Raw genomic sequence first — 58,429 nt, forward strand, 5'->3', positions numbered from 1 at the left:
TGGTGTGTGGATATGCATATCCATATATATGCAATTACAAATATTTACATTCCATATATACACTCACCTGAATATTCTCAGTGCCAAGTTTCAAGTTTGGGATTTTAATGGCATACTGCCCATAATCTTTAAGATACCCCTCTAATGTTTGATTTTATGGGTGTTCTTTTACAGCTTTTAGTTTTGTTTTTTGGTTTCTGTTTCCTATTGGTCTTTTCCTTGGTTTGAAAATGGAGAACAGGGAGCAAATCTTAAGGGCAGTAGACTCTGTACCTAAACAGAGGTGGATTTACTTACTTCCCTTTGGGAGTTCCTGAAAGCATCTTTCCTAAGCAGATCCACGAGGCCTTGAGTGTTCACTCATGGAAAAACTAGGCCTGAAAAACTGAGATGACTCAACGGGTTTCAGCCCAGAGGGGCTACCGGTATGCATCTTGCTTCGTCTATTTTTTACAATATTTTACAAGAATATGATCAGTGGTCATAAGGAATCATATGCACATAACAAACAAAAACAGACAACAACCCAGTAGGAAAGCCTATGTAAAGAGGTTCATGTTCTAAAATTTCAATGGAAAATTCCATGAGGCAGAACGGTTAAGAGTCCAGTGTTGCTGCAGTTGTGGTGTGGGCAACTGCAGCTAGGTTCATCACTGGCCTGGTAACTTCCACATGCTGTGAATGTGGCTAAAAAAAATTAAATATACTGGAGTTCCTGTCACAGCACAGCAAGAATGAATCCAACTAGAACAAGAGGTTTTGGGTTGATCCAAGGCCTTGCTCAGTGGGTTAAGGAGCCAGCGTTACCATGAGCTGTGATGATAGGTTGCAGACATGGCTCGGATTTGGTGTTGCTGTGGCTGTGGTGTAGGCCAGAACTGTAGCTCCAACTAGATCCCTACCTGGGAACCTCATATGCTGTGGGTAAGCCCTAAAAAGACAAAAAAAAAAATCATTTTTTTCTTAATTTTTTGTCTTTTTGCCATTTCTTGGGCCGCTCCAGCGGCATATGGAGATTCCCAGGCTAAGGTTCGAATCAGAGCTGTAGCTGCTGGCCTACACCAGAGCACAGCAATGCAGGATCCGAGCCACATCTGCAACCTACACCACAGCTCCTGTCAACGCCGGATTCTTAACCCACTGAACAAGGAGGGATCGAACCCGCAACTCATGGTTCCTAGTCGGTCGGATTCGTTAAGCACTGAGCCATGATAGCAACTCCAAAAAAAAAAAATCATTTAAATGTAAACTTTAAATACACACAGAGAAACATGCATGAATGTATGAAAAGAGTAGGGTTTTTTTTTTTCCGTCTTTAAAGGCTATACTTTAAGGGTTTTTTTGTTTTTTGTTTTTTTTTTTTTCTTTTAGGCTGTGTATAGGCCAGCAGCTGCAGCTCCAATTTGACCTGTAGCCTGGGAACTTTCATATGCTGTGGTACAGCTCTAAAAAGACCAAAAAAAAAAAAAAAAAAAAAAAAAAAGAAAGAAAGAAAAAAAGGAATTAACCCTATACTATTACAAACCACCAAATAATTTTTTTAAAGTATGGGAAAGCTAAGTAAAATCAGATACAGCCTCATAACTGACTAGTGATAAAGCCATTAAAATTATGGTCAGGCAGAGTTTTTTCCAGGAAGGGGAAATGCTTCTAAGTTTAAGCGAAAAGCAGGAATCAAGGTTACATAATAAATTCAACTCTGCTAGAAACAAGACAACAGCTAGAAAAAGATGGAAGGAAAAAGTTGCCAGAAATGTTATCTCTGAATGGTGGGCAAGCAGAAATGTTATCTCTGAATGGTGGGCAAACAAGACAACAGCTAGAAAAAGGATGGAAGGGAAAAAGTTGCCAGAAATGTTATCTCTGAAAAAAAAATGATTTTTTTTCTTTGCCGTACTTTTTTAGAAAGTTACTAAAGTTACATTGCTTTTAAAAATGGGAGAGGATGGCATATGAAACCACTAAAGATGATTAAAATAAAAATAATTTTAAAGGATCCTGTGGGCAAACTGCCACCTGGGTAAATTTATAAACTAGCAGAAAGATAAGCCCAAGGGAATGATTAACGACTGAAATTTTCACAAGCAGACAATCCTTGACTTTGGGTTGCATTGACTACTGCCTAGGTCATATGTCAGACACATCTATAGGAAGCTGGGGCACTAGGACATTAGGGCCAGGACTGGATCTAAATGGTCCCCCCCGGGCTAGGAAGCTGCCCACGGGAGTGAGCTCAATATGGGCAGCTGTAAAGGATGAACCGGGTCAGGACACACTGAGTCAAGGCTTCATGCTGTGTTTCTGGGGCCCTCCTCTACCAGGCCAGGGAAATTTACCTTAAATATATGAGAAGATAAGATGGAGAAACTCAACCCGCAGCTGCAGGGGGTGTTAGAGAGATATAAAGATCTGTGTTTAATGTCTAGCAAACCTGGTTATAAGTTGATTACAAAGACAAACATCAGTTCCTTTTATAAAGATTATTACAAGCCTCAAGGTCTTTTACCGTCCAGCTGAGTAAATTCCACAGTAAATTTCTAAGGGCTGTGGGTTTGTCTGCTTGAGACATGTGGTGTATTTAACAGTTCTTCAGGGTTTTGTGCTATGAAAACACAGAGGCTATGTCAGCTAATTCTCTGGCTATGCTCTTGGATCCATACACACAACCCTCTAGTTTTCCCGGTCAAAAGGACCAGTCATGTCTTACATTCCTTGGAGACCAAAGTTCCCATTTCTGGCTCAAATCAACAAATGTAAAGTCACCTACCCAGATCACTGCCTCCTTTGGTTGCCCAGCAAAGGCAGTAATGCTGCATGAAGGCAGAAGCTCCATTTCATCCAGGAATTCAAGGGACTCTTCTGCAAAGAGAATCAAATAGACAACACAATACAGGCGATTCAAAATGAAGGTGAGGGTTCCCATTGTGGCTCAGCAGAAACTAATCTGACTCATGACCATGAGGTTGTGGGTTCGATCCCTGGCCTTGCTCAATGGTTAAGGATCTGGCATTGCATGAGCTGTGGTGGAGACTGGCAGCTGTAGCTCTGATTGGACCCCTAACCTGGGAACCTCCCAAGCAAAACAAAACAAAACAAAGAATTAAGCTGATAGTTGTTTCTGCTGTGGCACAATGGGTTAATAATCTGGCTTGTCTCTGTGGACGTGCCAGTTCAATCCCAGCAAGATGCAGTGGGTTAAGGATCAGACGTTGCCATGGCTGTGGCATAGGGCACAGCTCAGGCTCTGATTCGATTCCTTGGCCTGGGAACTTCCATATGCCATGGGTGCAGCTGAAAAATAAACTTTCAGAAGAATGAAGGTGATGACCTGTATGTCCAGGCCTGGAAAGAAGTTCAGCATATACTACGTGAAAAGAAGTACACTATAAAAGAGCATGCATGGTGTGAGCCCATTTTATTTTTATTGAAAAGAAGAAAAATTACCGTACACAAAGTCAAAAATGACAAAGGACAAACTAGAAAAAAATGTTTGTAGATTTCCTTGCTATATAAGAGCTGTTACACTTTAGTAAAAACAACTTTTAAAAACTTATTTAAGAGTTCCCGACAGCGGTGCAGTGGAAACGCATCTGACTAGGAAGCATGAGGTTGTGAGTTCAATTCCTGGCCTCGCTCAGTGGGTTAAGGATCCAGCCTTACATGAGCTGTAATGTAGGTTGCAGATGCAGCCCAGATTTGGCGTTGCTGTGGCTGTGGCACAAGCTGGTAGCTGCAGATCCACTAGATCCCTACTCTGGAAACTCACTGCTGTGGGTGCAGCCATAAAAAGACAAATAAATCATTTTAAATGTAAACTTTTAAATACATACACACAGAGAAACATGCATGAATGTATGAAAATATCAGGGTTTTCTTTCTTCATCTTCTTAAGGCCACACCTGTGCACCTGTGGCTTATGGAAAGTTCCCAGGCTAGGGGTCAAATCGGAGCTGTAGCCGCTGGCCTATGCACAGCACATCTGTGACTACATGGCTGCTCATGGCAATGCTGGATCCTTAACCCACTGAGTGAGGCCAGGGACTGACCCTCATCCTCTTGGATACCAGTCAGATTCGTTTCCACTGTGCCACAATGGGAACTCCTGAAAATAGCTTTTTAAAATGTTTCTCTCAAGATAAGCATATATTAGGGCACTGGGGACCATGCAGGCATTATCCAAAAAAGAGTAAGAAGAAAAAATTAAAGATGACCCAGGAGTTCCCGTCGTGGCGCAGTGGTAAACAAATCCGACTAGGACCATGAGGTTGCGGGTTCGGTCCCTGTGCTTGCTCAGTGGGTTAACAATCCGGCGTTGCTGTGAGCTGTGGTGTAGGTTGCAGACTCGGCTTGGATCCCGCGTTGCTGTGGCTCGGCGTGGGCTGGTGGCTATAGCTCCGATTTGACCCCTAGCCAGGGAACCTCCATATGCCGTGGGAGCGGCCCAAGAAATAGCAAAAAGACAAAAAGAAAAAAAAAAAAGATGGACCCATAGCCCATTATGCCAAGAGCCACTGTCAACATTCTGATAGTGCCGTGTGTTTGGGCTGTGTGTGTGCATGCGTGCTTGAGTGCACAGGTGAACAGATGTACACGCTCATGCATGTTTCTGTACTTGTGTTTCTCTCCCGTGTTGGTGCGCAGGCCTCAGGGTCACATCCCAAGTGAGGACTCTCTGAGAGAGGCACTCTGGCGGCTTCCCAGCTAATCTGCGTGGAGGACCTCAAGGCAGGTTTCTTAATGCAAGGAAGAATCCAAGCTCCAAGATGAGGGCACCAGGACGACTAGGACAAGTTCAGCTATCAGGAGACACTAGTCATGAAAGTTGTTCTCTAGAAGGTGAACTACACCAAGCAGGTGCATCTTCTGGCCTGTTCTGCTCAGGGCAACATCCCTTGCTCTTAGAAAGTACACAGCACATAGGAGGCACTCGTGTCTGTTACACCAACAGGCCTGCCTTCGACTTCCTTTTATACGGAGGATCTGGCAAAAGCCCTGGGCAGGTGTAGACACAAACCATGAGGCATCCACAGAACTGGGCGCACTGGTCAGCCTGGGGTGGACAGACCAAAGCCATCCTGCCTCATCACCTGCCTCTGTCGAGACACGACACGGTCTGTGAAAGGCTGTGGCAACACAGGACAAACGACTGCCTAGAAAAACCTACTCCCCTCAAGGTGATGCAAATTCAAATCCTCCCTGTGTCTCTTGAGAGTAGCCAGAGCTTTTGCATTACAGATGCCAGACCAGGGCTATTGAAAACATTCACCATGTGGTAAATGAAATCCAGCCTGTGGGAAAGGAAAATTCTAGAAGAATACAAGAAGCATTGATTGATCACGTGGACACATCCCTTTCATGACCTCAAGGCTCTGATGTATGTTCTTGGAGAAAATAGTGATATTTCTAAAAGTCAATGAGAAGTTCAATGGAGAAGCAAGACCAAAAATTCTATTATCTTGCAAGAGACTCAAAACTGTCCCCAGAGGCATGGGGCAGCACAAATCAAAGTACAAAAGAAACTACAAAAAGAGATCTAAGCTGACGCTAACACTCTCCAGAGATGTATAAAGTAAGGTTCCCTCCAGGGCTATTTCTAACAGGGAAATTAAAAGAAAACCAAGGACAAGAAGGCACAACTAAATGCCCAACTCTCAAGACATTACTCTTTAATTACTTTAGAATTATTATTATCAAGAAAACTACCTCAGTGTCTACCAATGGAGGAATGAATAAAGAAAATGTGGCATATATATGTATACATACAATGGAATATTTAGCCATAAAAAAAAAGAATGAAAAATTTGCCCCTTGTGACAACATGTATGGACGTAGAGGGCACTGTGCTAAGTGAAGTAAGTCAAAGACAAATAACCATGTGATCTCTCTTATATGTAGAATTAAAAAAAAAAAAACTACAGCTTGGCAGTTACCAGGGTGGAGGGCAGGCAAAATATGTGAATGGGGTTAAAAGGTATAAACTTCTGGTTATAAAATAAGTTAAATCATGAAGGTGTAATGTATAGCATGGTTACCATAGTTAATAACCCTAAGTGCCTATCTGAGAGTTAGGAGTAAATCTTAAAAGTTCTCATTACAAGCAAAAAAATTCTGGGAGTTCCTGTTGTGGCTCAACGGAAATGAATCCGACCACGAGGATGTGTTCGATCCCCAGTCTCACTCAATGGGTTAAGGATCTGGCATTGCCGTGAGCTGTGGTGTAGGTCACAGACGCAGCTTGGATCTGGCGGTGCTGTGGCTGTGGTGTAGGCCAGCAGCTATAGCTCCAATTAGACCCCTATGCTGGGAACTTCCGCATGCCTTGGGAAAAGCCAAAAAAAAAAAAAAAATTCTGTATACATGACTATGGATGTAACTGGACTATTATCATTTTACTATATATACAAATATCGAATCACTATGTTGTATACATGAAACTAATGTTGTGTGTCAATTGTGCCTCAATTTTAAAATTTATTGCCTTTAATATATATATATATATCCACACATCGATATAAACACCGCGCAGCACTAAACAGGGTGTGGTAACCCTGAACATCTTGACATGCAGAGATAAATACAATCGATTGTTCAATTTTTTAAAAAGATGGTGAGGGAGTTCCCTGGTGGCTCAGCAGTTAAGGACCCAGTGCTGTCACTGCTGTGACTTGGGTCACTGCTGTGGTGCAGATTCAATTCTTGGCCCAGGAACTTCCGAGTGCCATGGGCGTGGCCACAAAAAGGATGGTGGTTTACAGACCAATACATGTCACATCAACCTACTGATTCAAAAAACACACATCTAGATGTCAAGAAATATTTATCTCTACATTCCCAAAGAAAAAGGATACACTGCAATTTATTCACAGCAACTGTCTTTGGAGGGTGCAGCTACAGAGTGCACAACTGCTTTACACTTCACGTACTTTACGCTGCTTGAAAATTGTTTCAGAACAATGAGCATGTATTTCGTTTATAATGAGGGGAAAGTCCACTTAAAAATCCTTAAACAGACGTTTTCCCTCTTAGGAGCCCTTGAGCAGCATCGTTTTCCTCCTCTTCCAAAACACAGGGATTAGGCAAGATTTCCACAGCCGAGGTGGAATTGCTTATTTCCACTAAGATAATCCAGGAGTAAACCTTATCTTGGTTAGTAGCTAATGAGTTACTCTCAAGGTGTTATCAATGTTTAATCAACACTAGCAGTAGGTTAACTTGCTGCAAAATAAGTCTAGTTCAGGATTTAAAAAAAAAAAATTAAAGGATGCAGACAATTACGCCTTTCATTCACAATTACCTGGCAAGGAGTGAACTCTTTGCCAATCCCATACCTGCTCACTTCCGCGCGAGGTAACTTGCTGTACAATTCCACCATGTCCACGGCTGAAGCCGATTCCCACCCACTGGACAGGAGCCGTTCTTTCTAAAACATGCAGTGGAGAGAAGTGGAGATGACAACATGCTGTCGTGGGACACAGGACACTCTGCACAGGCACCAGAGCTCCCCTCGGAGGACTCCTCTTTCTAAAGCCCATTCTGGCCCCACCATCTTTCTCCTTCTTATTGTTCCATTTCTATACAGAAGCTGTGCTGTTATAATGCGGGACTGGGGGGAAAGGTACTGAAGTCTATTTAAAGAGGAACAAAGGAAGAAACCGTCCCATGAGCAACAGTGTTTTTCAAGTGCCCTAGGGATAACATGACATAAGCCGTGTGAAAAGTAACCTACTGAAATGCGGGCAGGAGTGGGACGTGTCCCTTCAGCAACAAATTATAAAAGGTGGAGGGGGCAGAAGGCGGAGGGAACAATGATAGATTCCAAGAGACTGGAGGGACCCATCGGTCAAATATAAATTGGGAACCATGTTTGGATCCTGATTCAAATACACTAATGATGAATGCATTTTAGATGGTTGAGGAAAACTGGAGGTGAGCTGGGTCAGATGCTCCTACGAAGGCGTTCGTGTCGATCTGTAAGGTATGACAATGGTATTATTGTTATCCTGAGGGGGAAGGTCCTTACTGGCAGGAGGTTCAGACTGAAGTATTTATGGGGGAAATGACCTACTGGCTGGGATTTGCCTTAAGATATTCCAAGAACAATACCAACAAAAACTGCAGGAGGGAGGGTAAACAAAATGACATGAGGAGTTCCCATTGCGGCTCAGTGGGTTAAGAACCTGATGAGTATCCATGAGGATGCGGTTCCCATCCCTGACCTTGCTAGTAGGTTAAGGATCTGGCCATGCCACCTGCTGCAGCATGGATGGCAGATGCAGCTCAGATCTGGCACTGCTGTGGCTGTGGCCTAGGTCAGCAGCTGCAGCTCCAACCTGACCCCTAGTCTGGGAACTTCCATATGCCACAGACACAGCCCGAAAAAGAAAAAAGACAATGACAAAATGTTAAGTTCTGAAGCTGGCTGATGGGACACGGGTGTTCATTGTACTGTTCCCTCTACTTTCATTTGTTTGAAAAATGGTGTGATGGAAAGTTGAAATAACAGGGGTAGGAAATGTACGTTTCCATTTTCCACCCCGAGACGGCAGCAGAGGGCTTGGGTGTCCAGCAAGATGCACGGGGGCTAACGAGAGCCCTGCTGCTGTGAGGGATTCACACATTCTCTTCTCTGGGAAGGGAGGCTGCCCTTCCTCGGTGGGCGCAAGAGGACGTCCCGGTCTCAGCCCGCTGACCTGCGACTCTGACGACTTGCAGGTCTCCACTCCCGCCGCCGCAGGTTCTCAATCATGATCTGCCCAAACCAGTCATCCATGTTCACCTGGGAAGGGAGAGACGGGGCTGGGCACCACCACAGGGGGCGCTGTTTCTTAAATAGCAAAATAAAGCAACAGCAGTTGGTTTCTAGCCAGTCAGAGCTGATAATACCCAGTGCAGGTCACCGAATCCTGAGCGTGGTGCCAAGGGAGCATAAACGGGGAGAGCCCCTCGAAGGGCAACTGGGCAGGAACCATTCACTGCAGACACTCAGCCCGGGCCCGCCACTGCCAGCAACCTCTCCTATGCATAGCCTCACACCATATGCAAAGATGCCAGAACACTTACTGCAGCATTAAGTCTAATAGGAAGAATCTAGAAAGAACTTAAGGGCCCCATCATTTGAGGTTAAATAAATTCTAGCATGTTCATATAATGAAATACATTATAGCTGTGAAAACAGGAAAGGAAGATAAAAAGACAGATATGAAACGACTGCTAAGATAAACTCTTAAAGAGTGAGGTAGAAAAGAACATGTACATGGAGTTCTCCCTGTGGCTCAGCGGTAATGAACCAGACTAGTAACCATGAGGACACGGGTTTGATCCTTGGCCTTGCTCAGTGGGTTAAGGATCCAGGATTGCCATGAGCCGCTGTGAGCTGTGGTGTAGTTTGCAGGTGTGGCTCAGATCCAGCGTTGCTGTGGTGTAGGCCGGCAGCTGTACATCGGATTCCGCCCCAGCCTGAAAACTTCCATGTGCTGCAAGTTCGGCCCTAAAAAGCAAAACTCATCCTCATTATCTATATTTATGCACAACTGTCACAAAACAAAACATATGCACACTGTTGTAGCACATACAGTTGCTTTGTCACATAAAAGGTATCAAAAATTCATCACTTCAACAATATGTAAAATGATTCCCAGTGTCATATGATAACACTGAAGGACAAGAACCAATGGTATTTGGGCTGGGGGCATACCTGAGGCTTATGTGACACTAATGACAGACTGCACTATTCACTCAGGATAGACGTGCATTTGTGAACACAACCACCGTCATTTTATTGCCCCAATTTGAATCCTGGCTTGACGGCTATGAGGCTGTGACGAAGACAGCAATCACTTGGTTCAACTGGAAAACTAGGATAGAACTAGTACCTACCTTTTGGGTTGCTGTAGCAGTTATAGAAGTTAATGTGTCTGCTACCTAAGTAATCAAATTCTAAGAATTTGCAATCATCGTCATTACTGAAATAATCATTATCCATGTGGTGTTGTCATTTTACTAATTAAAAAATAATATAAGACACGTGAGCAATCGACAAACGTGGGGCTGCTGCTGATTCTGTATTTGTTAGGAAATAGTAAACTACGTTAAAAGCTTATTATTCACAAAATGTCCCATCTAGGGACAGCTGTGGTCAACAAACTAAAAACTGGCACATTCCCAGGCCTGCTCCAAAGTGACCGGGTCTCTAATCAAAAACCTGTGGTCTCTTGTGTGATGTAATAAAGGCTTGTTGAGTTCCCGCCAAGGCTCGAACCTGACTAGTATCCATGAGGGTGAGGGTTTGATCTGTGGCCTCGCTCAGTGGGTTAAGGATCCAGTGCTGCCGTGAGCTGTGGGTATAGGTCACAGACAAGGCTCGGATCCTGTGTTGCTGGGCTGTGGCATAGGCTGGCAAATGCAGCTCCAATTTGACCCTTAGCCTGGGAACCTCCATATGCTCGGGTGTGGCCCTAAAAAGACAATCAAAACAAAACAAAACAAAAAAACCCAGCTTGTTGAATTGAATGAAAGAATACAGAGATGCAGAAAATCAGTGAAGTATACATCTGAAATGAGTGAGAACGTGGGAAGTGGAATTCCTTATCCCCAGGTCTGGCATCCTGAAAGCAAAGACAGGTCACCGAAATTTATCCACATCAAAGGCGAGGATGGATGAGGCCAGCCGCCACTATATCCATTCACCAGAACAGAAGTCTGAGTCTGAGGAATGCCTCCAGCTGAAGAGAGGGAAGGAAAGAAAACCAACCAAACCAAGAAACACCTACACAGGAACCTGGACTTAGTGGGCGGGGAAGAGGCCAAGAGACCAAGGTCTAGCCCCAGACCTTGCCCAGACGTAATGCTGGGCAAGGCCCTTTTACTGCCTATATCTGTAATAAAATTTAAAAACAAAACAGAATAAAATCAATAAACTCAAATTAAGATGAACAATAAAAGCAGCTAACATGTATTCAGTGCTTAACCATCAGTCCACTGCTGTTCAACATCTCATGAATTCCCATAATAATCCAGAGAGGAAGGCACTTTTTTTTTTAACACATGCACTTGTCCAATTTGGGTTTTGCTGTAATAGCAACAGTGTTTTTAAAATTCAATTTTTATTTTATATTGATTATAGTTGGTTTGCAATACTGTATTGGTTTCAGGTGTGCAGCAAAATGATTCCGTTATAAATATACAGATAACCATCCTTTTTCAGATTCTGCTCCCATATAAATTATTACAGGATACTTAGTATAGTTCCTTGTGCCATATAGTAGGTCCGTGTTGACATCTATTTTATACATAGTAGTACGTATATATTAGTCCCAGTCTCCTAACTTGTCCCTCCCCACATCTTTCCCCTTTGGTAACAGTAAGTTTGTTTTCAAAGTCTGCAAGTCTGTTTCCATTTTGTAAATAAGTTCATTTGTATCATTTTTTTTAGATCCACATATAAGTGACATCATATGACATTTGTCATTCTCTGTTTTACTTCACTTAGTGTGATACTCTCTAGGCCCACCCACATTGCTGCCAAATTTAATTTGAATTACTTAGACTTGAGAGGTAAGTCTATCCCTTTAAAAACAAAGAACTGGGTGGAGTTCCCGTTGTGGCTCAGCAATAATGAACCCAACTGGTATCCAGGAGGATGTGGGTTCGATCCCTGGCCCTGCTCAATGGGTGAAGGATCTGGTGTTGCCGTGAGTTTTAGCACAGATCACAGACGCAGCTTGGATCTGGCATTGCTATGGCTGTGGTGTAGACCAGCAGCTGCAGCTGTGATTCAACCCTTGGCCTGGGAACTTCCATATGCTGTGGGTATACCCCCAAAAAGAAAAACAAAAACAAAAACAGAAAAACCCCAAGGAGCTGGGGCTCAGAAAGAGCTAAATAACAGCTAACTAATTAATAGCTTACTTAATAGCTGAACAATGCCAGAAATGCTTGTGTACATATTAGCCCATTTATTAACCATGAAGTCGGGATATTATTATCCTCATTTTTCAGATTTTTCAGATGAGGCAACAGGCACAGAGAGGTTAAGTAAGTTGTCCAGGTCACACAATCTGCCTCCAGAACATGGACTCCTGACCACCAAGCAAGTCTGCCTCAGGTCACAGAGCCAACATTAAGAGTTAGGGCCAGGATTCAGATGCAAGCCGAATTAGTCCCAAAGTCTAAAACATACCAATTTCAGCACTAGATCAGAGAGAAAAAAAGGCAATGGGCCTAACACAGTGATTTTAGAAATAAGGAAATTTTCCATTAAAATCCTGCATTTCTTTTTTTGCCCTTTATTCATTTATTTATTTATTTATTTATTTGCTTTTTGGGGCCACACCACGGCACATGCAAGTTCCCAGGCTAGGGGTTGAATCGGAGCTACAGCCGCTGGCCTACACCACAGCAACCAGGATCCTAGCCCTGTCTGTGACCTACACCACAGCTCATGGCAATGCCAGATCCCAAACCCACTGAGCAAGGACAGGCATTGAACCTGCATCCTCATGGATACTAGTCAGATTTGTTTCTGCTGTGCCATGACGCGAACTGCTAAAATCCTGCATTTCTAACTTCTCTTGAAAAACTGGGAGTCCAGGCAACTCTAAACTCACCCCACATGGTGACAATTGGCTAGAACGAAACAGTGGGCATCCCATAAAACAGGACATGGGTGTCCCAGTTTACCACAATCCCCACCACTCCACTCTATGTTGCACCAGGCCAACCTCCTCCACCTGCATCATTACCTGCCTCTGAAGGCATCTGAGTTTGCTACCCCTACCCTGATGGTGGCCAAAATTCCCTCCATCACCATCTGTGACTTTATAGCAAACATCTTATTGATGGATCAAAATGAGAACTCCAAAAAGCTTTCCTGAGAGCCAAGACAGGAGTTTCCAAAAACTCTGGCTACAAGTCTGCAGGAAGTCAAGAACTCAGGAATACCAGGTTTGCTGGAATTAATGAACAAAGGAGACGTGGAAGCGGCCAGAGCAGAAGGAAAAGAATCAGACAAAGCCCGTTCCGAGGGTGCGCAGGGAGGGAGAGCCACCACTGGAGTCCCGTGCAGAAGGCACACTTCTCCTGCTTCCTCTTACCTGTTTGTAGTTTATGAGCATGGCAGTCTCGAAACTGTTGGCGGCCCACTTGAGAAGGTTTGCAGACTGCTCCGGAGTCATGTAAACCAGCACACATTCAGCCACCAGGAGGGTAGGCAATCTAAGAGAAGGAAAAAAAAAAAAAAGACACATAGATACTTTTTCAGCAAAATGGGGCCCTCTGATTGTACTCAGGTGGCAGCACTGGCAGGGCAGTTCATGCCCCCAGGAAAACCACAAGTACTGGTTTTCACATCGACCGTCAGTGTACCACGACCCAAGGTTTTACACGGTGGCCAATCAGCAATAATTTTTGTCCTGCTGGTGGAAATCATTAAATAGAGGCAGGCTGTGAAAACGGCTCCAAATTCTTCCCCAGTGAGCACCCTGGGGTCACGGGAAACTGGAGATGCTCCCACTCAAGAGTGGGGTTTATTTCCCTTCCCCTGGAATCTGGGGTAATCACTGGCTTTGGCCAATGGACCAGCAACCAACATGACACAAGCAGAAGCTTGGGAATGACCTCCACACAGATGCTCACTCTCTTGCTGCACATGGCAACCTGAAGCCACCATGGGAATGAAGCCAAGCTAGGTGGCCACTGGATGAGAATGAGGCAGCCTGGCAGACCTGCCTGCTGTCCATATGTGAGTAAACCCCCGAGACATTGGCTACAGTGGGGCCCTAGCAGACAAACAACCCAGCTAAGCCCAGCCCAAACTGTCAACTCACAGAATCCTGAGCAACTGAATTGTGGGTTGTTTTAAAACACTGAGTTTAGAAGGATTTGTTACACATCGAAAATGGACTGACATAATGTAGATATACTGATATTCACTAAACAGAATCTAATTCTTATAAAAGCTTTTACTATCAAGAATTGAAAACAGGAGTTTCCGCTATGGCACAACAGAACGGACAGCGTCTCTGAAGTGCCAGGACAAAAGTGTGATCCCCAGCCTGGCACAGTGGGTTAAAGGATTCGGTACAGCTGCAGCTGTGGGACAGGTCACAATTGCAGCTTGGATCTGACCCCTGTCCTGAGAACTCCATATGCATCAGGGTGGCCAAAAAAGAAAGAAAAAAGGAGGAAAAAATAAAAACGTGAACAGTCTTCAGGAAATTACATTATTAGTTACGAGGCACTCTGATTTACAGGCCCAAAGTAATGAACAAATGGTGAAACAGGAAAAGCAATAAACGCCTACGGAAATATCTAAAAGCCCTAATCTTTGAAAGGAAGCCCTGGCATCCCCACATTATGTAAGCACCATTGGTTTACTCCTGGCTTGCTCACTGTACCTTCTCCAAGTTCTTCACTAGATTCTCTTTTCCCTCTCTGCCCCTATATATCGACGGTCCTCATGGCTGGTTCCTGTTTCTCCCACAAAGCAAGTGGTGGTCTTAGAATAAATTGTGTAAACTCAAATGCTCAACAAGAAAGTACTTGGAAAGAATATGGTGCATCCATCCAAAGGACGGACAGCAGCTTGTAAGCGTAATGTGTTAGAACTGTATTGGAAGTTCCCTTGTGGTGCAGTAGGTTAAGGATCTGCTGTTGCTATAGCTGTGGCATGGGGTCATAACTGTGGCATGGGTTCAATCCCTGGCCCAGCAACTTCCACATGCCATGGGTGTAGCCAAAAAAGCAAAAACAAAAAAACAAAAAACAAAAACTGCATTTTTTGACGTGAACGCTATCCATGGTCAGTTCCCAAATTCAAGTATGGCCTCTATGGGAGTTCCTGTCGTGGCTCAGTGGTTAACAAATCCAACTAGGAACCATGAGGTTGTGGGTTCGATCCCTGGCTTTGCTCAGTGGGTTAAGGATCCGGCGTTGCTGTGAGCTGTGGTGTAGGTCGCAGACGTGGCTCAGATCTGGTGTGGCTGTGGCGTAGGCCAGCAACTACAGCTCTGATTCAACCCCTAGCCTGGGAACCTCCATATGCTGCCGGTGCCACCCTAGAAAAGGCAAAAAGACAAAACAAACAAACAACAACAAAAAAAACAAGTATGGCCTCTTATGTGCTCCCCCTACACTTTTTCAAAGCAGGTACCTCAAGAATAATTAGTCAACTGTAATTAGCTATTTAATGTCTCTTTTTCCTACACCATAATATAAGCTGTTTTATTCGTGACTTTAGTGCACACAGTAGATCCACAACTATTTGATGAAGGAGTGAATAAATAATTGACTATCCGTACATGATATATATACATATACATACAGACAGATTTGATTCTTTTAAAAGTTCTAAAACCATGTGCATAGATAGCATGATCACATTTTAAAGATAAAATATATTTATAATTTTTGATACAAAAATTTGTGAAGGTGGTTACCTCTGAGTAGTAGGACTAGGAATTATTTTTTATATTTGCTCTTTTAGGAACCAAGGGAACCACTAGCAACAGCTAAAACTACAGAAATGAATGAGACTGTTAAGAGACTTTTTTTTTTTTTTTGGTCTTTTTAGGGCCACACCCATGGCATATGGAGGTTCCCAGGCTAGGGGCTGAATCAGAGCTGTAGCTGCTGGTCTACGCTATATCCAGCCACAGCAATGCCAATCCGAGCCTCGTCTGTGACCTACACCACAGCTCATGGGATCCTTAACCCACTGAGCAAGGCCAGGGATCGAACCCGCGCCCTCATGGACACTAGTCCGATTCGCTTATGCTGAGCCACAGTGAGAACTCCCTGCTCAGAGATTTGTTTAAAAATGGTCTTCAACTGGGAGTTCCCATCATGGCGCAGTGGTTAATGAATCTGACTAGGAACCATGAGGTTGAGGGTTTGGTCCCTGGCCTTGCTCAGCGGGTTAAGGATCCGGCATTGCCATGGGCTGTGGTGTAGGTTGCAGACACGGCTTGGATCCCAAGTTGCTATGCCAGGCGTAGGCCGGCGGCTACAGCTCCGATTCAACCCCTAGCCTGGGAACCTCAATATGCCATGGGAGCAGCCTTAGAAAAGGCAAAAAAAAATTAAAAAAAGACCAATAAAATATGGTTTTCAACACCATCACCTGCTAACATTTTCTCGGTTCTGTTATTAGTCTCCCTTTTCAAAGGAGGAAACTGAGATGTACAGAGGTTCAAGGTCAAGGTCTAGTGTATGTTCCCATCAGAATTAAAACCGGTCCAGGTGGACTCAGTGTGTGGACACATGTTGTCTGTGCCACTGGAGAGAAAGGCCATCCACAGGTAAACTCTGGCTCTGACCTGACAGAACCAACCCCCCTGTTTTGCATGTCTGGATTTTCTTATTTTGTTGTTCTTTTTTGATAGTGAAATGTTATATAACTTTATTTTAAAAGTACATCTCCAAAAGGCTCTCTATTCTCAACCTGATACGGCACAAAGAAACCGAGGACACTAATCCAAAGGAAAAAGAATTAAGTCTAAGTCTGAGTTTCAAACAAAGTTGAAAATCAGAAAGAAAAACATTAAAGTGCTTTTTAAAAGTAACATGTCGTCAGTCTAAAACTCGAGACTATAGCAACAAAAATGATTAGAAAAAGTGAATGAATGAAAAATAGTTCCAAAATCTCATCTAATAGGTTGGTAAGTAGAGAAACACCGTTTCAAGAATCTTTTTAATGCAAAAGTGAGCCATTATTTACATAAGATATTAACGTGTTGGGGAGCCAGGCAAAGAAGGCTATACGAGATATTTTTATACTCTTTTTGCACTTTTTTTGTAGGTTTGAATTATTTGAAAATGAAAAGTTAGACATTTCTACCATCTATTTTTTAAGAGGCAGCCATGAGGAATATTAAAAAGAGGAGCTATACTTTTCAAAATATAAGTGAAAGAAAAGCAAAGACAAGACAGCCCACAAAGGAAAATAGAAAACACAAATGAAGCCACAAGGAAAAATACACAGTTCTGAAACTTGTTACATCAATTGTTTTTGGCCCATTTTGTAGCTCTCCAAAAGTGAGAGGCCAACGTCCCTAACAACAGCTAGCCCAATTTTTACCTGATTATCCTTCATCTTTTAGCACATGTACCAGAACCTTTGCTTTTCACAGCCAGAGTCAGAGTCAGACGCAACTGACTCAGGGCCTGTTATTTGCCGACTTCTGTTCAACTGTTTTTACACGTGTTACTTCTAAAGCACCTCATGAGTCCCTACCACAGAGCACAGGGAACTATATTCAACATCCCATGATAAACCATAATGGAAAAGGGTATGAAAGAGCATGTGTATATATGTACATCTGAATCACTCTGCTGTATGGCAGAAATTAACATTGTCAATCAACTCTAGAATAAATTTAAAAAAGAACAAATTATCTGAATAGAGGCCTAAAGTGAGCATGGAGGGAGGAAAAAAAAAATCATCTCATGAGATCAGTTTTTAGCCCAGTTCATAAAAGAAGAAACAAAGGCTCAAAGAGATTTTTAAAAATAACAAGAAAACAAAACTGTCCCTTATGAAACAACTAGAAAGCAGAAGAGACAGGAACCCAGGGTGAGAGCCCAGGACATGTGCTATCCTTGTTCTGGAAGGAGTCCAGGCCCCTCCTGCTGACCTTTACACACCCATGTGCCCCTGACAAAGCCAGTGTTGTCCTGGAAAGTCAAGACTTGCCTTCTGCTAAAAGGAAGCACACTACCCATTGCAGTACGTGACCCACTGAAGCATCTCCCCAAAGGAAAAAAGCACATAAATACCTGTGACAGAGCATCACAGCCCTTACTCTCTGAACACGCCGTGGGACAAACTCAGACAATAAAGCTGGAGGGACAGCACTGGGTCAAAGAGAGCTGTCCCCGACCTCTGGGCTCGTGGAGATGTACATCCTAAGAATGACGACCTAGTTGATGATTCTAGACTAAATATGTAAGCATGAACTTCAAAATAGAGAGATTAGGAGTTCCCGTCATGGCTCAGTGGTTAATGAATCCGACTAGGAACCATGGGGTTGCGGGTTTGATCCCTGGCCTTGCTCAGTGGGTTAAGGATCTGCAGTTGCTGTGAGCTGTGGGGTAGGTCACAGATGCGGCTCGGATCCCGCGTTGCTGTGGCTCTGGCATAGGCCGGTGGCTACAGCTCTGATTTGACGCCTAGCCTGGGAACGTCCATATGCTGTGGGAGCGGCCCAAGAAATGGCAAAAAGACCAAAAGAAAAAAAAAAAAAAAAAAAAAAAAAGAGAGAGAGAGAGAGAGATTAACAGCCATACTCACGTGGATGTGTTAGGAAGGTCATGCTTTAACCCCCCCCCCATGCTTCCCTCCCCTCCATCGCCCAAAGCTTATCTGTATTTGCACCCGTCCTTACCCACTTTCTTCCCCTCTTAAAAGAACACTGGGGATGAGAGGGGGGTGTTTTCCTTCCCTCAAAGGCTAGTTCACCCCAGTCCATTCTCCATCCTCCCTTCCCTCTCCTCCAGCAATGATTCCTCTAGTTGCTAATTGCTTTCATTGTTGCCACTGATTCTTTGCCTTCAGTCTATTCTTTAAAATTTGTGCCATATATTAGATCTCAGATACGTGATACCATATGGTATTTGTCTTTCTCTTTCTGACGGACTTTCCTCACTTCCCTGTCCCTCACCTTCCTTTCAAACCTCTCCCTTGAGTTACTTCAGATATTCCTGAAAGTGTCGTCTTTTTTCCTACACCCATGGCACATGGAAGTTCCCAAGCTGCTGCAGTGACAACGCCAGATCCTTAAACCACTGTGCCATGAGAAAATTCCCAAAAAGTGTCATCTTCACTTAGAATACACCATGGAGATGTGCCTTTTCCTTCCAATAGGTTTTTTTTTTATTGTAATCAATTGTTACTTTCCCAACACATGTTTTTTCTACTGTACAGCACGGTGACCCAGTTACACATACATTATCATGCTCCATCAAAAGTGACTAGACAGAGTTCCCAGTGCTATACAGCAGGATCTCCTTGCTGATCCATTCCAAAGGCAATAGTCTGCATCCATTAACCCCAAGCTCCCGGCCCACCCCACTCCCCCCCCCCCCAATCCCCTTTGGCAACCACAAGTCTATTCTCCAAGTCCATGATATTCTTTTCTGTGGAAAGGTTCATTTGTGTCCTATATTAGATTCCAGATATAAGTGATGTCATATGGTATTTGTCTTTCTCTTTCTGACTTACTTCCCTCAGTATGAGAGTCTCTAGTTCCATGCATGTTGCTGCAAAGGGCATTATTTTGTTCTTTTTTTTGGCTGAGTAGTATTCCATTGTATACATATACCACATCTTCCTAATCTAATCATCTGTCGATGGACATCTGGGTTGTTTCCATGTCTTGGCTATTGTGAACAGTGCCGCAATGAACATGTTCTTTAACTCCAATCTATTTTGACCAGCATCACTGTGCTAAAACCACACACCTCAGGAGTTCCCACTGTGGCTCAGTGGTAATGAACACAACTAGTATCTATGGGGATTTGGGTTCGATCCCTGGTCTCACTCAGTGGGTTAATGATCCAGTGTTGCTGTGAGCTGCAGTGTAGGTCACAGACACGGCTCAGATCTGGCATTGCTGGGGCTACAGTGCAGACCGGCAGCTACAGCTCCAACTGGACCCCTAGCCCAGCAAATTCCATAAGCCACCAGTGCAGCCCTCCAAAAAATAACATAAAAAAACCCACACACCTAACTCCCTTCCTCTGCTCCTCAAAGGTACCCCCCCTCAGGAATTTGGTGTGAATCTTTCTGACCCATTTTAAAAATACTTCTATAATGTTTATAGGTAATCATGAAAATACAGTGTTTGTGGGCTTTGCTTTTACCATTTAGTATCTCAGTCTGCACATTACTTTGAAATTTCATTTTTAGAAACTCAACATTAAGCTTCTGGGCTCTCCCCAAAGTCTTGCATTTTACATTCATCCATTCTCCCTCTGATGGACATTTAAGCTGTTCCCAATATTCTGCGACTAAAAGCAGAGGCTGCAACGAACATCCTCCTTGTACATACGTTCAGACCTTTGGGGGGACGTGCCCAACAGTGACCTGCAATTTCCCATGGTATAGACAGTTACAATTCTACTAGATAGTTCCAGATTGCTCCTGGCAAGGACTGTGCCAAAGCCACTTCCACCCAGTGTACGTGACCATGCCCTTCCCCCTAAATCCCTGCCAATCCTTAATATTATGTCAGACTTTTACATTTTGCCAACTTGGTGGGAGTAAAATAATATTTCATCTGATGACTACTGAAGTTCAATAGCATTTTCATATGCTAGCCAGTTTCTTCTTTGACCTGCCTGTCATCTCTCTTTTGCCCATTTGTCTATGGGGCTTTAAAAAAAGAAAAAAGGAAAAAAAAGCTATTCTTTATGTATTTGGGATGCCAATCCTTTCTTTAATGTTACAATTATATGTTTCTGTGCATATAACTATCTTCCCTCCAACTTTATAACATTAGGTATTAATACTAGGGCATATTTTACAAAAGCAACACAGGTGATTCTCATGGGAAAGCAGACTTGAGGAAACTTGCTTCTAAAAAAGTTCAGAAAACTAATCTCAATAGCAATGACAATGATAAAGATTACAGGGAAACAAACTGGTACACAGTATCACCCTGTGCTTCCAACTGGCCTTTTCTCAAATTAGCAGGAAATCACAAATGTAAGAGGCTAATAAAAACGTCTCACTGTGTATTCATGTTACATTTCTTTAGTTTCTCTTCCAGTTCAGGAATATCTCGGAGATCGGCTCCAATGATGGCATATCTCGTTGAATCCAATGTGTGCCCGTCTGTAAGTGGAAGAAGAGATTACAATTTCATGAAAAATTAAGGGAGAAGAGATGATAATTTCAACAGATGTGGCTTTTTCAAAACTAAAGTAAATCTACTGTTTTGCTCCATTACAAAAATTTATGCTCATTATGGAAAAAAAAAAAAAACAGGTAAGAAGAGAGTGAAAATTAAGTAAAAATCACATTTTCCAGGCTTAACTGTTAGCATTTTAGTGTATAGCTTTCTAGCTCTTCCTCTGTGGGCACAAGATAGACACATCCTCTCTCTCCAAACACACACAAACACATTCTATACAGAAAAAAGAAAATGGGGCCACTCGATACTCGTTTTGAGAGCTTTTCCTATTTAACAACAGTCTCAGGGACATCACTCTCTGGGATGACCTCACAGTGCTCCAAGCAGTGGATAAAACACCTTGGCCAACTGCTCACTGTTAGACATGCAGCATTTCAAGGTCACTCCATCTCAGGAACTGCAAGGAACATCCTTCTGCATACACCATGGAGTATCCACTTGGGCTAGGTTACAGTGAGTGGAATTCCAAGGTCAAAGTGAGTGGAATTCCAAGGTTACAGTGAGTGGAATTCCAAGGTCAAAGTGGCTGCTCTGTAGAGGTCTTGCCACTTTGTGAGGTACTATGTTTAAAAGAAAATAGTTCATTTTTGCCAAGAGGGTGGGGGCTGGAAGAGGGATAAACTAGAAGTTTGGGATTTGTAGATGCAAACTCTTATCTACAGAGTGGATAAACATCAAGGTCCTACTGTAGAGCACAGGGAAATATATTCAATATCCTGCAATAAACTATAAGGGAAAAGAGTATGAAAAAGAATATATAGGAGTTCCCGTCATGGTGCAGTGGTTAACGATTCTGACCAGGAAACATGAGGTTGCAGGTTCAGTCCCTTGCCTTGCTCAGTGGGTTAAGGATCTGGCATTGCCATGAGCTGTGGTGTGGGGTGCAGATGTGGCTCGGATTCCACGTTGCTGTGGCTGTGGTGTAGGCTGGTTGCTACAGCTCTGATTCAACCCCTAGCCTTAGAACCTCCATATGCCGCGGGAATGGCTGAAGAAAACACACACACAAAAAAAGACCAAAAAAAAAAAAAAAAAAAGATATCCTCTGGGGAGTTCCCGTCGTGGCACAGTGGTTAACGAATCCGACTAGGAACCATGAGGTTGAGGGTTCAATCCCTGGCCTTGTTCAGTGGGTTGACGATCCAGAGTTGCTGTGAGCTGTGGTGTAGGTTGCAGACGTGGCTCGCATCCCGTGTTGCTGTGGCTCTGGCATATTCTGGTAGCTACAGCTCCGATTCGACCCCTAGCCTGGGAACCTCCATATGCCATGAAAGCAGCCCTAGAAAACGCAAAAAGACAAAAAAAAAAAGAATATATATCTGTTTATATATACATATATAATAACTGAATCACCTTGCTGTACAGCAAAAAAACATTGTAAATCAACTATACTTCAATAAAACTTTAAAAATGTTTACGTACTAAAGTATTCACAAATAAAATAACATTTGCTTTCAAATATTCCAGCAGAGGAGTTCCCATGTGGCTCAGCAGGTTACAAACCCGACCAGTATCCATGAAAATGCGGAGTTGATCCCTGGCCTTGCTCATTGGGTTAAGGGTCCAGCATTGCTGAATGCTGCAGTGTAGGTTGCAGATGTGGCTCGGATTTGGTGTTGGTCTGGCTGTGGCATAGGCTGCAGCTATAGCTCCAACTTGACCTCCAGCCCAGGAACTTCCATATACTACAAGTGTGGCCATAAAAGGAAAATAAATTCATAATCTACACTTCATTGAGCTAATAATTCCTGTAAATATGCCCATATACACATGTTTTCTACAAATTGTTGAAGACAGAAACAAAAAAAGACAGCAATCTAAAGGACCATCGGTAGGGAGTAGATTGAATAAAATGGAATTTCCAGGCAACAAAGTACTGTAAAGCAATCAGAAATAATGAAGTAGACTTATATATGCTGATGAGAAATGATAACCATGATTTCCTAGGACATGAAAAAAGCCAATCACAAATAACATGTATAAATTATTCACATTATTAAAATTATATATAAAGCTATATTTAGACATAGAAGTACAGATTTATCAACAAATACATGTTAAACTACCACATGTATTTATTCAAGATGTACATGCATTCATTCAACGAAAATTTATGGAAACTCTTATGCGACAGGCACTGGATTATATTCATATGTGTACTATGTGATACTTACCTTTCCCTGGGTACGCTGTTCATCTGCAGTGGAAAATACTCTGAATACTGGTTTTCTTGGGTTGGAGGGGATTATGGAAGGTCTTTACTTTCTCCTTCGTATATTTCTACATCATTGATGGATCAAAGTCCTAGTATAGTACTGGCGTGTTCATTATAGATAATCATTCTGACACAAGTGTTAACCAAATATACAGAAAATTATGGTAGCAAAACTGTGGAGAAAGCCAATAGGCCAGCAAAGGGCAAAGACTGAATGGCTTCTAGCTACAGTCTGCATGAGAGAGTCAAAGGAAGGGGGAGATATTATTTTCTGTGGACTTTCTTGGGAATCTGGTCATTAGGAGGACGACTGAAGCCCTGTGGTCGTGCAAGAGAGGAGGCTTCTCTAACCTCCTATGATGTTTGCTGTGTTAGCTGAGTCGACTATTCACGAAGGCCATCCTCTCGGAGCACATTTTCTTTCTTTTTTTTTCTTTTCTGGCCACCCTGCAGCACACGGGGTTCCCAGGCCAAGGATCAGATCCGAGCCTCGGTTGTGACCTACGCTGCAGCTGCACCACCACCAGATCCTTAACCCACTGTGCCAGACCAGGAACCAAACCTGCATCCCAGAGGTACAGAGACACTGCTGCCAAACCCACTGTGCCATAAGGAGAGCTCTGAGCAGGTTTTCTAACCTGAATTATTAATAAGGCCCTTGAACTTCTCCAACAGAGACTGAAAACGATGGAAGATTCTGGAAGAGTTTTACCATAATTTGAAAGGCTAAGAAATGAGGAAAGTGTTGTAAAAACACTCACAACCAAAACCTGTGGGGAAAACTTGACTGCAGGGACCAGGGAGGTGACATAAACCAGGAAAACAGGTCGGGTTTAAGTCCAAAGTGAGTGGCAGGGACAGAACTGGAGAAGGCACAAGCCCTCCAAACGAGGCAGCCACTGCTCGATTAAGGTAGTGTAGGAGCTAGAGCTGAGATTTCCAAACAAAACCGGAAAATCAAGAATTTCATGTGTGCAACCAGAGATTATCCTACTAAGCGAAGTATCCTACTAAGGTTAGAAAGAGAAGGACAAATACCATATGATATCACTTACATGTGGAATCTAATATAGGGCAAAAATGAATCTATCTACAGAACAGAAACAGACTCATGGACATAGGAAACAGACTTGGGGTTGCCGAGGGGGAGGGAGTAGGATGCACTGGGAGTTTGGGGTCAATAGATGTTTCCATTTAGAATGGATAAACAGGAGTTCCCCTTGTGGCGCAGCAGAAACAAAGCCAACCAGGAACCATGAGGTTGTGGGTTCGAACTCTGGCCTTGCTCAGCGGGTTAAGGATCCAGCATTGCTGCAAGCTGTGGTATAGGTCAAAGACATAGCTACAGCTCCAATTCAACCCTTAGCCTGGGAACCTCACATGCCATGGGTGTGGCCCTAAAAAGAACAACAAAAAAAAGTGTGTATACATATACATATATGACTGAGTGACTTTGCTAAAATTGAAGGAACAGTATAAATCAACTATACCTTAATAGAAAAATTTTAAAAATGAGTTCCCAAAAGTTCCCTTCATGGCTCAGTGGTTAACCAACCCGACTAGGATCCATGAGGATGTGAGTTTGATCCTTGGCCTCTCTCAGTGGGTTAAGGATCCGGTGTTGCCATGAGCTGTGGTGTAAGTAAAAGATTTGGTTTGGATCCTGAGTTCCTGTGGCTGTGAGTAGGCTGGCAGCTACAGCTCTGATTCAACCCCTAGCCTGGGAACCTTCATATGCCACAGGTGCAGCCACAAAAAGTTAAAAAAAAAAAAAAAAAAAAAAGAACAAAAAACGAAGAGTTCCCATTGTGGCTCAGTGGAAATGAACCCAAGTAGTATCCATGAGTATGTGGGTTGGAGCCCTGGCCCCACTGAGTGGGTTAAGGATCTGGCTTTGCTATGAGCTGTGGTGTAGGTCAGACCTGGCTCAGGCCAGGAAATTCCATATGCTGCATTTGTGGCCATTAGGAAAAAAACAAAAAAACAAACAAACAAACAAAAAAAAACAGAAATGTTTGTGCAGATAGCAGCGTAAACAAATGAATTTTTTGGTATAAAAGCCTCATTTACATTTTAAAAAATAAATATTGGTGTTCCTGTCGTGGCACAGCAGAAACGAATCTGACTAGGAATCATGCAGGTTTGATCCCTGGCCTTGTTCAGTGGGTTAGGGATCTGGTGTTGCTGTGAGCTGTGGTGTAGTTCGCAGACATGGTTCAGATCTGGCATTGCTGTGGCTCTGGCATAGGCTGGTGGCTACAGCTCTGATTCAACCCCTAGCCTGGGAACCTCTATGTGCCATGGGTGCAGCCCTAAAAAAAGGACAAAAAAAAGAACAAATAAAAAAATAAATCTTGTATTTACAGTTAAAAAAAGAATGTACATACACATGTATGACTCAGTCACTTTGCTATACAGCAATTGGCACAACACTGAAAATCAACTATACATTAATTTAAAAAAAAGACTTTAAAAAAAGCCCTACTTTTGAAATGTGGCAACTAACTTAAATTCTTTTTTTTTTGGGGGGGGGTGCACACCCACAGCATATGAAGTTCCCAGGCTAGGGGTTGAATCAGAGCTGCAGCTGCCAGCCTACACCACAGCCACAGCAATACCAGATCTCAGCCACATCTATGACCTAAACCACTGCTCATGGCAACCCACTGAGTGAGGCTAGGGATCAATCCCATATCCTCATGGATACCAGTCAGGTTCCTTACCCCTGAGCCACAACAGGAACTCCCCACTTAAATTCTATTTTAAAAGTTTTAGGATTGGAGTTCCCACTGTGGAGCAGTGGGTTAATGATCCAGCCTGTCTCTGAGGAGGGATCAGCTTGATTCCCAATCCAGCACAGTGGATTAAGGATCTGGTGTTGCTGCAGCTGGGACATAGGTCCCAACTGCAGCTTGTATTTGATCCATATGCTGCAATTGTGGCCAAAAAAGAAGAAGAAGAAAAAAAAAAAGATTTAGGAATGTGTAAGGACATCTAAGAAGAATCATACCAAAAACTGTTAAAAATCTTTCATAGTAACTGCAGTGGATGTGAAAAATGCATCCGCAGAAGGATATGTGTATTCATGCACACACACAGCATCTTTAAAAAGAAGAGGAGGAAAAGAGCAAAAATTGTTACATAGCCCATGCTGTATACTGAGGTTAAGGATACTTGCCCATTTGAAGTGTGTCCTCTGAATGTAGGTCTAAAATGGGTTTTGAAAGAAGAGGTTTCAATCTACAGGAAGATGAGAAAAAGAAGACGGATGAGTCAATTTAACGCCCTTACTGCAAAAATGCAAACACCCACCTCAGACACGGTAAGTAGATATCACTACTGTTCCAAGAACCATCCACTCTGCAGGGCTTCTGTTTAATTATATTTGACCCTGGGCACATGCAGTAAAATCCAGGGGATACACATCTCGGGTTAGGTCAGCGAAGCTTTACCCTGAGAATCTGATATCAGATTACAAGGAGATCATGAAATACTTACATAGAAATAGCTACAGACAGGCCGGAAGAATTTTCCAAACGTCCTAGTGGTTTTCAAGCCATCGCCAGTGCCCTGCCCTCTTCTCAAACAAAACTTTTTAAGACATCTTACAAATAAACTGATTCTTACTGACACCTAAAGTTCTGAAACACTTTTGTGATAAGTTCCCTAATAAAAATATGCAAAAAATCAGAAGTCAGCCAGCCAAGTTCAATATTCCAACAACCTCACACAATGGCCAATGCATTATTCACCCCAGGAAACCACCCCTGACCTTAAATGCAGAGCCTACTTGCTCTGCTTTCTCTCAGAGTTTGGACAAGTTGAGTCACACACTGTAGTTCACGGAGCATCAGAGTTACCATCTAGCATCCACAAAGCATATCTGGTAAATGATGCGATTTTATATTTGGAAAGGATAAAAAGCTTATTTTCACAGGACAAACTAGAAAAAAAAAAAAAGCTTGAAAATCATCTCCAGTTTGTGAGAATTAGACATCTCTAAAGAGCAAGCCAAAGCTTAATGCTTATTAAAAACGCTGTGAAATATGAGAATTAGAATTTTACTGAGATGACTAATATAAACAAGGGGGGGAGTGACAGTAGGTTAAATTTGGGGAAACCAGAGTTCCCCACTGGGGCTCAGCAGGTTAAGAACCCGACACTGTGTCCATGAGGATGTGGGTTCTATTCCTGGCCTTGCTCAGTAGGTTGAGGATCCAACATTGCTGTTGCTGCAAGCTGAGGTGTACTTTGCAGATACAGCTCGGATCCCACATTGCTATGGCTGTGGCATAGGCCTTAGCTGCAGCTCCTTTTTGACCTGTAGCCCAGGAACTTCCATGTGCTACAAGGGTAGCTGTACCAAAAAAAAAAAAAAAAAAAAAAAAAAAAAAAAAAAAAAAAAAAGAAAGAGAGAAAGAAAAAAGAAAAAACTATTGGGAAACCTTAACCTTGGTCTGAAGGTCAGGGTTTAAATCCCTGCTCCATCCCCTTTCTAGCCAGGTGACCTGAGGCAAGTTCACTGCACTTCTTTGAGCCTCAGTTTTCTCATCTATAAAAAGGGCTAATGATAGCACTTACTCCATGAGTGGGCTCTGAGGACTGAGTGAGACAATGCAAATGAGGCACGTACCATGGGACTCGGCAAATGAAAGCTCTGGGCAAAGAGCAGCAACCTCACCACTTAGAGCTTGGCAAACTCCTTGAAGACTAGACTCAGAATGCAAAGCCCCCCCAATATCTCAGATATAATCACTGTTTCACTTCAGCCCCCAATGATTCATTCAAAAATATTTACAACACATCTAGTCTGAGCCAGGCACCTTTCTGTGCCCTTGGGGTGAAGACATAAGCCAAATACACATAAAAATTCAGATCACTAAACTACGACAGGTCATTTGTTTCAATGTTAGAGAAATTATACTCTTGGACAGAAAGTTCGCAGGAGAGGGTCTATTTCATTTTGAAGACTGCAGGACACACTGCAATGAGGGCTCAGGGCCAGAGAGAGAGGGAGAAGGCCAGGAAAGAAAAGCAGTGCCTACACCAGATCTCCTGCATTCAACCCTACCAGGAACTGGTTCTTTTTTTTTTTTTTTTTTCTGATTTTTAAGGCCACACTCGAGGCATTCCCAGGCTAGGGGTCCAATTGGAGCTATAGCTGCTGGCCTACACCACAGTCACAGCAATGCCAGATCCAAGCCACGTCTGCAACTCCACAACTCACAGATCCTTAACCCACTGAGTGAGGCCAGGGATCAAACCCGAAACCTCATGGTTCCTAGTCAGATTTGTATCCACTGCACCACGACAAGAACTCCCAGGAGCTGGTTCTGATTTCACTGGGCTCTGGCTTCCGGCCAAAGCCACGCTTACTTGATGCTGTGCAAGTTTCTCATGACGATCATTGGAAAGTCTATTTCAAAATATTTACTTGGTAGAAGATCTTCATCCTGAAAAAAACACACACAGAAATCCTTATACAGTTATTTAAACTCACACCTTAATCGATTATATTCATGGGCTAAGTACTAGACCCCCAAGAGCAATGGCGGGACTTCAGGATTTTAAATCAAGGGAATGATAAGGTTAGAAATGTACTTTCCAAATTTCTTTGGTCTCAGCATAAACAATGGATGGAGGGGAAAAGGAGGTTATTGCAGTCATCCAGGTAAGAAGCGATGAGGAGTCTGAATCAGGCAAGCGGCCACTGGCAGGGACGAAGGGAGGGGCTGAAAGCTGGTTTGGAAGCAGGACATCACAGGATTTCCCAGAAGGCAGCTTGAGACCTATTAGAGTCAAGGCATCAATGTGGGGCATTGTGATCAGCAGGTGGGGATAACAGAGAAACGGCACATATCCGAAAGCATCCCATGAAATGAGGTAAGTATTATTTTGTGATGCATGGATTTCTTTCCAGGATGGTGGAGAACAGAGAGGTGGTAAAGAGCAGGCTTGCTGGGCCTGGGGAGACAGGGTTCAAATCCCAGCTCCACCACTTGTTTGCTGGGAGGCCTTGGGAAAGTCACAAACTCCCTGGGCCAGAGTTTCCTCATTGGAAAAGGAGAGAAACTGATAACACCTCATGGGGTTGTGAGGATTAATGAGGAAATAGGAGAGGGACACACAGACGAGGGCATCATGTGTGTGCCTCTACCATTTACAGACACAGGTATGTAGACGCAGGTCCTGGCTAGGGACTCACAGTAATTTTCCACTGTGACCTCAGTTAACACAAGTGTGACACTAACACACACCCAATAACACAGACACGGACACACACACATGGCACTGCTTCCCCTTCTGCTTTTCCTAGCTTGGTCGTTGGCCACACCCACATCTAGAACCCTGCTGGTCATGACCGAACTCTCCCATCTCCTCCCTGTCCAATCAGTCACTCAGCCCTGAGCATATGCAAATGTCAGATCCCTGTGTAATACACCTGAAACTAACACAATACATCCCATCATAGGCTACTGCTTCTCTGTGGAAGCTAAAAACACAAAAGATACAAATGGCCTTAAACATAACACAGGAGTAGACCCACAGACAGAGCAGAAACACTTATGGTTACCAAGGGGGAAAGGGGATGGCGAGCGACAAATCAGGAGTTTGGGATTAACAGATACACTCCAATACCTGTAAAACAGATAACCAACACGGACCTCCTCTATAGCACAGAGAACTATACTGAATATTTTGGAATAAGCTATAAGGGGAAAAAACCTTAATACATACATATATATATATATATGTATATATATATATATGTATATATCACACACAAATAACTGAATCACTGTCCTATACACCTGAAACTAACACAACATTGTAAATCAATTCTATTCAAATATAAAATTACATAGAAAAATTAAATTAGGTATCATGTACATTGCAATTTTCAAAAAATTGCTCAGCCCCACTGCCTATTCCCAAACTTATCCTTTCCTCCTCAGCCCCCTCGCCAGCTGTGGAAACTGAAACACCAGCCCTTTCTGCCTGCAGCAGCCCCCACAGCTCTAACACTTAGCAAGGAACCACGTGCTCCACAACCTGGCCAACAGAAGAAATTCTGTAACACCTTTCAAGAGCTTTCACTCACAAGGGATGGAGCCTTAAGAAGGGTCTAAAACTCCAGGAGACCCCGAGGACCCCGAGAAGGACAGCACAGTGTCCTACATCCTGCACAGGATGCTTGACAGTTTCAGGGGCCTGCCCAGGCACGCGCACACTTGCTCCTCATCAGAGCTCTGGGGGGATCCCTGCAGAAGAAAGCCTCCAAAAGGCACCCCTGGAGCTGCTCAGATGCAGACATCATCTTTGTCAGCCTTGAGAAAGGGGAAAAAGGCTGTGGCAAGGGATGCCTCAACATCGGATTCAGTGATTCTCTCCGGCTCCTCTGACTCTCCCCTCTGAGGAGCTGGCAGGGCACCTGAGGCAGGGAAGACAGCCAAGGCCGAGCACAGCCACCAGGGGGTGGCCAGGAACAGCCACCAGGAAGGGTGGCACTGAGACAAAAACCCAAGGTGGTCACCCGGTTCACAGGCCCCCAGAGACTGTGTCCCCTGGGCACTGGATCCTTTAGCTGCACAGAAACATTCCTCAAGAGACACGAGAACCAAGGCCCCTTAAAGGGTTTCACTCACCCTTTATTATTTGCCCCATACTTGCTGCTGCCTGGAGATGGGGGTCTTGAACTGTCAGTCTTGGGCCCCTGGTCAATTTTTATTCTTTTTTTTTTTTGGCTTTATAGGCCCCTTAAAGGGTTTCACTCAGGCAGATTTATCAAGAAAAAAAGAGAGGGGACTCAAATCAATAAAATTAGAAATGAAAAAGGAGAAGTAACAATGGACATCACAGATATACAAAGGATCCTAAGAGACTACTATAGGCAACTCTATACCAATAAAATGGAAAACCTAGAAGAAATGGACAAATTCTTAGAAAAGTACAATCTTCCAAGACTCAACCAAGAGGAAATAGAAAAGATGAATGGACCCATCACAAGAACTGAAATTGAAACTGTGATTAAATAACTTCCAACAAACAAAAGTCCAGGACCAGATGGCTTCACAGGCGAATTCTATCAAACATTTAGAGAAGAGCTAACACCTCTCCTTCTGAAACTATTTCAAAAAATTGCAGAGGAAGGGATACTCCCAAACTCATTCTACGAGGCCACCATCACCCTGACACCAAAACCAGACAAAGATTCCACAATAAAAGAAAACTACAGGCCTATTTCACCGATGAACATCGATGCAAAAATCCTCAAGAAAATACTAGCAAACCGCATCCAACAATACATTAAAAGGATTGTACGTCATGATCAAGTGGGATTTATCCCAGGGATGCAAGGGTTCTTCAATAGCCACAAATCCATCAGTGTGATATACTACATTAACAAACTGAAGAATAAAAACCATATGATCCTCTCAATAGACGCGGAAAAAGCCTTTGACAAAATCCAACACCCATTTCTGATAAAAACCCTTTGGAAAGTGGGTATAACAGGAACCTACCTCAACATGATAAAGGCCATATATGACAAACCCACAGCAAACATCATTCTCAATGGTGAATAACTGAAAGAATTCCCACTGAGATCAGGAACAAGACAAGGATGTCGGCTCTCACCACTACTCTTCAACATAGTTCTGGATGTCCTAGCCACGTCAATCAGAGAAGTAAAAGAAATAAAAGGAATCCAAATTGGAAAGGAAGAAGTCAAACCATCACTATTTGCAGATGCCATGATACTATACCTAGAGAATCTTAAAGACTCTACCAGAAAACTGTTAGAGCTCATCCACGATTTTGGCAGTCACAGGATACAAAATCAATACACAGAAATTAACAGCGTTTCTATATACTAACAATGAAAAAGCAGGAAAGGAAATTAGGGAAGCAATTCCGTTTACCATCGCATCCAAAAGAATAAAATACCTAGGAGTAAACCTACCTAAAGAGAAAAAAGACCTATACTCTGAAAACTACAAGCCACTGATGAAAGAAATCAAAGACGACACAAAGAGATGTAAAGATATACCATGCTCGTGGGTTGGAAGAGTTCATATTATCAAAATGACTATACTACCTAAGGCAATCTACAGAGTCAATGCAATCCCTATCAAATTACCAAGGACATTTTTCACAGAACTCGAACAAAATATTTTAAAGTTTTTTTGGAAGCAGAACAGACCCAGAATAGCTAAAGACATCCTGAAAAAGAAAAATGGAGCTGGAGGAATCAGGCTCCCCAACTTCAGACTATACTACAAAGCAACAGTCATCAAAACCATATGGTACTGGTACAAAGACAGACATATAGATCAGTGGCACAGGATAGAAAGCCCAGAATTCAACCCACACACCTACAGCCAACTCATTTCTGACAAAGGAGGCAAGAATATACAATGGAGAAAGGACAGCTTGTTCAGTAAGTGGTGCTGGGAAAACTGGACAGCCACATGCAAAAGAATGAAATTAGAACACTCCCTAACACCACACACAAAAATAAACTTCAAATGGATTAAAGACCTAGATATAAGACCAGACACTATCAAACTCCTAGAGGAAAACATAGGCCAAACTCTCTCTGACATAAATGACAGCAACATCTTCTCAGATCCACCTCTTAGAGTATTGACAATAAAAAGAAAAATAAACAAATGGGACCTAATCAAACTTCAGAGTTTCTGCACAGCAAAGGAAACCCTAAACAACACAAAAAGACAACCCACAGAATGGGAGAACATCTTTGCAACTGAATCCACTGACAAGGGATTCATCTCCAAAATTTATAAACAACGTCTGCACTTCCATACCAAAAAAACAAACAAGCCCATCCAAAAATGGGCAGAAGATCTAAACAGACAATTCTCCAAAGAAGACATACAGATGCCCAAGAAACTCATGAAAAGATGTTCAATGTCACTCATCATTAGAGAGATGCAAATCAAAACCACGATGAGGTACCACCTTACACCAGCCAGAATGGTTATCATCCGAAAGTCTACAAACAAGAAGTGCTGGAGAGGGTGTGGAGAAAAAGGAACACTAGTACACTGTTGGTGGGATTGTACATTGGTGCAACCACTGTGGAAAGCAGTATGGAGATTCCTCAGAAAGCTAGAAATAGAAATACCATTTTATCCAGCAATCCCACTCCTGGGCATCTATCAAGAGAAAACCATGACTCGCAAAGACACATGTACTACGATGATATTTGCAGCACTATTTACAATAGCCAAAACATGGAAACAACCTAAATGTCCACAGACAGAGGAGTGGATCCAGAAGAAGTGGTACATATACACAATGGAATATTACTCAGCCATCAAAAAGAATGAAATACCAGCATTTTTTGCAACGTGGATGGACCCAGAAACTATCATGATAAGTGAGGTCAGCCATACAATGAGACACTAACATCAAATGCTTTCACTGACATGTGGAATCTGAAAAAAGAACAGACGGAACTTCTTTGCAGAACAGATGCTGACTCACAGACATTGATAAACTTATGGTCTCTGGAGGAGACTGGGGGGTGGGGGGATGTGCCTGGACCGTGGGATGGATATCCTGTGAAATCAGATTGTTATGATCATTATACAACTACAGATGTGATAAATTCATTTGAGTAATAAAAAAATGGAAAAAAATAAAATAAAATAAAGGGTTTCACTCACTCTTTATTCTTTACCCCATTCTTACTGCTGTCTGGAAATGGGGGTCTTGGACTGTCAGTCTTGGGCCCCTGGTCAACCTTTTTTTTTTTTTTGCTTTTGTCTTTATGGGGCCACACCCATGGCATATGAAGGTTCCCAGGCTAGGGGTCTAATCAGAGCTGTTGCTACTGGCCTGTGTCAGAGCCACAGCAATGCCAGATCCTTAACCCACTGAAGGAGACAAGGGATCAAACCTGCAACCTCATGGTTCCTAGTTGGATTCATTTACATTGTGCCACAATGGGAACTCCAGTCTTGGGCCCCTGGATCTGATGGAACGAGCTCTAAAGGCCATGGTCCCTGAAAGCCTGTGACTCTCAGCTAAGCCTCTCTAGGTGAGGCTGGGGAGCCATCCCAGGGGGAAGGGGCATGAGGCAACTGGACCGACGGACAGGACTTCCCTGCCCTTTTACAGAGATATAAAGCTCTAAGACAGGGTTTAGAAAATGTTCTGGAAAGAACCAGAAAGGAAGCATTTCAGCTGTGCAGGCTAGGGGGTCTCTGTCGAAGCTGCTCAGCCCTGCAGTCCGAGTGCTAAAGCAGAAACAGATAAGGTGTACATAAATCAGAGTGGCCACATTCCAATAAAACTTGATTTACAAAAATACATGGCGGGCTGGATTTGTCCTGTAAAGCCTCTCCTCTCAAAGAGCAAGCCGGCACAATATTTTAATAAAGAGAGAGCGAGGGAGAGACAGGAGAGAGAATCTTTAAATTAAAAAAAAAAAAAAAAAAAAACCTCAAGATTTCCCTTGGTGGCTCACTGGTTAACGAAACCAACCAGGAACCATGAGGACGTGGGTTCCATCCCTAGCCTCCCTCAGTGGGTTAAGGATCTGGCGTTGCCAAGAGCTGTGGTATAGATCACTGATGCGGCTCAGATCCCGGATTGCTGTGGCTGTGGTATAGACCAGCAGCTGTAGCTCTGATTCAACCCTTAGCCTGGGAACTTCCATATGCTGTGGATAGGGTCCCAAAACAAAACAAAACAAAACAAAAAACCACACTCAGATTCATATAATCATCAAACAAAAGAAAAAACTTCCACAGAGGACTCTGAGGCCCTAAGCCATTCCCCTTCTTTTCTCTCTGACAGACAACCTTTTTCTTCGAAGGGGCACCTTGCCCCGATGTACCTTGCTCGGAAATTAAAGTCTCACACTTAGAGTTATTAACCCACCTCCAAGATGGGAGTAGGAAAGCAAACCACATGAACACATCCATAGGGTGTCAGCCATAGGCAGAATTTCTCCAGCAGGCCTCTTAACATCAGCAGTGCACACACTCTTACACCGCATTCTGTTCCAGATGCTTCCACCACACCGGGGGCATGACGTAGAGACACAGCTGAGACACAGAAAAGACAACGCCACCCCAACCCTGACAACCCCAGGGCTGAGGGCACAGGAAAAAGAAGGGAATCCGCAGTTTGATGGGCAGAGGGCAGCATTTGCTTCATGTCCCAGTACCACGGGCTGTCTAATTTGGGGGAAGACACAAACCTTCAATGCCGCACTTCCCGCATATGAGTAAGAGCCTGGCTGCTCTCCTGTTAATTCATGAGGTCATCTGTGTAAAAGTACTTCCTACGTGCGAGTTATCTTCTCCAGAAGGAAGAATGCAGAGGCAAACTGTAAACACTAGGGCCACGTAGAGGCTACGGATTCTCAAGGAAGGAAAAGGTTGGGAGCTCTGATGACCAAAGACCTTCTTATCCAGTGAGCTCATGAGGGACAAAATAGATACTGTGGGTCAGGTTATGCCTACATGCCTCTCCACTCTACAGTTTCTCTTGGTCTAAGTCTGCATGAAATCTGGAGAAGTGTATGTAGCCATTATGGTCAAGTGTCTAAGCTGATAGAAGGACAGAATAGCTACTGCAGGGTGAGTTATGCCTACATGCCTCTCCACTCTACAGTCTCTCTTGGTCTAAGTCTGCAAGAAATCTGGAGAAATGCACATGGCTGTTACTGTTACATGACCGATCTGATAGAACCAAGAAAAATCTGTACAAAACCACAAAAAAAAGAAAGAAAGAAAGAAAGAAAGAAAGAAAGAAAGAAAGAAAGAAAGAAAGAAAGAAGAACGAAAGAAAGAAAGAAAGAAAGAAAGAGGGAGGGAGGGAGGGAGGAAAGAAAGAGAGAGAGAGAAAGAAAGAAAGAAAGGAAGAAAGGAAGGGAAAGAAAGGAAGAAAGAAAGGGAAAGAAAGGAAGAAGGAGGAAAGAAAAAAAAAAGAAAGAAAAAAGGAAAGAAAGAAAATGCAATCAAGGAGATATCTGTAGGAAAAGGTATGGTGATACTATTCCTGCCCAAGAATCAAACACCGGAACCTTATCCTGGTTCTGCCACTAACTGGCCCCAGGGTTGCTCTCCTGGGAGTGTCATTACACCTGCCCTTCAACCCTAATGGTGCAGTGGAGGAAACAAATTGCCAAATGCGTCCAAAGGGGCTCTGCATCGTGAAATCACTACCCAGCCCTGCAAGGCGCCAAATGTTAGGGAAGACTGAGGATGACCAAAAATCTTACATTACTGTCCAAAGGACAAATGCACATTCCTGGTCTCAGCAGTTCCTTCCACTGGCACAGAAGTTTTTCTCTTGATGTAGTTCCCTAGACACTGAGGGAAATGCACCCAAAGATGTGTATTATAACCCCGTTTAACAGGGCTTAAGAGCAAAAGGTGGAGTTCCCGTCGTGGCACAGTGGTTAACGAATCTGACTAGGAACCATGAGGTTGTGGGTTCGGTCCCTGCCCTTGCTCAATGGGTTAACGATCCGGCGTTGCCGTGAGCTGTGGTGTAGGTTGCTGACGCGGCTCGGATCCCGCGTTGCTGTGGCCCTGGCGTAGGCCAGTGGCCTAGCCTGGGAACCTCCATATGCCGTGGGAGCGGCCCAAGAAACAGCAACAAAAACAAAAGACAAAAAAAAAAAAAAAAAGAGCAAAAGGTGAGAACCAACCCACATGTCTCCACTAGGGCCCTGCTGGGATCCAGTACTGGGCTGATGGGTGGTGTTGGGGGTGGGGAACCCCAAACACGGTGGAGACAGGGTGACACTGCATCCTTTTTGCATATACATTTCAACATATATATCTATTTTTCAAGTTTCCTAACCAGGTAATTTCACAAAATGAAGTTTAATCCCCTGGAGAGAGAAGAGGGGACATTTTCATGTACCTTTAACCTCCAGAAGGTGGTATCCATCCCAGCCCCAAGGTTTAGAATTTGACAGCTGCACCCTGTCTTCCGTAGAAACGCCTTGATAAGCTGACTGACACTGTGGACATGAGCAAAATATCCTATAGACAGACAGAGAAGCAAACGATCACTTGGTGACACCAGAAGTAATCCCTGCAGGGCCCACTGCGCTAGGAGAGCAAGACACATGCTATCCTTATTCAGGGTCAGTATTTATCTGGAGACTTTCTGGGAGAAATGATGTTCAAATCTCCTTCCTTTCTTACTAAAACAACAAACAAACAAAAAAAAAAAAACTACTGCAACCACAAAAGTATGAGCTCCTTAAGGGTGGAATTAACCAGCTTAAGAAAAATAAGATGGCCTATATTGTTACAAAGGAAAAATGTTTTCTATCAAAACATCTGATCTAAATGGTCCTCCTGGAAATGTGCTTTTTCGGGCTCCAGTGAAAGAGACTCAGTCCTGTGATAAAAATCAAACTTGTGAGAGCACATGGAAAATAATGTTTTGGGGTCAGGAAATTGGGCAGATGGATGTCAGAGCACAGAAAGCCACACTTCTTATCGCGGTCCCCTCGCTCCCACCCTGTCTGGCTTAGAGCCTCTGTGTGGATAACGTGGCATCACAGGCGGGAGGGGGACACAAGCCAGTGGCGGCCTAATGACTGGCCTTGTTCAGCTCTGGGGCAGGGGGAGCTGGGACAGAGGAGCTGGGAAACACCGAAGGGGGACAGGAAGACAGAGTCTGTCTGTTCGGAAGGCCTGCTGCTCAACTGTCACCACTTCAAGAATAAAACTTGAGAGCAGCATTTGGAAACTTGTACTGCAGTTTGACAGAGGGATTTTATATCTGCTGAAGCTACTAATAAGTTAGGCTTCTATTCTGCATGTCTTTTCATGACATTTTGCTAGCAAGTCTTTGTTTCTTCTTTTATCTTTCTGCAGCTGCATCTTGAAGTTCCCAGGCTAGGGATCAGATCAGAGATGAAGCTGCCAACCTATGCCACAGCCACCGCCACACTGCAACCCTGACACATGTGGGACCTACACTCCAGCTTTGGCCAATACCCAAGCCATAACCCACTGACTGAGGCCAGGGACTGAACCCACATCCTCCTAGAGTCTACAGCAGGTCCTTAATCCACTGAGCCACAACGGGAACCCTGCAAAGCATCTCTCACTGTATTTTACAGAACCTCATCCACAATGGATTCCCTTTGGGGACAAGAATATGTCCTCAGGGCAGATATTTGGGAAGCCCTCTCCTGCTGGGCTGCAGGTCTCCAATCTCCAGATGCAAACCCAGGAGAAGAAAGAAGGAAGGGGGCACTCAGCCAGCCACTGGCCATGGAGGGTCCCTGCCTCTGGACCATTCACGAGGCAATCTGCCTCCAGAGCCCAGGGGGGAGGCTGCAGGCCTCGTAGCCAGGCCTTGCCCAACCTAACTGATGCCTGGCTTCACCCGCAGCTCAAAGTAAATACCACATCCTTCTTCTCAGGAGTCACCATTTAGAAGTTTCTCTGCATTTCGTACAGCACCGACCTACAGGACCCATCATGAGGGCCAAGCGGCCCTGCACACCCAGGAACTACACTCCTGGGACAGTTTCTCCATCCGGCTGAAATGAAGTCACACTCCTGTCTCAAATCCTTCCATTTCACTGATGGAAATTACTTGCCGAGGACTTCCTGTTGTGGCTCAGCAGGTTAAGAACCTGACTAGGATCCATGAGGATGCAGATTGGATTCCTGGCCTCACTCAGTGGGCTAAGGATCTGGCACTGCTGAGAGCTGTGGGGTACACTGCAGACAAGGCTAGGATCTGGCATTGCTGCGGCTGTGGTGTAGACTGGCAGCTGCAGCTCTGATTTGACCCCTAGCCAGGAATGCCCATATGCCAGGTGTGGCCCTAGAAAAGGAAAAAGAACGATGTTACTTGCAGAACCTGAGAGTGTTATGAACATTTTAACAAGGTGGCAACAACAACAATAATCCCTTATGTGGACAGTTCAGAGTAAAAGACAGATCAATGGCTTCTAAGCATATAAAAATCATTTTCAACCTCACCCCAAGAGGAATAGAAAATAAAAAGAGTGTACATTTATCATGTATCAGATGAACAAAGATTACCTTTCATAAGACAGAGGGTCCCGGGTATGGCCAAAAAATACAATTTCCTAAGACACTGTGCTGGTGAGGAAGTTGGAAAGTGTGCACAAAAGCACTCTCTTTTCCAGAATGAATCCCTAGGAGATCCCTGGTGGTTCTGCAGACTAAGGATCTGGCATTATCACTGCTGTGGCTCAGGTCACTGCTGTGGTAATGGTCTGATGCCTAGCCTAGGACCTTCCACATGCTGAGGGTGCAGTCAATTTAACAACAACAACAAAATAAAAACCAAGAAGGAATCCCTAATCCCTAAAACCTCAGACCTCTCAGTTGATGAGCAGATGCTGGGGAGGGAGAGGGTCACTTGCCTCTGTTAATTTCGGGGGCCTTCCTCGCTTTAGACAGTCTCACCAAATGCGGGATGCAAGGGTCCTGCCAGTAGCCAATGCTCACCGCAAATCTGGAAACAATGGAAAAAGAAGCAGGTGAGGAGAGTAGGTCAGGCCAGGTTCCACGGCCAAGTTCCCAGGACCCAAGTAAAGGAGCCACAAGAAATAATGTATTGACCTCAAAGGCCAAGTCCCACCTAGGGCCCCAGCACCAGCATAAACAGGCTTCTCCATCCACCTTTCTACTCCCAGACGCTGCCCCTCACACAGTGCCCACCATGCTCGTTTCTTCCCTCAGATCACACATTCCATTCCCAGGACCCTGAACATCAAGTAACCCCACGTCCTACACCATTCAGAAGACCTGCAACCATGTATTCACTCAGCAAAAGCACTGGCCAGAGCTGATCAGAGCCATTTCATCCACCAAGAGTGCGGTTTCCAGGGGAAGGGAGATCCCAAAAGAGTGGGCCAACATCACTAATCACTCCCAAGGAATTTCTCCGGATTCGTACACACCTGTCATTTCCTGTCCCTTAAGCAGGTCAAGGGAGGGAAACCAGGAACACTTACGCAATGCAGCTACAACTTGGGAAATGCTAAGGAAGCCCAAACTCTATCCTCATCTACCCTACACCAGGATTTAAAGCGAGACTGTTCCAACCTGGGGAGCTGAGGCCCTGCTGGCCCCTGAAACTCTCCTGCCACCATGAGTGGAACCAGCCTGAGGACAAATGACAAGTCATAGAAGGAACCTGGATCCCTAAGGCTTCATCATGTTCCATGGCCTGGAGCCTTCTCTATGTCCCTAGGAATATGAGCGAGGTAACAGTGAGATGATACAGCTCTTTACAACTTAAGCCAAATGGAGTTGGGCTTCTGCTACTTGCAGCTTAAAGCAAACTAAGTGATATCCTATTAACACAACGACTTCCACATTGCTTGATAAGTAAGTCCAAACTTAAGATGTGGGGCAGGAGGGGGGCATATGCTGGATGTCACCCATTAGGTTGTCAGCTCCTCAATGCACACATCACATCCTTCCTTTCCTTCCTTTTCTTCACATCCAGCAACAAGGCTTCCTGCTGCCTTGACTGCAAGAGGTGCTCAATTTGGTACAAACACATCAACCCCTCCCCACTCCAGCCTCTCCCATCCATGTTTGCACATCCATACACACCCAGGAGGAAGCATGCATATGCAGCTACTCAAGGCAGCAACTCCACACAGCCACACACAAAGGACTCACTAAGGGACACAATTCACTACAAGCCCAGGCTGTCCAAGGAGAACAGAGCACACCTGCTCCCTGGTCTGACAGCGCTTTTCAAACAAGGAGCTGGGACTCATTCATATCCTAAAATCCCGGTAGCTTAACCGGACCTTTACAATTACTATAAGCAGTGTAAGTTCCCCACATTCCCTCTTCTTTTGAAGGTATTTGATTTGGCTAGTCCAGATTCTTTGGGTTTCCACACACATTTAGATTCAATTTGCTAATTTCTTACAGAAAAAGAAAAGACAGCTAGAGTTTTGACTGGGACTTAAACAGCTAGTCTTTTGTAATGCTATATTGTAAATGATATTTCAAATTCTCATTTTCCTGTGCATGCACATCTATTCACAACACGTGTCTGACAAAGGAGTCCTAGCCAGAATGTATCATAAGGTGAACCCAATGTGATCACCAGCAGCAACAATGGACAAAGGACTCCAATAGTCCATTCACAATAAGCACCGGAGAAGTACGCATTTATCACCAGGGAAATGTCATTTAAGAACAAAATGAGACACTAGTTCACATCCACTGACCACAATGAATGTTTAACAAGGATATGGAGCCACTGCAGTTTGAATACATTGCCAGTGAGAACTGCAAACTGATACACCACTTTGGAAATTCGTCTGGCAATTCGTCTGGCAGTTAAATACATACCCACCCTATGGCTAAGCAATTCCACTCCTAGATATCTATCCAAGAGACATTTCAGACTGCTACAACAATGTTCCCTGCAGCCTGTTCACGATGGCCAAACACTAGATCCAACTCAAATCGGCACCACCAGGTAAACAGAACAAATCATGTTATGTTCACACAACAACACAAAAAGGAGCACATGATTTGACACTGACCACAATTCTCTCCTTGACCAATCTGCCGCCTGCCTCCTCTGACCTGCTCCTCCACTAGACCTCTGTCTGGGCTTAGAATATAAAGGCCTGGAATTCTGATCATGGTACAGGGGTTAAAGAATCCAACTAGGAACCATGAGGATGCGGGTTCAATTCCTGGCCTTGCTCAGTGGGTTAAGGATCTAGCATTACTATGAGCTGTGGTGTAGGTTGCAGATGTAGCTTGGATCCTGCATTGCTGTGGCTCTGGCGTAGGGCAGTGGCTACAGTTCCAATTAGAACCCTAGCCTGGGAATCTCGGATATGCCATGGGATTGGCCCCAGAAAAGGCAAAAAGAAAAAGAGACAAAAAGACAAAAAAAAAAAAGAACATAAAGGCCTGAGCAAACTTGAACTCAGCTGCGAACAGCTCAAGGCCACATCGCCAGGATGACTCCCGTTCCCCTTAGAGGGCTTGCTTGCTTGCCTGAGAAAACTCCAGGCTGCCAAAAGAACTTACTCTTTGCTCCAGGTAACACCCTGTCCCCCAGTTAGCAAAGCCAGATGCTTTCACGGGAACCAACCCCCTCTTCCCCACGTTCTGTGCTTTTTCTCTGACTCCAATGAATCCCTGCTTCCCCCTCCTTCCTCCCTCACTCTCCCTTTAAAACACTCTCTCTACAAACTGGAGTTGGGTTGAGTTCATACTGGATTCTTTTCTGCATTGCAATCGTCCTTACTGATTAAAATCTAACCTTACCACTTTAACACGTATCCAGCTTTGTTTACCTGTGACAAAGGGTGTTTTATCTTTGACAACGTGTGAAACAGGGATGAATCTCCAAGAACATGTTGAGTGAAAGAGACACAAAAAGAACGCATGCTGCATGATTCCATTTATCTTATACTCAAGAATGGGCAAATCTATTCAGGGTAGCCAGAATCAGAAAATATTTGCTAAGTAAGGGTAAGGAGACTAACTAGAGCTAAAAGGGAACTTCCTGGGTTTTAGAAATATTTTATATCCTGTTTTGGGCAGTGATACACAAATACATTCAACTGTCAACACTCATCAAACTGAACCTTCATGTTCTGTATAAATTATCTCCCCCTCTCTCCCTCACACCTGCCACCTCCGCTCTGCTGTCTTAAGAATACCTGAGCGGAAAGTTCCCGTTTTGGCTCAGCGTGTTAAGAACTCGACATCGGGGAGTCCCTGTTGTGGCTCAGTGGTAACAAACCCGACTAGGACACATGAGGACAGGGGTTCAATCCCTGGCCTCTCTCAGTAGGTGAAGGATGCGGCCTTGCCGTGAGCCGCAGTGTGGGTCACAGACACAACTCAGATCTGGCTTGGATTTGGCTGTGGCACAGGCTGGCAGCTACAGCTCCCATTCCACCCCTAGCCTGGGAACTTCCACATGCCACAGGTGTGACCCTCAAAAGACCTAAAAAGAGAAAAAGGAAAAGGAAAGAGAACTTGACCTTGTCTCTGTGAGGGTGCCTGTTTGATCCCTGACATTGCTCAGTGAGTTAAGGATCTGGCCTTGCCACAAGCCTTGGCATAGGAGGCAGATGTGGCTAGGATCCAGTATCGCTACGGGGGTGGCAAAGGCCTCAGGTGCTGCAGCTGATTCCACCCCCAGCCTCGGAACTTCCACATGCCACAGGTATGACCTAAAAAAAACAAAAAACCTGAGGAAATTCTAGATGGAGGAAAAAAAAGATGAGGACTGTAGCTAATCCTCCCAGGTCCCTTACCAGCTCCCAGTCCCTCTTCTTCCTAGGAGGACCCCCATTTTGTCTGAGGCATCCATCTGCACTGGGAGGAAGTCTTACCTCCCCACACTGTGCTGCACCCAGGAGTGGGGCCGTGTGTCCTAACTCTGGCTAAAGAGCTCTTAGTTCACAGAAGTCTTCAGAGCAGAGCTCCCCAGAAAGCTCCTGCTCTCCTGATGAAAAGGGGCACACTCAGACACACATGCCTCTTGCTAATATCCCTTCCTTTGCTTTCCTCCTGGACCACAGCTGCTCACACGGTGCTCCCGGAAGCACAGACTAAAACAATTCGGACATCCCTGCAACAAATCTGTTTTTAACCTGCAAAGCAAGCTTGCAGAGCCTTGAATCCATTCACAACAGAGCAACTTTCTAATCAGAAGTTTTCAGACAGTGGAATTCCCTGGTGCCACAGCAGGCTAAGGATTCAGCACAGTCACTTCTGTGGCTCCCGTTCCAGCCCTGCACCAGGCACTGGAGCATGCCACGAGTGTGCCCCCCACCAAAAGAAAACAAAAACAAAAACAAAAACAATGAGTGTGACCAGAGAAAAAATACTCCGTCTCACTCCTGATTTAGGAAAACAGATCCTCTTCCACCTCACACCAGTCACAATGGCTATCGCCGACTGGGCCATTTTGCTGTACAGCAGAAATTGACCCAACATTGTAAATCAACTATAATAAGAAAACATTTTAAAAAAAGAATGGCCATCATGAGTAAGTCTTCAAATAACGAATGCTGGGGAATGTGTGGAGAAAAGAGAAGCCTCCTACCCTGTTGGTGGGAATGTAAACTGGGGCAAGCAGTACGGCGGGGCCTCAGAAAACTACATTCAGAACTACCATATGCTCCAGCAATTCCACTCACAAAACCTGCATTCAAAAAGATCCATGCACCCCTATGCTCACTGCAGCCCCATTCCCACCAGTCAACACAGGGAAACCACCCAGAGGTCCACTGACAGATGAATGCATCAAAAAGGCATGGCACATAAATACACAATAGAATACTACGTAGCCATAGGAAAGAACAAAATAATGCCATCTGCAGGCAACATGGATGCAACCAGGAATTACCATACCAAGTGAAATCAGAAAGAGACAGACAAATACCACAGACATCACTTCTAGGTAGAATCTACAATACAGCACAAATGAACCCACCTATAAAACTGACACTTTGTGGTTGCCAAGGGAAGGCGGGAGGGAGCGGGATGGACTGGGAGTTTGGAGGTAGTACATGCACACTCCTACACTTAAAATAGATCAGCAATGTGGTCCTGCTGTGTAACACAGGGAACCCTGTCCAGGCTCTTGGCACAGACCATGATGGAAGATAGGACGAGAAAGGCAACATATGTAGCACTGGGTCACTGGACTGGATGGTAGAAATGGGCACATCGTAAATCAACTATACTTTAAGTTAAAAATTATCATCCACCTGCCAGTATTGTTACACACAAAAGCAGTACATCCCATCAGAAGAGTTCTAACTTCTGGATTGTAGGAGGGATGATGGAGATGAGGAGGAGGAGGACAAAGGGGGTGGGGATGATAACAATGACTCCTTCTGAACACCTACTATGTGCCAAGCACTGTGGGAAGGGCTCCACACTTAATCTCACAGCTACCCTCTGAGACAGATTAACGGTATTTATCTTGCACAGGAGGGCTCCGTACCAAAGGATGCAGCAAATTCAAGCAGAAATTACAGACCTAACTCAGGAGCTAACTGGCTTTTGAAACATGATTTGTAGGGACCTTAGACAGCTGTAACTCAGGGGGGGCAGGAACCACCTGACTCGCAGCTACATCAGTGACTTCAAACAAATAATATTCAGGCTGCAGGGAAATCAAAACTAGCCATAAGAGGAGTTCCCGCTGTGGCGCAATGGGATCAGGGACATCCCCACAGTTCCAGGAGGCAGGTTTAATCCCCAACCCCACTCGGAGTGTTAACGGAACTGGCATTGCCAAAGCTGTGGTCACAACCATCTGATCTGATCCTAGGCTTAGGAACTCCATGGGCCGCAGGGTGACCAAAAATAACCCATCGATTAATTATTTTAAAAAAACTAGCAATAAGCATTTATCGAAGGCTTCACTTAGGGCCAGATCCTCTGCTAACCTTTGCATGGATTATCTCATTGGATTCTCACATGCAAAGGGCACGTTACCATTATTACCCCCAGTTTATTTTGTTTTATTTTATCTCATGTTATTTTATTTTGTCCACACCTGTGGCAGGCAGAGATTCCCAGGCTGGGGATCAAACCCGAGCCACAGCTGTGACAACTCCACATCCTTAACAGCTGGGCCACCACGGAACTCCTCTTAGAGCCATTTTACAGACGAGGAAACAGAGGCAGAAAGAGAATAAAGGGCCTACCATTCTGCAAGGAGTCCCTAGTCAACAAGATGACTCTGTGACAAGACTTAATGGTTTAATATGTTCTGCTGAAGATGCAGAAGAACCACAGAACTTGAACGTCACTGGTCCTGGACAATGTCCACAGTCATTCACCTGAGGACTCTCACCATCTCTTTGCCTGGTTTGTTCACATAAGAGAAAACCCGGTGCAAACAAAGCCTGGATGCAATGCATCCAGGGGGCAAACAGGTCCGGGTTTTATGGCCCCAGAACCTATGTCAGAAGATTCTGATTTGGCATCTTCAGGATCCAGAGTAGGCCCTGAGCACCTCTGCCTTTCTTTTCAAAGTCCCACAGGCTATGCCGATGGGCACTCAGGCCTGGGAACGAGATTCCCCGCAGTGCCAAACCCTACCTTCCCCACAATGTGAAGCGGTCTCAGGACACACGGGCCTTGCAAACTGAGGCAGAGAAGAGCTCAAATTATGACAACTATCCAACAGAGGGTCAAGGAAAGGCAGGCCCGCATTACACTATTTCTCTGCACTGCTGAGTCTGATCTATTTTATACCAAACTTGCCCTGTTTTAAAGTAAGCAACGTAGCCAAAATTGTTACCAACAACTTCTTTTTTTCTCTTTTTTCGCCGAGCCGGCAGCATGTGGGAGTTCCCAGGCCAGGGACTGAACCCGTGTCACAGCAGTGACCCGAACCACAGCAGTGACAAGGCCATATTCTTAACCCACTGCACCCCCGGGGAACTCTACCAACAAATATTACATAAACCAATATTACCAACACAAACGGCAGTCCCTAGGTGGCCCCAGCTTCCAGGAAGGTCATTCAGTTGCTCTAACAGTCCACACTCCCTCCTGGCTCTGCCACAACACCCTCCTACATCCCTGTTTCCTTTCGCCCTCCTTTCTTTGCTCTCTTCCTTCCTTCCTTTCTTGCTTTAGGTCTTCTCTTCTCAGGCGAACATCATCCACTCAATTACAAACTCCAAGAACACGTTGTTTTTCTCAGCACTCCGCACAAAACTGTAACTATGTTGCTACCCCGGTAATTGTTTGCCTCCTGGCCTTTCCAACTGGAGTGAGTTCAGACACCACCTCAAACTTGCTCATTACCAGTTCTCCATCACAAAACACCACCAACTCGCCAAAAGGAAGGGCCTGGAACAAATTAAACTCTGAATTGTTGTTGAACGACAGGACGAGTGGAGGACACTCAAGCGTCATGCTTTCTTTTTCACGCCTTCAGGTCCATGACACACACCTGTGCTCACCACGCACACCCACCCCCCCCACCCCCCCCCCACACACAGCCTCCACTACACTCCTAATTCTAAACTCCCTTAGCAAAACCCAGAGCTCTGGAGAATACAGGCTCTGCATGCAAATATGTGGCCCTGGACAGGCCATTCCCCCCCTTAACTAGCCTGGGTTTCAGGAGCACGACGGGGATCATGACAACTCCCAGGGGAATCTAACTTATACAAGAGCAAGAACCTGCATTTCTCTTCCGAACCCATCAAGGCCGCAGTTATGATTTCCTTCAAGTGTGTGTCCAGGCCCAGTCCGTGCCCACCTTCTTCAGTGCCTTATCCCAGTCAAGGCATCCCCAGGCTTATACTGTGCCAGGCACACAACAAACGTTACATATTATTAGTCAAGTAAATGAGTCCCCGCTCTGAGCAGGGGTTCACAGATGGCCCACAAGGGAACGCGTACCTTTTGGGTAAAAGCCCACTCCCGAGACACAGGCCCGCCTCCCACCTAGGCCCCACCACCCAGGGGAAGCCGGCCCCTAACCCCCCGCCGCGCAGGTACCGCTTGCACAGAGTGGCATCTTCACAAGGGCCACGCACGCCCTCGTCGTCCGCGTCCAGAAGGGAGGAAGAACAGGCGGTAAAAGACGGCCTCCTCAGGCTAGTGGCCATGGGCATGGAGGGTGCGAAAGGCTGCATCCACCGGGGGCATGGAAAAGGCTCGAGGGACCCCTGGTGAAGAAGCGAGCCGCAGAGAAGGCAGGCGAGAGGAGCGGGGCTGCACCTGGCTCCGCTGGCGTGGCTCAGTGACGCCGCCCTAGGCAGCTGCACCAGCAACCTCCCAGCGTCTTGGCTTCTCCACCGAGGGGCTCCTTGGACAATTTCCCCGCCCCCTCAGCCCACGGAGGGGTCCGTTGGAGAACTCCTTTGGCCCCGCCCCCACAACCCGGTCGGTCAGGCGGCGAGGGGGCGGGACCTGAAATGGATGCCAGGGAGCACCGCAAGCCCTTCTGGGAATGGAAGTCCTAGCGCTTTGGGAAGCCAGCGGGTTACTCAGGGCAGGTTATGAGCCTTTAGAAGTGCAATTAAGAGTTCCCGTCGTGGCGCAGTGGTTAATGAATCCCACTGGGAACCAAGAGGTCGCGGGTTCGATCCCTGCCCCTGCTCAGTTGGGTTAAGGATTCGGCGTTGCCATGAGCTGTGGCGTAGGTTGCAGACGCGGCTGGGATCCCGCGTTGCTGTGGCTCTGGCGTAGGCCAGGGGCTGCAGCTCTGATTCTACCCGTAGCCTGGGAACCTCCATATGCTGCAGGAGCGGCCCAAAGAAATAGCAAAAAAAGACAAAAAAAAAAAAAAGTGCAATTAACTCAGGGCGTCGGGGCAAAGGGCACAGAAGCCATCTGCAAAAACAAGTGCAGTGATAGAGTCAGTAGAAGTTGTCTCATTCAGCAGTTGAGTATATATTTACTGAGTTCTGACTCTGTGGCAGGAACTGGGGGAAGAGCTTTGCACGCAAAGTCACCTCAGAAATTGTGAAGAGGAGTTCCCGTCATGGCTCATGGCTCAGTGGTTATCGTATCCAACTAGGAACCATGAGGTTGCGGGTTCGATCCCTGGCCTTGCTCAGTGGGCCGGGAATCTGGCATTGCTGTGAGCTGTGGTGTAGGTTGCAGACTCAGCTCGGATCCCTGCGTTGCTGTGGCTCCGGCGTAGGCCGGGAGCTGCGGTCCAGATTGGACCCCTTGCCCGGGAGCCTCCCTGCGCCGGAAGAGTGGCCCAAGAAACAGCAAAAAGACAAAAAAAAAAAAAAAAAAAAAGAAATCTTGTGAAGAAAGGAACGTGTGGAAAAGGGATACCATGAAAACTATGCAGCAGTGAAAATGAGTGAACTAGAGCTACCACTTCAAAGCATCCGTAGTTGAATTGCAAATCATAATGCTCAGTGAAAAAAATAACATTTTTGTAAAGTTCAATCAAGGCGGAAGTAATGTTATTTAGAAAAACACATATAGATGGTCAAATAATATTACAGGCTAGTGTAGGACCAAGGGGAAAATCAGAAATTAGGCTATGTGTGCCCTTTAGGGAGTGTAGAAGGTCACACACTGGAGTGAAAAAGTCCATAGACATGTCCATAATTTCTCAAGGTGAAGTGAGTTCATGTGTGTCTATTTCACAATTACGCATTTGCAAGATGTTCATCACATAGACTATGCTAGACTTACTATAAAGAATCTTCTAAATAAAATTCTGTTTGTATTCTCTATTTCACTATCTCTCCGAAGCAGGAAATGGATGTTCTCAAACTTCAAGAACCAAGGGGTACACACACAGGGAACATAAACAATCAACAAAAACCCAGTACCCATATGGTGGGGCAAGATCAGTTATCAAATGCTGGCTGAGTATTCAATGAAGGAACAAGAGCTCATTGATAGCCCTGCATGCTGTGTAGTGTCCTCCCCTGGGCTGCGAGTCCATGTGACTTGTAAGCTGCTGTCCATCCCATCTTTTGGTGTTGAGGGTCCTGTGTTCAGCCAACCCCACAACTCTAAGTGGGAACCTCTCTCGGATAGACTGAAGGAGAAATGAGGAAAGTAATTGGCTTCACAAACAGGATGCTCTGACCTCAAGTGAGGATACCAGGTCAGCTGTAACTACCCACTCTTTTGCTAGTTAATGGGTTTGCAAGGCAGGCATTACTATCTGGGATGTGAGTGCCATTGGCTGGCCAGCTTGGGCTTTAGCTCATGATCTCTTGTCTCCAATGGCTGTTGCCATCTGTCCCACCCGAATGGCTCATTCTTGCCACTTAGGCAAAACCTATTGTGTCTTCTTTTGTTTTGTTTGGCCAGGCCTATAGCACATGGAAATTTCTGGGCCAGAGATGGAACCCCCACCACAGCAGTTACCACAGCCACCGCAGTGACAATGACTGATTCTGAATCCCCTGAACCTCCTGGGAACTCCAGAAGCTTCTCTCAATTCACTTTGACCCAAAGCAAGGTGACATCAGTGTGCCTTGTGTCTACCAGGAGGTCCCCCGAGGATCCTGCCTGAGACCAGTGACAACCCAACATCCTAAATCGTGGGTGCTTGAGTTCCATTTCCCAGGTGTGACGCTAGGACTTTGGTCACTGCATCTATCCTGATTTCCATCACTGGCTGCATGGGGTAAGCAGGTGGACTCTCTATAGGAAAGTACCCCCAACACAGTCCTGGAAGTCACCCTTCATGCTGTTCTGGCAAAGGCAGGATGTCACAAACCCAAGAAGACTGAAAAATGGACCCCTGATTGCCTCCTGAGCCACTATGGTACAGGCAAGTTGGTGACATTGACTGTGTCCTGTGCAGCCTCCATCCCATGGCAGAGTCATAGTGACACTATAGACAAACTGCATCTGCAGCCTACTCTGCACCTTGAAGCAATGCCAGATGCATAACCCACTGAACATGTCCAGGGATTAAACCCACATCCTCAAGGAGACCATGTCAGGTTCATGGCCCACTTTGGCATAGTGGGAACTCCTATGCTATTACTTTAAATTAGCCCCCCTTGGGTCGGGCCCTTCTAACAACTGGCCCTGGAATCTGTCTAGACTGAAATCAACAGGGGCTCCCCTTAGTGCCTTTGGAGATGCCTTCCATGAAGAGGTATTAGCAGCTTCCTCTCCTGCTTCCTGGGTCTCTGGACCACCTGTGATGTCCATCAGATATCTGTGGGCTTCTGATGCAAGAAACTGCCCCTCTAGGCCCTGCCTCACATACAATCAGAGCAAGAATTGCTGGCCATGCCCTAGGTTTTGCTGGAAATAGAGTCACTCTCACAGATCCTGAGCTTCCAATACCCAGCTTCCCAGTACTCCTTGAGTCATGGAGGCCACACCCCACAAGCTCAGTGTGGTCATTCAGGCCTCCTTGCTAGAGGATAGAGCTGAATCCGGGCCCTCTGGCACATCCTACCTGTAGGTGGCCTGGCTTCCCATTTCTTCAGTCCATGGTCAGGTGCCACTGAGCCTGATGATGTCAGCGCTCCCCCAGACCCTCTGGAATCCACGGAGTGAACATCACTTAGGGCTCAGACACTTCATGTGGTTGAGGACCCCCTCTCCCTCTCGGTCAAGTGCCAGCTTCACTGCCTGGGGCAGGACTTCACCTCCTGCCTAAAGGCTGTATCATCACCAAGGTTCACATTGGTGTCAAGGTATCTCAGAGTCTTTGGGGTATAACCCCTGAAATCCAGATTCAGTGGGAAGTCTTGCCTTGACACTTGGTAAAATCAGAGGGCCTCAAATGGCCCAAACTCCCTCCCTCTGCTCCCACAGGTAAGGGCCCCTAGTCCAACCACCCTCCGTATCCCAGAGACCAGGCACAACTTATCCCCAAGTCCCCAAGTAGGACCTCCAGTTCCCTGCCAGACTGGGAAATTATTCAAACAAGCAAACCACACCCTCCTGATGGGAACCAGAGTCACCTCCACTGTCTTATGACTCCAAAGTCTGCCCACTCCAGGACCTGCTTGTTCACTCCAGGCCCAAGGGAAAACTCCATGTGGCCCTGCATAGTGTCACCGTGTCCTCCCCTAGACTATGAAAATGCCATGGGGATCATCCATTTAGTGTTTGGCCCTCCCCATCAGTTTTGTGTGGAAATACTCCTGCCCCAAGAGGTGAAGAGGAGAGAAATTGCACATTCCTGATCCTCACTTTTTGGAAGGCATGGTCCTGATATGATCTGACTGGCAATTATTGGGGTAAGAGTCTGTTTGAATTTGCAAGAAGTCATATGTGGCTGGAGGGTGGCCTGTGTGGGGATGACAAGCAGGCAGAAAGGCTCCAAAGGCCCTGGTTACTGGATTCAAGCTGGACTCAAGGCAGTGGGGACCCAACAGCCACTTCAAGCAGGGAAGTAACATCAGATCTCCATGTGAGCAGTTTCACTCTCTGAGCAGTGAGCAATGTGGACTCAGCGAAGCCCAGGGATGGAACGAGCCAGAGTAGGGAGGAGTCCACTCTTCTGGTCCATGGAAGAGGCAGGAAGGGAAGGAAATGAAGTGGACTTGATGGTTGATGGGATATAGAATGGGGGAGAGAGAGAGCCATCACGGCTCTGAGAGCTCTTGCTTGGGTGACAAGATGGACAGAGGTTTTGAGATGACAAAAGGATGAAGGAGGAGGAAGCAAGTTCCAAGGGAGGGTCCTGAGCTCCCTTAGGCCATGGGATTTTGAGAAACCTGAGGAGAACCTGGTAGAGGCATCCAGCAGACACTCTGATAAATCAGTGTGGAGTCAGGAGAAGGGTGAGGTGGGAGGTGGGCATTCAGGTCATTGGCATCCAGGTGAAAGTCAAGTCAGGGGAGTGGAGGAGCTTCCCCTGAGACCACAGGGTGCATGAGAAGACACATGTCAGACCATGGTCCCTGAGAGAACACACCCATTATGAAGGGGTCCAAAGATGTCTCAGAGAAAGCTGAGAAAAAAGGGGTCAGATGTTAGGAAGGGGGCCTCTGGAGGGGCATCCCCAGAAAAAGGACAAGGGAGGGAATTCTAAATAATGATGATGTGCTGAACATTGACCAGACACTGCAGAGATTTTAATGAAAAGACTAATCTTGAATGCATTAGAAAATGCCCAAGACATTAATGAGAGAAGATTTGGGGGAGCTCTCGTAAGATGTGTGTGACAAGTGCTGGTGACAAGGCATAAAGAATTTTTTCAGGGAGTTCCCTTTGTGGCGCAGTGGTTAATGAATCCGACTAGGAACCATGAGATTGCAGGTTTGGTCCCTGGCCTTGCTCAGTGGGTTAAGGATCCAGTGTTGCCGTGAGCTGTGGTGTAGGTTGCAGGCATGGTTTAGATCCTGTGTTGCTGTGGCTCTGGTGTAGGCTGGCAGCTATGGCTCTGATTAGATCCCTCAGCATGGCCCAAGAAATGGCTAAAAGACAAAAAAAAAAAAAAAGAAAGAAAGAAAAGAATTTTTTTAGAAGCTTCACTCTGAGAGGCGGAGAGAAGGATGCTGCTGAATGAGGACAGTGAGAAATGTTTGCTTGTAGAGATGTGGGCAGATTTCCACGTAGGAAAGAGGCTAAAGCAAAAGCAGGATGGAAAATAAATGGATTGAAGTCTTGGAAAAAGGCTGAATGGATAGTTTCCAGCACCCATCTTGTACTTTTGTGCTTTTCACCTTTTTTTCTTGTACAAGGAGTGTGCCCGTGTGTATTTTATCATTTGAAACATTAACACAAGTTAGAGTTTTCATTCCCTATGGAATACATCAATACCTACCTGTTTTAAACAATGAAGGCATGGAGTTCCCTGGTGGCCCAGCATGTTAAGGAACTTGTGTTGTCATTGCTGTGGGTGGCATGGATGAGCTCTCTGGCCTGGGTGCAGTCCAAACACAAAATGATAGGATTAGAAATACTATTGGAAGTACCCTTTGCTCACAGCCTGGAATCCCACAATCACCCTCTCACAGAAGAAGGAACCACTGCATGGGAGTTCCTGCTGTAGCTCAGTGGTAACAAACCCAACCAGTACCCAGGCCTCGCTCAGTGGTTTAAGAGATCCAGTGATGCTGTCTGCTGTGGTATAGGTCTCAGACCCGGCTCACATTCCTCGTTGCTGTGCTGTGGCATAGGCTGGCAGTTGTAGCTCCAATTAGACTCCTGGCCTGGGAACATCCATACACTTTGGTGTGGCCTAAATGCCAAAATAAATTAATAAAGAAATAAATACCCACTGTGTTAATTGGGGTGACGGTGTCGAAGTCCTTAAAACACACTTTTTGAAGGAATTTATATGTTTATTTAACAGAGAAAAACTGAAGGGGGGGACAGTTCATGGCTTTTCTTAAAAGGCCATGTTGTGGTTTCTATGAAGGGCTGTCTTCCTCTCTGGCTAGAGAACCATTCGTTGCTTGGAAAGGTCTTTCAGCCCAGCACCAGCATTCTTGCCAGGTGGCAGCAGCAAAGGTGGGTATGTGGGCACCACATCGGTAATAGCATTTAAAAGAAGATGCCCAGACCCACCAGGCTCAGGTCCTGGAGGGTTAACCAGAGAGAGAGACAGAGAGCCCACTTTCACCTCTGGTTTTTTGGGTGTGGATCCAAGGGTAGTTTGAAGATGGAGTTGGATGTTCTGAGCTGGTTTTTTCCTTCCTGCTGCATTTGAACGTTTCACATCAGGAGCAGAGGGTTTGAGTAGTGGCAAAGTGTGATGAGATTCTGTGTCTAGATATTTAACAAAAAGTTCTGAGAACGACATCTTGGGCATTGCTGATTGCTGATTTGGTTCCAGAGGTGTCCCGGGGCCACTTTTGGATCCCAGCCACCTGGTCATCCATCTGGGACCACTGCCTTGCTCTTCATTCAGAAGCACCTGCATGGCTTCCCTTTTGATGCCCAGAGTGCTTCCGATTATCTGGAACACTTCAGGGCGCTGAGCTTTGGGTGTTTGAAAATAGCCCATGAAGAGATTCTTCATGAGGCTTTTATCGACTTTGCCTTCTGCGTCACTTCTTAAGTTCATCAGTTTCTCTTGGAGGTCATCCAGTACTTCCTGTTGGACCGCGGTTTGCTTCTTCAGATCTCTAATTTGGTCTTCCTTCCCATGCAAAGCCGCCTGTACTTTCTCCTGAAGTTTGTGAGCCAATAGGAGTTGGCCTTCGAGGTGGTCTGCCTTTGCCATCCATTCAGCCAGGACCGTCTTCATGTTCGCTAGGGCTTGTACAGCCTGCTTCTCTTGCTGTTGGGAGAGAGAAAGCTGCAGCCGAGTGTCCTCGCTCTGCTTGCAGATGGCATGCAGTTGCTCCTTCAGGGATTCTCTCTGCCAGCTCGCTTGCTGGCTGGCCTCTTCCAGGGCCCTGGAGGCCAGAAGGAGCTTTTCCTCCAAGGTGCTGACTCTCATACCCAGTTGAGCAGCTCTCTCCTCGGCCATCAATGTTTGGAGTTTATAGGACTTTTCCGAGTGGACAGCCTGGTGACTCAATCTCTCCAGGTCCTTCTTGAAACTGAGTTCTTTTTCATGGAAGTGTTGAACCTGGCTCTGGAGGGCAGCGTTTTCCAATTGTTTCCTTTTCAAGAGCAGCATGGCTTCATCTCTCTCTCTCTGAGTCAAAACGGTCTTCTCCTGTGTGGCTGTCAGGGCGTTTAAAATCTGGCTCAGTTGCTCTGTGTTGCCGTGCTCTTGCTCTTTCAGGAGATGCTCCAGAGCAAGAGCCTTCTCCTTGATGGTGACAATCTCTGAGTCCTTTTCTCTTAGCATCATGGAGAGCTGCACATTGGTCTCTTGCAGTGCTTGAGTTTCCATTTCCCTCTCCTTACACTTTTCTACTCTTTTTCCCTTTTCCTCTTGCAGTGTACACACATCGGCTTCCAAATGGACGACCCTTTCCCGGAGGTTGATCACGGCCTGCCTCAAAAGTTCATTTTCACGCACTTCACTCGTGCACCTGTCACTCAAAGAAAGGACATCATTGGTTTTCGCTTGGATAATGAGCTCTTTTTCCTTCAGTAACATTTGGAATTCATCCTGTTTATTCCAGAGCTGCTTCATTTCTGAATCTGTCTCTTCTCGTCGTTTCCTTTCGAGGTCGGCGCTGGCTGCGATGGAATCAGACAGTCTCTGCTTATCTTCCTGGAGGGTTCTAATCATGGCATCTTTCTCCTCCAATACTTTTCTTAAGTCTCCTCCATCTTGTTCGAGCAATTGAGAAGACTCAGTCAACACACCGGATTTCCTGTCCTTGAGAGAGTCAGCTGACTCGGAAGGGAGAGATTGGGTGGAGGGCTGTGGTACAGTAAAGTCAAACTCCCCTTCAGAAAGATCTCTGGAATGGCAGAGCTGCTCTAGGCTGAGCTGAAGTTGTGCTACTTGCTTCCCCATGGTTTTCAGTCTGATTTCATTGCCTTCCCAGTCTTGGATCAGGTCCGTGTACTTGGCTTGTTGCTTAGCATTCTTATCCTTGTGAATTAAATCCTGCACGTGAAGTTGTTGCAGCTCTCTCTGGAGTTGGGTTGCCTCCTGCTGCATATTCTGCGCCGAGGTCATCACATGCTCTTTCCACTCTTGCATCCTCTTCACTTGTTGTTGGAACTGATCCCGTTGCCGTAGCAGCTCCTCCACCTGACTCCTACCAACTCCGGTCACCTCATCCCCGTCCTTGGAGGTTTGCAGGATTGTCAGCAATGTCTGACATTTCTGATTTAAAGCATCGATTTCAATGTCTTTTTCTCGAATGAGGTGGGATAAATGCTGAAGCGTATCTTGAAACATGTCCTGACCACTGCTCTCAAGTTGAGTGCAGAGTTTTGTATTTGCCTCTTGAAGTCTGACCAGGTCTACTTCTTTGGCAACAAGTACATCCATCATGTGGAAGTTTTCTCTCTTCAGATTGCTGTTTTCTCGAGTTTTCTCCTCTAAAACAGCTAAGATTTGGTCTCTTTCCCAAGTACATGCTTGTACTTGGAGATGAACCTCTTGGCTGGAGGCATCAGAGGATAAGTTCCTCTGAAGACACTGTATCTCCAAATTGATACCTTGGGCTGGTTTTTCAGGGTTCAAGTTCTCTTCCGTAGCACTATTGTTCTTATTGAAACTGCCTAGTGTTATGATCTCATTGTCAGCAGCAGACTGTGCTGGCTGATCTTTGGCTACGTCTTTCCATGATGTTGTCTGTGGAAGAACCTTGTTCTCGACACTTACAATAGCACTCTCTTTCCCCTCATCCCCCGATTTCAAGGAAGAAGACGTACCTTCCTTCTTCATGGATTGATGTACGTCTTGAGGTCCCCGCTCACTTGCCTTACCCAACACCACTTTTGTCGCATTTGAGATGTGGCCTGTGAGGGAGGCCATACTACCACCCACCTGCCCCAGGGAATTCCCTAAGCCGGAGCTAAGGGTCCCAAACCAGGTGGCCATTACAGCGGGTCATGGAACAGACCTGGTCCACTCGTACAAAGCGTCCCGTGCCGTCGGACAGTCCCGCAAAATGTCCCCACACTGTTGCCAGTGCAAGGCTAAGAATCTAATCACAATGAGTGGTTTCTAGGCAACAAGGTTCTGGCCTGAGACCTCACCAAGGGCCTGACTCCAGGGACCTGTCCCCCCACCCCTGCCCCCAGGCTCACCCCCATGACTTTCTAGCCCAGGGCCTGGGCCTTTTACCCACCAGTGTGATTTTCCAGGTGCCACTGTGATGCTTGGATTCCCTGGACCTGCGTCCAGCATCCCAGCCCTGATGAAGGCACCATCTCTGAGTGTGTGTTTACAGAAAATACTCCTTGCCTTTGTTTTTTAAGTTTTACTTAATTAGATAAAACAGGAGTCCAGTTGATTTAGAATGTTGAGTTAGTTTCAGGTGTACAGAAATGTGATTTGTGTTCTATACATAGATATATATCCCCACACACTCAGGTAGAAATCCTGTTTCAGGGTATTTTCTCTTACAGGTTATTTCAAACTACTGAGTATAATTCCCTGTTCTACACAGTAGGAACTTGCTGTTTCTCTATTTTATACAGTATACTCTGTAGCTATTAATTCCCAGACATGTTGCCTTTCCCTTTTTTACTAAGTGGAATCATATGGCCCTCCCTGCCCTGCAGCTTGTGAGTCTCACATCACAGCATTTTTTAAGTCAATGTAAAAGGCACATAGTGACCTGCATCCCTGTAAAGAGTAAAGTCAGTGCATTTTGCAGAAGTCCACACCTGCGCATCAGTGTGGACCCTTATAAAGACACTGACTCTTTCCATCACCCAAAAGCACCTCTCCACTTCCAAGTCTGCACTCCTCCCCCATCTGACCCTACTTGGGGGTCTAGTCCCACGGAGGAGTTTTGGCGGTTCTTGGACGTCATGTATGGGTTTCCTACCGTCTACATACTTGTGTCTGCTTTTTTCACTTTGCGTTTGAGATGTCACCTGGGAAGTGAGTTAAATATCACTGGAACAGGTGATTGCTGCGTGAAAGGACATGGAGGTCATCTAGTGAGTGGCCCATTGGGTTTTGATCCTCTAAGCTCTGGGAGTCAAGCAAACCTACTGGGGGGATTGAGGGACTCCAAGGTGAGGGCCGGGCTTGCAGTATACTGGCTAGTGGCCTCACAGTGCCAGTTTCTCCTGGTCAGATGGTCAGTGCAAGAGGTGAGCTGCAAGTGAACTGACAAGGTTTGGGCCATGTGCTGGGGAGCCCCCACTGCCACCTTGGCCAGTGATTGATGTAGGAGATCCAGGCACTAACCCCACCTCCCCCATGCCCCTATTCTGCACAGCAGAGGCCTGGTGGGCCTCAGCCAAGAAGAAGCATTTCCACCACATGAAGCTGCTGGCCAACCAGA

At 45.3% G+C, this 58,429-nt stretch overlaps 1 protein-coding gene across 1 annotated transcript; it reads right to left on the minus strand.

Moving 5' to 3' along the window:
* Positions 1-12,632: 12,632 nt before the first annotated feature.
* Positions 12,633-48,014, minus strand: LOC100520426 (leucine carboxyl methyltransferase 1). Its single transcript, XM_021082084.1, has 7 exons — positions 47,649-48,014; positions 39,533-39,624; positions 37,033-37,154; positions 28,501-28,577; positions 26,303-26,364; positions 20,728-20,830; positions 12,633-13,212 (listed from the first exon to the last, which is right to left on the minus strand). The coding sequence occupies exons 1-7, from the start codon at positions 47,783-47,785 to the stop codon at positions 13,002-13,004; spliced, it is 804 nt and encodes a 267-aa protein (XP_020937743.1). The 5' UTR covers positions 47,786-48,014; the 3' UTR covers positions 12,633-13,001.
* Between the last annotated feature and the right edge of the window lie 10,415 nt (positions 48,015-58,429).

This window comes from Sus scrofa, unplaced genomic scaffold (genome assembly GCF_000003025.6).
Source record: "Sus scrofa isolate TJ Tabasco breed Duroc unplaced genomic scaffold, Sscrofa11.1 Contig48, whole genome shotgun sequence".
Lineage (NCBI taxonomy): Eukaryota > Metazoa > Chordata > Mammalia > Artiodactyla > Suidae > Sus > Sus scrofa.

Bases quoted from the DNA above. Each gene is read 5' to 3' on its own strand.
- LOC100520426 (XM_021082084.1), bottom strand. From the start codon at position 47,785: ATGCAGCCTTTCGCACCCTCCATGCCCATGGCCACTAGCCTGAGGAGG. The intron at 26,365-28,500 runs GTAAGCGTGGCT...ATCTTCCTGTAG, and splicing joins AGAAACTTGCACAGCATCAA to ATTGAAACCTCTTCTTTCAA. The intron at 13,213-20,727 runs GTGAGACGTTTT...TCCTTCTCTTAG, and splicing joins AAATGTAACATGAATACACA to ATTGCCTACCCTCCTGGTGG.